Below are 72089 nucleotides of genomic sequence, written 5' to 3'. Positions count from 1 at the left end.
GATTTTTATATTATATTTTCTTATTATTATTTCTTCCCAAATTGCTTCGGCGGGAAATGTGGAAAACGTAAGAGGAAATCGGAATGTAGACTGCTAGAAACTGGCTGTGAGCAAGTTTACGTCTAACAACATGACCGCGAGGGAGGCAGCTGAAGTGTTTACAGTATGTTACAAAAGACATGACCTTCATCGAAGGCAAGGGATTGAAGTTAGAAAAAGTAAAGGCTGAAGGAGAGTTGAAGAAAGCTGAACATACAGTGGGAGGCCGTAGAATCAAATTAAAAAACGGCGAAGAAAATTCGAATTTACTGTAAGTAATGGGTCATTACAAAAGACTGAAAACTGCATTATGAGCTTGGAGTCATTTGAAGAAGAGTGGGTGTAGTGTACCAAATATAGACGGCCCCTGTGGCCGAGCGGTTCTAGACGCTCCAGTCCGGAACCGCACTGTTGCTACTATCGCAGGTTCGAATCCTGCCTCGGGCATGGATGTGCGTCCTGTCCTTAGGTAAGTTAGGTTTAAGTAGTTCTAAGTCCAGGGGACGCATGACCTCAGGTGTTAAGTCCCATAGTGCTCAGAGCCATTTCAACAATTTTCTTTTCTTTTTTTTTTTTTGGTTACGTGGATCAAGAGAGTTGTTTGTGTTTCATATGCGATTTCTGTAAAGCTGTGGGTCCCGGCGGAGGTTCGAGTTCTCCCTCGGGTGTGGGTGTGTGTGTTTGTTCTTAGCATAATTTAGATTAAGTACTATGTAAGCTTAGGGGCTGATGACCTTAGCAGTTAAGTCCCATAAGATTTCACACACATTTCCACATTTTGTAAAGCTATTAGCTGGGCATTGATCGACTGAGCTAAAACAGTAACAGTAGGTTCCCATGTTTATATGTTCTATTATTTTTAAATAAGTGTCAATCAATGTGTAATTAACAACCGAGATTATACCAGAAAAAAGAATGGGCGATACTACAACATCGTTCCTACAAGCCCTGTAACTCTATCTCCTTTATTTTGATATAATTATTTAGCACAAATAAAAAATAAATATCTATAATCTCTGCTATTCATAGAACTTGCCTTGCGGTCAGAGAATGGTATGTTGATACTCCGATCAGTCACCAAAGAAATCGGAGAATAGTATATTAATACTCCATTTAATCACAACAGTTACACAGTGAAGACAGAAAACTTTCCCCGGCCGACACTGAACGACTCTCCCATATGCCGAGTTCAGCTCGCATCTACATCTACATCTACATCCATACTCCGCCAACCACCCGACGGTGTGTGGCGGAGGGTACCCTGATTACCTCTATCGGTTCTCCCTTCTATTCAAGTCTCGTATTGTTCGTGGAAAGAAGGATTGTCGGTATGCTTCTGTGTGGCCTCTAATCTCTCTGATTTTATCCTCATGGTCTCTTCGCGAGATATACGTAGGAGGGAGCAATATACTGCTTGACTCCTCGGTGAAGGTATGTTCTCGGAACTTCAACAGAAACCCGTACCGAGCTACTGAGCGTCTCTCCTGTAGAGTCTTCCACTGGAGTTTATCTATCATCTCCGTAACGCTTTCGCGATTACTAAATGATCCTGTAACGAAGCCCGCTCCTCTCCGTTGGATCTTCTCTATCTCTTCTATCAACCCTATCTGGTACGGATCTCACACTGCTGAGCCATATTCAAGCAGTGGGCGAACAAGAGTACTGTAACCTACTTCCTTTGTTTTCGGATTGCATTTCCTTAGGATTCTTCCAATGAATCTCAGTCTGGCATCTGCTTTACCGACGATCAACTTTACATGATCATTCCATTTTAAATCACTCCTAATGCGTACGCCCAGATAATTTATGGAATTAACTGCTTCCAGTTGCTGATCTGCTATTTTGTAGCTAAATGATAAAGGATCTATCTTTCTATGTATTCGCAGCACATTACACTTGTCTACATTGAGATTCAATTGCCATTCCCTGCACCATGCGTCAATTCGCTGCAAATCCTCCTGCATTTCAGTACAATTTTCCATTGTTACCACCTCTCGATACACCACACCATCATCTGCAAAAAGCCTCAGTGAACTTCCGATGTCATCCACCAGGTCATTTATGTATATTGTGAATAGCAACGGTCCTATGACACTGCCCTGCGGCACACCTGAAATCACTCTTACTTCGGAAGACTTCTCTCCATTGAGAAAGACATGCTGCGTTCTGTTATCTAGGAACTCCTCAATCCAATCACACAATTGGTCTGATAGTCCATATGCTCTTACTTTGTTCATTAAACGACTGTGGGGAACTGTATCGAACGCCTTGCGGAAGTCAAGAAACACGGCATCTACCTGTGAAGCGGTGTCTATGGCCCTCTGAGTCTCGTAGACGAATAGCGTGAGCTGGGTTACACACGACCGTCTTTTTCGAAACCTATGCTGATTCCTACAAGTAGATTTCTAGTCTCCAGAAAAGTCATTATACTCGAACATAATACGTGTTCCAAAATTCTACAACTGATCGACGTTAGAGATATAGGTCTATAGATCTGCACATCTGTTCGACGTCCCTTCTTGATGACCTGTGTCCTTTTCCAATCCTTTGGAACGTTACGGTCTTCTAGAGACCTACGGTACACCGCTACAAGAAGGGGGGCAAGTTCCTTCGCGTACTCTGTGTAAAATCGAACTGGTATCCCATCAGGTCCATCGGCCTTCCCTCTTTTGAGCGATTTTAATTTTTTCTCTATCCCTCTGTCGTCTATTTCGGTATCTACCATTTTGTCATCTGTGCGACAATCTAGAGAAGGAACTACAGTGCAGTCTTCCTCTGTGAAACAGCTTTGGAAAAAGACATATAGTATTTCAGCCTTTAGTCTGTTATCCTCTGTTTCAGTACCATTTTGGTCACAGAGTGTCTGGACATTTTGTTTTGATCCATCTACCTCTTTGACATAAGACCAAAATTTCTTACGATTTTCTGCCAAGTTAGTACATAGAACTTTACTTTCGAATTCATTGAACGCCTCTCGCATAGCCCTCCTCACACTACATTTCGCTTCGCGTAATTTTTGTTTGTCTGCAAGGCTTTGGCTATGTTTATGTTTGCTGTGAAGTTCCCTTTACTTCCGCAGCAGTTTTCTAACTCGGTTGTTGTACCACGGTGGCTCTTTTCCATGTCTTACCATCTTGCTTGGCACATACTCATCTAACGCATATTGTACGACGGTTTTGAGCTTTGTCCACTGATCCTCAACACTATCTGTACTTGAGACAAAACTTTTGTGTTGAGCCGTCAGGTACTCTGTAATCTGCTTTTTGTCACTTTTGCTAAACAGAAAAATCTTCCTACCTTTTTTAATATTTCTATTTACGGCTGAAATCATCGATGCCGTGACCGCTTTATGATCGCTGATTCCCTGTTCTGCGTTAACTGTTTCAAATAGTTCGGGACTGTTTGTCACCAGAAGGTCTAATATGTTATCGCCATAAGTCGGTTCTCTGTTTAACTGCTCAAGGTAGTTTTCAGATAAAGCACTTTAATAAATTTCACTGGATTCTTTGTCCCTGCCACCCGTTATGAACGTTTGAGTCTTCCAGTCTATATCCGTCAAATTAAAATCTCCACCCAGAACTATAACATGGTGGGAAAACCTCGGATCTCCGTCAATTTCCTTCGATACTATTGCACTTCTTATCGCTATAAACACGTCTCCCCCTTCACTGTCCAGCCTGTCTCTGCGGTATACATTCCAGTCTGAGTTTAGGATTTCATTACTGTTTGCGTCTGGTTTCAGCCAACTTTCTGTCCCTAGTACTATATGGGCGTTGTGACCGTTTATTAATGAGAGCAGTTCTGGGACCTTTCTATAGACGCTCCTGCAGTTTACTATTAGCACATTAATATCGTTATTGCTTGTTGCATTTTGCCTACTCCTACCTTGCCGCGTCTCAGGAGGCGTCTTGTCGGGCCTAGGGAGGGAACCCTCTAACCTAAAAAACCCCCATGTGCACTTCATACGTACTCCGCTACCCTTGTAGCCGCTTCCGGCGTGTAGTGCACGCCTGACCTATTCAGGGGGACCCTACATTTCTCCACCCGATAGCGGAGGTCGAGAAATTTGCATCCCAGATCTCCGCAGAATCGTCTGAGCCTCTGGTTTAAGCCTTCCACTCGGCTCCAAAACAGAGGACCGCGATCGGTTCTGGGAACGATACTACAAATAGTTAGCTCTGATTCCATCCCGTGAGCGAGGCTTTCCGCCTTCACCAATTCCGCCAACCGCCTGTACGAACTGAGGATGACCTCTGAACCCAGACGGCAGGAGTCATAGGTGCCGACATGAGCAACAATTTGCAGTCGGGTGCACCCAGTGCTCTCTATCGCCGCTGGTAGGGCCTCCTCCACATCTCGGATGAGACCCCCTGGCAAGCAGACAGAGTGAACACTGGCCATCTTCCCCGACCTTTCCCCTATTTCCCTAAGGGGCTCCATTACCCGCCAAATGTCCGCATCTCGTGGTCATGCGGTAGCGTTCTCGCTTCCCACTCCCGGGTTCCCGGGTTCGATTCCCCGCGGGGTCAGGGATTTTCTCTGCCTCGTGATGACTGGGTGTTGTGTGTTGTCCTTAGGTTAGTTAGGTTTAAGTAGTTCTAAGTTCTAAGGGACTGATGACCATGGATGTTAAGTCCCATAGTGCTCAGAGCCATTTGAACCACCCGCCTAACGTTGGAGCTCCCAATAACTAATGCAGTCTTAATTATATCAAGGCATTACGACAGTTTATAGCTCATAGATAGGTTTTAAACATATCCTCAAATGTGTATCACGAGATCGGTAGGAAGAAAAAAGCCTAATTTACCGACTTCAGGACCAACGTTGCACAGCAACTGATAGAATGTACACAGCTACCCGAGTACTCTGTTCGCACGCGACCGTTAGAGAGCACCACTCCTGTGCGAACTAAAATTTGAGCTTCTTTCCCGTTGCACATACCGCCAACTGAAAAGAAAAAAAGTGTCACAGAAAGGTATGCCGTGCGCTACTCAAAAGGAAAATGAAGTGAAAGTGCAAGGCATTGTAATGAGAGTAGTGTTGCTCTGCATCGGACGATTGTTTTGTGGGCTTCCATACCCAATAACCCCACTAGCTGATTTGAATAAAATCTGATTTCGCAGCTACCAGTACGGTAGGGGCCTACTTAAATAAGACTTCATTGGGTTAAGCTGAAGTTTAATTTAAAAATAAAAACTTAAACCGAACAGCTGCTTAAATTTTACAGGTGTCTTTCTGCAATAAAAGTGTGCGTGTGTTTTGGGATCTTATGGCTGCCCAACGGCGGGGTTATCAGCGCCCTGACATTTATTAACACTAATGAATGTGGATAATAACTAAAACTATCGTACACGCATGAACTCGAAATGACCACACAGTCACACTATCTCACAGGCACTCTCACATGCACTAAAACTAATGAGGAGGCAAGACAGCTGATCAAGAAACTAACTCAGAGGGAAAACAAAACACAGAAGAGCTAAAAGAACAGCACAGGAAAATTGGTTGACCACTTACAAAAAACTTGGGGAGCAATCCACCCTGTTGACACATTAAAAACATCTCTCCAAAATCTTGTTAGAAACGTGGGAAAAATCACACATGCGTTTGATCATTACATAAAATAGACTGCAGATCCGCCGGCAGATCCACTGCAGTCCGTTGATCAGCAAATAAAATGCAGTCCAATAACAGGTGGTGTACCGTGATCTGCACGTCGCAAAAACCACACATCGGAGGGCCCTCTCGCTGGAGTAAATATCCATGCGTTACAGGGCTGTGGCTATGCGAAGACGACTCAGGTGGACCTCGTCCCTTCGACTTGGTTGGAAGGAAGTACGCCGCAGTCGAGTTGTGGGCCTGACGAACTTCTAGCCACTCGTCTTCCCAGCGACACAGGACTTTATATCTCAACGGCGAGGTGGGAGCATGCAGGGGGACAGCACACCGATAGACCTGACGGTCACGACACGCCTCCTTGGCTGCTCTATCAGCCCTTTCATTCCCCAGAACTCCCATGTGCCCTGGTACCCAGCAGAAAGACCCCTCCTTCCCAAGTCACTGTAGTTGGAGGCGGGCGTCCTAGATGTCTGGGTTACTTTATTTGCTGGGTACAAACGTTGGAGAGAGTAAAGGGCGCTCAGGAATCTGAACAGACGTGAAATCTAACACTGGGAGAATGTCTCATATGTTCCAGTGCCCGCAAGAACGCATATAATTATGCATTGAAGGTGGTAAATTCGGGAGGCAGTCTGACTTTGAGGACACGATCCGCGAAAATGACAGAGCAACCAGCGGGTTGGTTGAAATGGTTTAAATGGCTCTGAGCACTAAGGGATTTAACATCTGAGGTCATCAGTCCCCTAGAACTTAGAACTACTTAAACCTAACTAACCTAAGGACATCACACCCATCCATGTCCGAGGCATTCGAACCTGCGACCGTAGAGGTCTGGCTCTGAGCACTAAGGGATTTAACATGTGAGATCATCAGTCCCCTAGAATTTAGAACTACTTAAACCTAACTAACCTAAGCAAATCACACCCATCCATGTCCGAGGCAGGATTCGAACCAGCGACCGTAGAGGTCGAGCGGTTCCAGACTGAAGCGCCTAGAACCGCTAGGCCACACCGGCCGGCCAACCAACGGAATCACCCTGCATAGACCCATCCGTAAAAACAGCTACATGATTGTGGTGCTCAGACAAAACGGCAGAAAACACCGATTAAAAACGGAAGCAGGAGTGCTATCTCTCCTGTACCGTACCAACTGTAAAATAACTCTGGGCTGTGCCAGTAACCAGAGTGGCAGACGTTTAAAACCCTGGATTTGGGGTCGGACTGGCGCCACACAGAGTGACCCAACACAAGCTGCACGTGGATTCCAGATGACATCGTGGCTTGTCGACGGTTGGAAAAAAAGCACTCCAGATGTGGACGAACAACAGTATGGTGTGCGGGTGAATTTGTAGCTGCGAGGCACTTACATGCTTGGCTCACCATGAGGAGCTGGCGCCAGACGGTAAGTGGCGGTTCCCCCGCCTCAGCACAGAGGCCGGGTGTGTGATTGGTCCGATAAGCGCCCTTGGCCAGCCGAATCCCCGCATGGTGGACAGCGTCAATGAACCGCAAATAAGAGGGCCTCGCTGACCCATACATCGTGCACCTGTATTCCAGCCGCGAACGCACAAAAGCGCGATAAAACTGGAGGAGACGCGTCCCGTCCGCTCGCCAAGATCTTTTACTGCGTAAGCTACGAAGCGCTGTGTATGATAAACAATTTTTTATCTGATGAAACTTCCGCGTTGTCCTGCACTCGTTTACAAATGAGGGTTCTATTGTTAGAATTATGGCACAGCTAGAATAATAGTATACAGAAAAATGGGATAGAAATTTGAGCATCTCTTAGATGACGCTCATGTTAGCTTTAGGAAAGCTACAAGTCACCAGAGAGGCAGTTATGACGTTGTAATGATAACAGAACCAACAATCAAGAAAAATGAAAATGCGCAATCGGATTTGTTAGCCTAGGAAAAACGTTCTAAAATGTAAAACTGGTGGTACACTTTCGAAATTTTGAGGAAAATACGTGTACAGAAAAATGAAAGGACAAGTATTACGCGCCTGAGTGGAAAAGTTAAGGGTGAAATATCTTTCGGATAATGTGTAACTGCCAAATAACATAGCTCCATGAAACTTGCACAATAAACGAAAAGAATTACTACAGTTTGGGGCAGAAGGTAGCTGAAAGATATACACAGTGAGATGAAAAGAAATTAGACTTTTATTCAGACACTATAACTGCATAGAAGGCACCGCGATTTTTGATGGTTCTCTGGAAATCAGGAAAACCAGGATATGGTTCTCAGTGTATTCAATATTAATGCATGCCCCGTAACGTGTTGCCATGCTGGCCGCAAGTTTGGGGACGAGTTGTTGCGTTAGACCGTCCCATTCCTTCACCAGAGCGGTTGACAATTGTTGGATGGTCATTAGCAGACTTGGACGTGCTGCAACACGTGTTTCCGCCGTATCCTAAGTGTGCTCAATACTATTTAGAGTGGCGAAAGGGGCAGGTCACTTCATTCGTCGAATATTTTCTCGTTCTAAGAGCTGCTCCATTTCCACAGTTCGATGCTCTCGCGCATTATCATCCATAAAAAGGAAATCCTGGCCAAATGCACCCAGAAAAAACGTATATGGGATGGAGTACGGTGCCATAATAGCGGTGGCCGCTTTCAAAGAACTGGCGGTCAGGAAATCCGTGCAACATTATGCCTCCTCACACCATAACACATGGATCACCAAAACGATAATGTTCGACAATACTGGACTTACCCTTGTATTGAGCGAGGTGAGACCCTAGTGTTCGCAGGATCATTGCAAACACGAACTTTTTGGTGGTCCGGGTGTTGTGATGTGGTGAAACATGGTGTTTCATGTCCGTACTGACCTCCAAAGCTTTCAAGACGACAGAGGCCTTCAGAGGATCGACAATTGATGCACTGATTGTCATGCGTCAGTTACTCCCGAGCCTCCACTTTCATGAACTACTCTCAAGTCAGCAACGATTTCTTCATTTGTGAGTAGACCCCCCGGAAAATGCTGTCAGTTCCCATCAACTGTGCCCTTGGTTCATGAACTGCCTCCAGCACAGGAACACGCCTAGTGAGCAATGGCAAAGTGCTGTGACTGCCTGCTCTTGCATTTATGCAGCAAGTATTCAGTTACATGGTGTTGTTTCTTCAACACGGATATAGAAAATAGAGACTCAGTTAGATATTTGAGCAGTTCATTCCATCGGCAAACAACAGGTTATTGAAGCAAGTAGTAATCCACCTGCCTCCTTCAGAAGGTTAAAACAAGCCACCCATTTTGAACTGATATGTGTAAGGCCACTATTAGCCAAGGGAGTGGCATCACTCGTGACGAATTGCGGCACTGGTGTCCCTCGGCTAATAAGGACATAAGAGCACATTCTTTTAGTACTCTCTGCCTCAGCATGCGCTTGTCAGTGAGCCTTAATTTGCAGTATATTTTGTTATTAGGCGTCTTTTCTGGTGGCTGCATCATTGTCGTTCTGCGGCGACAATGCTTATAGTGCTGAGCATGCGGAATCTGTATTGGATAGAGGCTGAATTCAGTTGAGTAAACGTCGGCACAGAGACAAGGGCAACAGATACATGAAATTTGGGGTGGAAAGTATTTAAACTATGACGAATATATCGCTAGGTACACAAGGTGCGCGAAATAAATGTGGCCCGGATAATATTTCCAGTATGACTGACTTGTTAATGAACATTAAAGGTGCTAGATGTGTTCGATTTATTTATGAATAGCAGCTCGGCCTGGATGATAGCAGCAAAAGAGTTTCCAACGTTCTGACTTAGCTCTTCAAGTGCGGGTGAATTATTTCAGTGCCCGTGTCCCAGTTTGCCCCACACCAGAGGGAGAGAGATGAGTCTATCGTGGTGCCTAGGAGATTGCATTGCCTCTGGTGACGGTCCTCTCCACACAGACCTGCTCATGCGCTCATGACAATGTTGTGAATGCTGCGTGTGATGTTTCTCCAACTTGCTGAAAATATCCATACAGCCGTTTATCAACTGTCAGATTATCCACTATGGAACAGTTTCTGGATATGTCGGGTAGCATTAACAGTTTGGAGAAAGAATCGTGTTACATGCGGCCACCAAACTTCACACTTCAAACATCAGTCTGTACATTATGCAACGGCTCTTCAAAGTACTGACGGGGATTTCCTGACGCAAAAATGCACCAGTTTGTTGATTCACATACTCTGACGTTGTGAACCAGGCCTCTTTTGAAGAAATAAAAAAAACTTAGGACCCAAGAGTCATGATATCACATCACTCAGAAACAACCGACAGAACTTATCAAGCGAAAGATAGTATGGACGCTTTAACTCAAGCACAACAGTATACTTGTGAGGATACAGACGCAGGTCATTTTTAATAAGGTTTCGATGTGACGATCGCTTAATTTCTTGGTATCTCTTTAAAAGTTTAGGAATTCTTACAAGAGCCCCATTTACTCAGTAATGAAATTTGTTCTCAATAACATGGATCAGTTTAAAAACAACAGTGATATTCATGATTATAATACCAGACGTAAGAAAGACGTACACGATCCTCTACTTAACATATCTGTGGCACAAAAAGGAGTAAAATATGCTGCTGCCGTTGAAGGGAATGGGGTAGGAAAATAAAATTTTAAGACTATTTTTTAAAAAATCCTTCATTCATGCGTAAATTACTCATGCACTTGACACGTTCCAAATCATAACGGTGAACGTATGATTGATCAATGGAACACGTAACTAACCAACTACCTTTCCACTTGTAAAGATAAGGTGCTTTGAGATTTCGATGGACTTCGTTACAGGCTTTCCTTCAAAGTAGCAGTATTTTCTGGTGTTCTAATTTTTTTCGGATAGCTACGGTTTCTATCCCACACACAGCCTTTTTCGCGTCATTTTGGCACTAAGTTTTGCATTGCAGAGTACGCTGGAGGTTTTGACAAAACACTTCAGGTCTTACATGCTTATGCGGCCGAGCGGTTCTAGGCGCTTCAGTCTGGAACCGCGCGACCGCTATGGTACCAGGTTCGAATCCTGCCTCGGGCATGGATGTGCGGGATATCCTTAGTTTAGTTAGGTTTAAGTAGTTCTAAGTTCTAGGGGACTGATGACCTCAGATGTTGAGTCCCATAATGCTCAGAGCCATTTGAACCATTTACATGCTTACGCAGGCAGTTCCACACGGTTCTCGCGACTGGCGCTTCGCACAAGTCTACAACAACATCTACAAACATACTCCGCAATGGGTAGATTACCTTGTGCTATTGTTAGTCATTCTCTTTCCTGTTCCAGTCGTAAATGGATCGAGGTAAAAGTGACTGTAAACCTCCGTACAGGCCCTACCTTCCCTTGTGTTTGCAGTCACCAGGCAAAAGGAACTAACGCGGCAATAGAATCGTTCTGCAGTCATCGCAGTCTCTATTTCTCTAAATTTTTTCAGTAGTGTTTCGCAAAAAGACTGCAGTCTTCCCACCAGGGATTCCTATTTTATGTCAAGATGGATCTCGGAAACCACTCAACAATGGACTCGCGGTGCTTTATCGGGAGAGCACTGTTTTACCTTGTGTTCAACTGCTCACTAAATACTTCTGCTCCTCTCACGCATTCAAACGTAATGACAAAGCAAACTGCTCGGAACAAAATATGCGGGATATGTGCATGTACAGACAGGTGACAGCAACCTATTGGTGACTCGAAATCTTCTCACATTGATTAACAAGTGTCTATTCAGCGTCAGTCTTATAAAAATTTTCAGGCGAGTTTTATTTGGCTTATCCTTAGAAGGGATAAATAGGAGATGTGAACTTCAGTGGCTCACAGCTTGAGCGGAAGGAAATCTATGGGACCGGATGTCAGATTACTCGATTCGTGTGTTCGCGGGGACGATGGCACGCAGAACAATTTACGGGCGACCGTAATTTATAATCAGATTTGTACTCAACCGACAGGAACAATCTGTGGCTTCTATGGAGAGAAATGATTTCGATTGCGAATTATATCAGCGTCACTGAAATTTATATGGTTAGGCGTATACCATAACAACGTCTAATTACAAGTAACACGTCAGTTTAACTCTTAAATCTAATACTGGACGAACTTGAAATTACGTAATTATTGAAAACCCTATATTTGGCGGCAATGTAATAAAAATAACTGTGGCCAAACAATGGAACTATGTCTTTTTGATCTATGGTAACTAATTTGCGTCACAGACTAGAGTAATTACCACTATTATCACCTTCTTGGCTAGTTTTCTGAAATTAGCTACGGTTAACAATTTGCTTCGACAATGATTCGTTTGGCAGTTTCTTCTTTATTTGACTGCAAAACATTATCCATGAAGATTGTCGTACTTCGAAAAATAAATATGACTGCAGGTTGTAACGAGTGTAACATTTAAATGATAATCACGGTAATCACGCACAAAACGCCGCATAAAACATCGCAAACCAAACGAAAAGTCTCCGTATTTAAGTATATCACTTTCTTTCAGTGGTATCGTTTGCTATATTTGCCACTGAATAAATGATTAAACAACGTAGTCTGTACGCAGAAAATATTTTTTAAAATTTATAAAGTGAAGCAGCTTTCATGAGATATACATGAAAGCGGCACAGCGCCAATCTCGTGTCGGTAACGATGACAGAGACGGTAGCGTGATTACTGTAACAAAACCAAGTAAAGTTGGAAAAGTGTAAGAGATACCAGAACCAAAGAAAGGTTTTCACTCTGATACACGTCTTTACATGATACTTTGAGATCATTATCTTTGTGAATTTAATTTAGCTCTATAATAGTTACGACGTTCATGCAAAGCTGCATTACATACATGCTTGTCAAACTGAAATTACATATTCTTTCATTTAAGCGTATTAGATGTCAATTAATAATTGTTTCTCTTAATACGAGGAAAATTTTTTAAGGCCACATCATTGATCGAAGGTTAATGAACTAAGTCTTTGATCATGAGATGGTATGTACATTCATTGTAACGTTAAATGACTTTATGATGTTCAAAGTACTTAGTTATATTTGTTTGTCTGTACGAAGCTTACTGAGGATTTAGCACACCTGAAGACGGCAGTTTTTGCCAGAACCGGTAATGTGAATATTTTTCATGCATCTGAGGGCTCGTTGACGTAATAAATTATCATACAAGTCGGAGGAGATTGCACTTTAATCAGAGGTCCTGTCATCACTGGCAGTTAATTACGTTCACGCCACGGTCAGTAGCCACACGGTTTCATCCTTTGCCGGTCGTGATCTGTTTGCGAATATTTTCTGTTCGAAATATGCGATTACCTACAAATGGAATGAACTGTAGTATTTGCAGAACAGGAAGAGGATTTTACGGTTCTCTGCACCACGTCCTATCCTACATCAGTGGTGACAAATTATGTCAACAGTGTGATATAGTAAGGTACTTATTTTGAGTTGTTTAATAGCAAATTACACAGTGTTTGATAAATTTGTCAGTTTTCCATACGCAGTATCAAAATAACGTAAGCGTAAACTTATTGATAAACTTTTTAATGAATGTCTTTTATTCATACGTTAGATAGCATGGGGTTGACGGTCGTGTGAATAGATAATAGTGCTGAATGCTACATATGGTACTGGGTAGAACGCGGATGCAAGCAAAAGTATTCGAATAGCGCCTAGAGTTCAGGTCGAGTTATACTGTGCGTCACGGAATGAAGCGTAGTACCGAAACATTCCAGAATACAATTAAAATGGCGGCCTTCACACAAGCCGTCAACGGAAGACAACGTGGCAAGACGTCAAGGATTCCCGGGAGGAAAGTTTTCGTATTGACGTCGATGGGGAGTTTCCTCTGGCATCGTAAGTTAAGCCGTTCTTGCCTCATTCAAGGTATAGCAGTGATTTCGGTGCTTTTGCGTCTTCTTGTTTGCTTGGTTTTCACGACACACTGCAAATGTTCCACGATTACTTTTGTATTTTTCCTATTGATATTCATTTAGAAAAAGAAGCCGAATATCTGAAAGAGATATCTCATTTACGTTTGACAATGCCTTGGAAAATAACGAATATACCCTGAGCATAAATAAGTACAATATAAATAAAAAACCTCTTTAATGCGGCTGTTGAGGGGAAAATTACCGTTATTTTTGGCGTTGCATGGTGCTTAAAAAGGAAAAGAAAACACAATAGAATAGAGAAAAACTTCTGTGAAATACCTTTTAAAAATTATTTACTGAGGTCGTATGCAAACATTTTATCAGCAAATAAATGTACATGTGTTGAAAAATTTCCATCACTCTTTCCCTGTTCGGTCATTGACCTCAGTTTTTAAAATTTACTATTCAGCCTTATGAAGAACATCGGTACTGAATTTTGCTCTATCCATTAACAACTTTTATAATTCATAGTTTTATAGTTCTGGCACTATATTCCTACGTTTTGTGTCTCAGTTGGCACCTCATAGCCTCATTTTCATCCTTAGGTACTGGGCTAAGCCAGGTGCCGTTATTATGTAAATTGAAGGTGGAGTGGAGGAGGAAGGAAGGAAAAGAGAAGGAAATATTGATATCAACTGGTTCGTAATCAGCACCGGCGGGTAAAAAAATACGTGGCGAACCGGAACTCGAACTCGGGATGTCTTGTTATTAGGCAGTTGTATTGACCTGACTTACAATGCCGGAAAAATTAGTACACCAGGAAAGACTACGTTAGTTTTGAAGTACTGGTAGTACATGTACTGATAATTGTTTCAGAGTCGTTCAGCAACAGAAAACGTAGAGGCATAGCTATCGGAGCATCATCTGTGTCCGCCCTTTGATAGGGAACGCTCACAGCCAGAAGGCTCCACGCAGTGCATACGTGAAAGCAAGAAGGCAACCATGCCACGAAAATGCAATCGTGCTTCCTACAGCTAACTGAGCGACATTCAAAAGGGTCAAATTGTGGTTTTCCGAGTGACAGGATGATACTTTCGGTGAAATTCAACACGAGTTGGACGTGGTGCGTTGATTGTGCATCGATGCTCGTGTTAGTGGTCAAATGAACATTTTCACACAGATAGACGAGGTTCTAGTCGTGAACGCAGCACAGATTTCCGCCAGGATCGTCGTATTCTAAGGGCAGTAGTGGCAAATTGTACAGCTACCACACCACAAATAGTTTCGAGCTGGTTATTAGCAGTGACACTATGGCCAAGCGCATCTCTGGCCCATCTTGCACTCATGCTACAGAATCAAGGTCCACGGCTCGACTGGTGCCATCAGAGGATCACTTGGAAGATGGAATGGTGCGTTGTGGTGTTCAAGGAAGAAATCAGATTCTGTCTGCAAGCAAGTGATGGTCGTTTGCACATACGACATAGACCTGGTGATCGCTGCCTCTAAAATTCTTCCAAGATACAATGCCGCCCCACCCCCCTCCTCTTCGCCACCGACAGCCATAATGGCTTGGGGTGCGATGAACTACAGGATTCTAACTAGCGCTCGGTACGTCTGGAATGTTGTTAGACATGTTCTTTTGTCATTGTTGCTGCAAGAAGGTAATGAGTTGTTCCAGCAGGATAATTTTCGCCCATACACTGACCGTGAAACTCAAAGTGCTCTGTAAGGCACGCGATGCAATCCCCCAGCCCTTCCCTCCCGACAATACGATCTCCGGACTTGTCTCCAATGGAGCAGTTGTGGGATACGATGGGACAAGAAGTGACTCATGGGATTCGCCAAACAAGAGCTTTTACGAAACTACGTCAACAGGTCGAGCAGCCGTGGCACAGTATATCCCAGGATAGCATTCAGCATCTGTACCGTAGACTAGGTGCCAGAATCAGCGCCTGCATTGCCACCAAAGGAGGCTACATCACGGACTAATATGGATGTTTCAGCGTGGGCTGATACCTCAGAACAGTTTGTGCTACTGAACTGTATCACTTGTTAACAGCGACTTACCGCTACATCTTCTGTAGACCCACACACAGAACAAACTATTGTAAAATTGCTCCAGCTGACTAACTGTAAATTCATTACCGCTACTATTGCAGTACGGTAGTTATTCAGCTGCACATTCTGTTGTTAAAAAAAAAGTTGTTCTCTCGTTTGAATGTACAGCAGTAAGTTGTTTGCGAGTGATTTTGAGGTCCATCTCATAAACATATCTCCTCCTCGTGGGATACCATAATGTATGCTATTATGCCTGTTCTCTATATCGTACACACAAACACACACACACACACACACACACACACACACATTCCATACACCAATAAATACAGCTGTAAATCACCCAGTCGTTACGTTTCAGTCATTCCACTGAATTATAAAAAAAAACATGAGCACAATATGTAGACTGTCAACGATTCCTTGGCAGATGATTATAGTACCCCTTAAACAGTACACTGATAGTGATAAAATGAACTTAGATCAAACGACTAATTGAAAATTCAGTTGATGTAAAAAACATTCGAGAAATAAATCTATGCTACTTTCTGTTGATTGCAGAATTCTTGAAAGTTTGGTATTTAGTCTCACCACACAGCCGATATCTTTCAATAAATAAATGTGGCATATAGAAGAGATATTCAGATTTATACGAGCTTTGTATGCAGAATTAATTTAGAGATGCAGCAGCTTGTGGTATGCATATTATTGGTGGGCGCTTATGAAATCAAATTTCGAGATTGCTGTGTAGTCTGTGTTGTATGACGTATCACCGCGGTGCTGCGGATGTGTCGCAATTCAACGTGCCGTCAATCTAAAGTAGCTACGATTCATAGCAGTAGTGTTCTTATGCAATCATAACTAAGGAAGCTCTTGTTTTTGAGGTTGTTGCACATGAGAAGTGGCACAATGTCTTTCGATATAAATTCATTTCTTACTATAGCGCCCGTTAGAAGAGTCGAGTTTACAAGTGTGGAATTTTACAACACGCTTGGTTTCGTATCTTCAGAGCAGTTGTTGTCATCAATACGTCATAAAATCATCTGTTTTCATCAGAGTTCTAAAATAAATTCCGTTCAATGCGTTAGTGATTTGTAAAATTAAGGTAGTAGTGAAAAGGTTTTACGTTTTCGTGTTACTGTTTACAGATGAAAAAGAGTTTCCCCTGCTAAAGAAGCCTTAGTAACACAGCACCAACGTAAGTTTGGTGTCATATCCAATCGATACCACTACATGAAAAGCCATTTGTGTTTTACTCATCTACCACCACGATGTAAACTTAAGCCTAAAGAGATCTTGTCATGTTCTCGTCCCTCAACCAGTAGGTGTTTCAAAAAAAATGGCTCTGAGCACTATGGGACTTAACATCTGTGGTCATCAGTCCCCTAGAACCTAGAACTACTTAAACCTAACTAACCTAAGGACATCACACAACACCCAGTCATCACGAGGTAGAGAAAATCCCTGACCCCGCCGGGAATCGAACCCGGGAACCCGGGCGTGGGAAGCGAGAACGCTACCGCACGACCACGAGCTGCGGACAGTAGGTGTTTGTTACGTCTGTGATACTATAACCTGTCTTATGTAAGACCTGAGTGTCTTCCGGCGTACAAAATGTTCAAATAACTTAAAGGAATTCTGCTGGGTGACGTCATCGATAACTGCCGATATTTCGACAGGAGCATACCCTGTTATTTTCAGGAGAAAACTGTAGCAATTAGGCTCTGTGCAGGGGTATTTAAAACCTCGGTTTGCAGAGCTGTTTCGGAAACATAAAACACAAACAGGATGTGAACAGCGCATACAGCCAAACATGACCGTTGTCAGAAGTTATCGCTTGTAGAATTTTTAATAACGAACTGGTGAGGTGGCATCAGCTGTGTCCCTCTGTCTTTTTGGCAAGTGAGAGAGCAGGACTCCACGTACAATTCAAACAAAGACCTCCATCGTTATTTACAATGTTACTTCCTAACTCAATTTCAACTGTTTCCTTAATAACACAATCTCATTAGCTTGTGCATAGCACATCGATCCTCCTCAGTCCTGACAGTGTGACCAATATATCAAATGCCACAGCTGCAGTTCTACCAACTACTGTTATATTACTCTTTGGTGGACGTGCCGCAGTCAACGCATGACATACCCCAGTTGCTACATGCCTCCCTCCCAGCTTCCTCTGCAACATGACATGGTAGTTTAAAGACAGCCAGTTCAACAAGACAAATAAAATCAACCATTGGCAAACGCTTGGCTGTCGGTGCAAAATTTACGCCTCTCCATAGCAAGGATAAAGCTGCGTCATCAAAAGTTTTCTCCGTGAGATTTATCGCTTTATTAGAATCCGCACAATGAAAACGTTTAAAATGAGCGGAATGCCGAGAAACTACACAATGAAATTCCCAGTCAGACAGGGAGATTTTCAGCTGAGTTAGACCATTCGCAGGTCAACTTTCATCAGAATGGTTATGGTGAAAGTTAGATGGGACACGCATTGCGCTATCGACCAACCGTGCACATGTTGAGTGATGATAATACTGAGGCGGAACGAAAGCTACGGCCTTTTTGCGTTACTGCGGCCTTTTTGCCTTACGCAAGGATCGTTCCCAACACGATCTATCGTATTTTGCAGAAGTATGATGTGAAACGTGTTCTTCCACCACCACGTGAGATTTATATCACATTAGGTCCAGTAAAGAATGATCTTTGTTTGCATGAGACGGGTCTGTACCGTATCTGTCGCCGTTGTGCCATGTCATATACACACCAAAAATGTTTTGCATCACCCTGGTTCCCAGAACTTCTAAAGATAGACGTTGACTGTGGATATTGTGCCACACAGACAGTCCCTTTGACTTTTCACAGATGTCAGTAAATCCACCTAAAGAAGTAAGCAACCATGCTCGAGCAGCGCCTATTTGACGGAGAGGGTCCGACAGCCGACCACTTCCAGTCATTCCACCAGGAAGGAGGTACACGGTTTATGTTGTCTGTAGTTCAACCGTGCCTAGACCGTCAATACCGCGGTTCAATATCGTCCATATTTACGGGACATAATCGAGAGGTTGATTAGTGCACATAATCCTTCACCGGCAGCTCATTCGCAATTATGGGAGGCTGTAGACACAGTATGGTTTAAAATTTCTGCAGGGGACATCAAACGCCTTGTTGAGTCCATGCCACGTCGAGTCGCTGCACTACGCCGGGTAAAAAGAGGGCAGTAACGATGTCAGGAGGTACCCCATGATATTTCTCACATAGGTCTGTATCATACAATTAACGTTGCACAGTAACAAGGTTATTAGACTGTCAATCACACGCTAGTAAGTGAAGATGTAAGGAAACCACTCGATCTAGGTCTGAACCCTGCTATAAATCTGCTCAGTTGGAATGTACAATATCTTGTTGCTTCCCTTATTAGCCCCGCAGTTTTTACTGGTTTCAGCTATATAATGGCAATAAATAAGTTCCGTAGATAGAAATACGTCCATAACAGAACCTTGTCTATAAGCACCACTTCAGCACGCACAGCTAACTGTGTGGGTCTTCGTTGTCTTTATAGCAAAGGTACAACACTTAATGGCAGTATTTAGATGCCAGCTGACTGTCTCAGTATAAAGTTTTCATGCAACGTGACTGGAAATATTTTTCAAACCTCTTCCCTCATTCTGTGTTGAACAGTATCTTTTTATGCGGGCCACTCCGAATTTCTCTACTGCGTGAAACCCTTGTGTCGGAATACCACTTACACCCTACATTCTCAGTTATTCATTGGATGTATTCCAATCTCTGTCTCCTCCCACAGTTTTGTCCTTCGCAGCTCCTTGCAGACTCGTGCCATGGAAGTTTTTTCCTGATGTCTTAAAACTTCTCGCACTGTTTTCCCCTTTCTTGCAGCTTTTCTAATCAGGCAATATAACTTTCAACATCCTTTGCAATATATGTTTGCTGCCTCCAATGTGGCAACGGATCATACCAACATTGAAATATTAAATAGATGTTACATCTTACGATAAAGTGAGACAAAAGCTCTTTTTATTTTCTACACATTCTTTTGTCTCCCTTTTTCGGAATACAGGGACGATGCTAAAGAAAATAGTTCCAGTTCGTCACTTAAAGCAATGAGATGCTTTTTGTTATTTGGTTTACGATGATCAGATATCCGCAGTTACAAGAATGGCTGTAAAAGCTTAACATTACTACAGGAGAACAAAATTTATATAAACGCTAGTGCATATTCGGAATATTTTTCTTCTTTGTAGCAAGGAAAGTTAAAATAATAAGTTAATTTGAAAAGTTATCCCGTGTCTTACGTCTTACTAGAAAAGAGTTTTATATTTCCAGAATCATATCCTAAGTGGACCAACGAAATATTTTATTGCTTTAGTACTCCTAGTCCAAAGCCAGAGACTACACTGCACAAAACAATATAATTTATGTGGGGGCAAATGATGTAGAGAAAACATCAAAAGAATGCAAAATAATAAGAAGACAATAAATTGTACGAATACTATACCTTCCACAGCAACACATCTCAAACGCTCCGATGCTCTGCTTTACCGCTTTTTCTACTGTCAAGATTTCCTACCATACAATACTGTACCCCAAACGTTCATTCTCGGAACCATCTTCCTCAGATAACAGGGCTGTTATTTGACATTAGCTGACTTCTCTCGGCCAGTAATGTCCTCTTTGCCTGTGTTAATCTACCGTGTCCTCCTTGCTTCTTCATGTGTCGTTATACCTCATTTCTGCTACTTCTCATTACTTTCGCCATCTTTTAATTTACTCTCAATTCATGAAGTGTGTTTACCAGACTATATATTCCATTCAACAAGTCTCACAATATTTCTTTACTTTCGTTGACTATAGCAATGTCATCAGCGAAGCTCAACATTGATACCCTGAATTTTAAGCCCACTCTAGAACCTTTCCTTTATTTCCGTCATTGCTTCTTAGATGTACAGACTGAACATTGAGGGTGGAAGTCGGCACCCCTGTCTTATACCCTTCCTCATTCGAATACATCGTTGTTGTTCTTCCATTCTCTTTGTATCCTATTCGTTCATGTACATACGGTGTATTGCTGTTTTTCTATAAAGCTTCTCCCTGTTTTTCTTACAATTTCGATCACCTTGCACCATTTTACATTGCCGCAAGCTTTTTTTCAAGGCGATAAATCCAATTAAAATAATGTTTCTTAAGTCTTGTTTTTATACATCTCTATCTATGTTCATACTGAGTAATACACTGTACGGTGCGTGGCTCAGGGTAGCTTTTACCATTTCCTTTCCTGTTACACTTGAAAAAATGGCGAGGGGAAACGACTGTTTGTATGGCTTCATATGAGCCCTAATCTGTGTGATCTTATCTTCGTAGTACTTATACGAAATATAAATGAGCAGCAGTCAACCTCAAATGCTGTTTCTCTAAATGTTCGCATTAGCGCTCCTCGCAAAGAACATCGCCTTCCCTACCGTGATATCCATTTAAGATCCGGAAGCATCTCCGTAACACTTGCCTATTGTTTGAAGTTACCGGTAAAATATCTAGCAGCCCAATTCTGTATTGCTTCGACATCTTCCTTTAATTCCAAACACTCTAGCAGTTCTCAAGAATAGATGGCGCTAGCGTCCTATGTGCGGTCTCGTTTACAAGTGAATCAAATATTTCCAACAAACTGAAGTCGACTATTCGCTTTTCATACCACAATCCTCACACTCTCGTTCGAGTTTATATCATTGTTCAACATTAAGCCACGATATTTAAACAACTTGACTGTGTCAAACAGCATACTTCTGGTGCTGTATTCGAACATTGCGAGTTTATTTTTCTTACATTGGCTTACATTTTTCTGAATTTGGAGCTAGTTGCCATTAATCACAACAGCTAGAAATTAAATCTAAGCCTTTTTGTATCCTCCTACAGTCACTCAAAAACGACTGCTTCACGCGCAGCAAAACTTCATTAGCAAAACAACTGTAGAATGCTGTCCATCCTGTCCGCCAGAACATTTATGCATACAGACAACACTTCCCAGCGACACTCTTGACGATATCCTTGCCTCTGATGAGCACTCATCGTCGAGGACTACGTACTGTTCCACTCAACTTTCCTAAAAATTCAAATGGCTTTGAACACTGTGGGACTTAACATCTGAGGTCGTCAGTCCCCTAGAATTAGAACTGCTTAAACCTAACTACGAGGGCAGTTCAATAAGTAATGCAACACATTTTTTTTCTCGGCCAATTTTGGTTGAAAAAACCGGATATTTCTTGTGGAATATTTTCAAACATTGCCGCTTCGCCTCGTATAGTTTCATTGACTTCCGACAGGTGGCAGCGCTGTACGGAGCTGTTGAAATGGCGTTTGCAACGGATGTGCGTTGCAAAAAACGTGCAGTGATCGAGTTTCTTTTGGCGGAAAACCAGGGCATCTCAGATATTCATAGGCGCTTGCAGAATGTCTACGGTGATCTGGCAGTGGACAAAAGCACGGTGAATCGTTGGGCAAAGCGTGTGTCATCATCGCCGCAAGGTCAAGCAAGACTGTCTGATCTCCCGCGTGCGGGCCGGCCGTGCACAGCTGTGACTCCTGCAATGGCGGAGCGTGCGAACACACTCGTTCGAGATGATCGACGGATCACCATCAAACAACTCAGTGCTCAACTTGACATCTCTGTTGGTAGTGCTGTCACAATTGTTCACCAGTTGGGATATTCAAAGGTTTGTTCCCGCGGGGTCCCTCGTTGTCTAACCGAACACCATAAAGAGCAAAGGAGAACGATCTGTGCGGAATTGCTTGCTCGTCATGTGGCTGAGGGTGACAATTTCTTGTCAAAGATTGTTACAGGCGATGAAACATGGATTCATCACTTCGAACCTGAAACAAAACGGCAATCAATGGAGTGGCGCCACACCCACTCCCCTACAAAGAAAAAGTTTAAAACCATACCCTTAGCCAGTAAAGTCATGGTTACAGTCTTCTGGGACGCTGAAGGGGTTATTCTGTTCGATGTCCTTCCCCATGGTCAAACGATCAACTCTGAAGTGTATTGTGCTACTCTTCAGAAATTGAAGAAACGACTTCAGCGTGTTCGTAGGCACAAAAATCAGAACGAAATTCTCCTTCTTCATGACAACGCAAGACCTCACACAAGTCTTCGCACCCGAGAGGAGCTCACAAAACTTCAGTGGACTGTTCTTCCTCCTGCACCCTACAGCCCCGATCTCGCACCGTCGGATTTCCATATGTTTGGCCCAATGAAGGACGCAATCCGTGGGAGGCACTACGCGGATGATGAAGAAGTTATTGATGCAGTACGACGTTGGCTCCGACATCGACCAGTGGAATGGTACCGTGCAGGCATACAGGCCCTCATTTCAAGGTGGCGTAAGGCCGTAGCATTGAATGGAGATTACGTTGAAAAATAGTGTTGTGTAGCTAAAAGATTGGGGAATAACATGGTGTATTTCAATGCTGAATAAAACAACCCCTGTTTCAGAAGAAAAAATGTGTTGCATTACTTATTGAACTGCCCTCGTACCCTAAGGACATCACACACATCGATGCCCGAGGCAGGATTCGAACCTGCGACCATAGCAGCAGCGCGGTTCCGGACTGAAGCGGCTAGAACCACTCGGCCACAACGGCCGGCTACCTTTCCTAAAACCAAACTCATAGTCACCTAAGAATACCTTAATTGTCTTCTCCAATCTTCTGCACATCATTATTGTCAGCAACTTTGATTCATGACATGTGGAGCTCACTGCGCTGTAGTTATCGCATTTACCTCCCCTTGCTGTATTCGGGATTGTAAGGACCATGTTTTTTCCGAAAGTGTAACGGTATGTCTTCAGGCTCATATAGGTTGCAAAGCAGCTTGAATATTCTATCAATGATTTTTGAAGTTCCGAAAGAATGATATCTACCCCATAGCGCTTGCCATTTCTTCTATCACGTCACCAAACCAGTCATCCCCGTTGTAGAGGCCTTGATAGTATTCTTTTGATCTCTCCGCACTGTACTCCGTAACAGATATGTTCGAACAACATTAATTCAATATTATCTACGGTACTGCATTGCTCTTCCTTTCCAAATCCATTTCTCCTATTGGCAAACCATAACTAATAGATTCATGTAGTCAACTAGTAATGCACTCATTCCTTAAGTAGCGGAACGCGATACTGTCAATGGAGGATAGAGCTGACAGAAACTACCTACGAATCACTAAGCTGCAATTCTTCTTTCTCCAAAAACATCAAGCAACACATCGATTCATATAAATCTCTCGTACCGAACACATCATTTTCTAGACTAAACGCTCAGGTCAGGAGTGATGTTTAAGGGGGACTAGTGGACAGGCCGTGCCCATAGACCGCGCTCCTTATCTTTACTTAACTTTTCTTTCATATCCTCCCCGAACTTAATTCTTTTGAGTCTGTACCACTGTAGTCATGCTGGTTTGGAGCAGGAAGATCCTAAATCGGAATAATAACTTGTCTCACGTCGCTTGACGTTTGAACTTCCGCGCTTGCGCAACACTGTAGTTATGGCAATAAGTGCTGCTCGTGACTCTGCAGTTTTTTATTATATTTGTTAAATAAAATAAATGTTTATGAGAAACTAATGTGAACTAATTTTCCTGTTTCCGTGAGGGGCTCGGGTAACAATACTGGTAAGTTTGTGGTGGTGGTGGTGGTGGTTAGTGTTTAACGTCCCGTCGACAACGAGGTCATGAGAGACGGAGCGCAAGCTCGGGTTAGGGAAGGATTGGGAAGGAAATCGGCCGTTCCCTTTCAAAGGAACCATCTCGGCATTCGCCTGAAACGATTTAGGGAAATCACGGAAAACCTAAATCAGGATGGCCGGAGACGGGATTGAACCGTCGTCCTCCCGAATGCGAGTCCAGTGTGCTAACCACTGCGCCACCTCGCTCGGTGGTAAGTTTGTACATCCCTACTTTGTGTATATCGTAAATGTGCCGCCAATGACTGAGCTGAACATTATCTCGAGATGAGAACAATTTCACCATTGTTATACCGAACTTCACACAGCATGTGTTTTTGACTGCTGCCAACGAATTAGAAGTGATTTAAATTTTATGCCAAGTGCGCGTGCAACACATCAACGAAAATGATTCATAATACATTGTCCGACGACAAAGATTATTTTTAATGTTGGTAACAGATTAACAGGCGATACCTGGTTCGCTAACAAATTAAATAATATCATTAAAAGTGCCAAAAAATAGGAAATAATATGACGACTGAGGTCATACGAATATCACATCTTGAGGAATATTTCGACTACAGTACTGCGTGCTTTCTCCATCACCGCCCGAGTGCAGGCAAGAATAGTATTACGGATTAAAATTTCTTTCGCGCACGTGCATTTACGCTGGGAAGCACCTAAAAGGAAAGTGTATGCGGCATCTGCCCCAGGGTGTATATAATCCCGTGGCCAACAAAGCGACACGTGGACGAAAGATCGCCGTTCTCTGAAAGTTATGCTTACGAGATGCGAGGTGCGCCTCGTACAAAATAACGAGCAGCGTCACTACCAAAGGGCGCGCCACACCTGCCGTGTGTCTCACGCCGCACCTCTCTGGATCAAGCCGCGAGAGTTCCGGACTGTGAGTCTCGCAAAGGTACGGCACACAGGTGCGGCAGGGAATAAATTCAAATGTAGCATCTCGCGCTGAGGCCCTTTGTAGCTGTCTCTCCAGAGCTCTGACACCTCCGTTGCTAATGTAAGTGAAAGGCGGGGAGCGGCAACCCGCAGTGGAGCAGCGCCACTCGGCGCTACGGGTTGAGTGATCCAGCACGACTCCACTGATGACAAGAATTGGTGATACCAGCAAGACAACACACCTGATATGATTCCAGGCCACCTTTCGTTACCCAAAAGTATCTTAAACCTTCAGAGAATCGATGCAAGTAAATTGTAAATGGTGGTCAACTGGAGCTTAAGAGAGACGGTAATTAAATTTTCGTCATGAACTCGAAAAAAAAGTAGGAGTTCAAGTTGCGCTCATGATACCTGGTAACGTTTTAGTCCTTCGCTACATGCTCACCCTTCTTTGTCGTTGGACAAAAAGTTCTCGATTTATTTGCCACATCAAATTGGCATAAAATGCCGAGCTTTCACTGATTGCCTTCATCATCTTCCTCAGGGGTTGACTGTCGTGAATCTAATTTTACTACCCAGAGGATGACATCTGATTGACTGGATTACACCATGATGGTATCACGATAACGACGCGTACCGTAGTACGCACCCTCTGTCTCCATAAATAACATTTTCACTCTCCATCCAGCGTCGCTTGCAGCGCAGTGTCTCGGACCGTTAAGTAATCCACAAGAAGTCTTCCTCTGTGCTCTTTATTTATCAAACACACACGTCCGTGCATTGTTGAGTGCGTAGCGGGCATCACTATTAGGATGGTTTTCCCGTAGTCTTCTAAGACTAACCACTCACAGAACCAATTGTTATGCTAAGACCTTCCAGTCACAAGACTACTGAGGTCTATTAGTATGTTTTTGTTCTGTATACCTGTACCTAAGCGGTTAACTTTTGTTGCATCCGATAGTCTGACGTCTGATTTGATGCAGCTTTCCACACCATAATACGTCATCTCTGCTATCTACTTCAACCTGCATTTAGGTTCTTTAATTAACAAGTCTTTGATATCCATCTGCATTTTTTACCTTCTGCACTCAAAGAACTTTCATTTTTAGTATTCCTGTATCTCTCACCATGCGTCCTATCAACTTATCCCATCGTGTTAGTTAGTTCTGGCATAGATTTCGTTACTCAATATTCTTCGTGATTAGTTATATGACCTAGATGATCATCAGCATTCGTCTATAGAGCTGTATTTCAAAACCATGTTTTCTGCTTGTATGTAGCGTTTGAAGGAAATATTTAGCTCCGACCTAAGCTTACTTTCTCCCTTTCTATTTTCAATTTATACCTTTCATTGCTTTATAAGCACCTGCCTTGTCTGTCTCAACACTGATTATATGTCTGTAGACTGTTGTGATCTAGACCAAAATTTAATTACAAGTAGAAATGTATGATGGCAAGATTGTGGTGGTTATATAGAAGCTTTAAAAACAATTAAATTCAGAAAGGCTGTTCGTAGATACGACATTAACAGCGAGTTATTAAATTACTAAGACTATTACATTTCCTGAATTTATGCTGGGAGAAAAAGAAACCGAAAATCTGGTCAACAGCTGTTGTGTACTCAATTTTTGTGTACTCAGTTTCTTAAAAAGGACATCGAGTTATAGGGGAATAAATGTTGTAACAGCTTGATATAAAGCATATGGAAAAATTTCAACTCCAAGGTTAAAATCGAAACAGTTTTAAACGAAGACCAGACTGAACGAACAACAATTAATAATATATTTATTTTGTAGGCATCTCCACATATGCTAAAAGTGTATGTATTTATGTGTGTATGTCCCACATCTCCTTCACTAGACTCATTTCAACAATGCTTGGTATACATATTCCATATTGTCAGGCAACAATAGCTGTAGGAGTAAGAACCGACGACCTATCATATTTCAAGAGATATGATGTCTTAAACAATGGAAAGCATGACAATCTGCCGCATCATGCCTGTCGTTTAAATTTATTACTTCTGTTCTGTTAACACTATTCGCTATCAATTTCGCAAACAGTATCCACATTTTGTCCTAAATGCACCTAGATACTATATCGTGGTACCATACATAAATCCGCAGATATGACGACATAATGAGATGCGAAAAACTATCGCATTATGAATCTCATTTAAATTTATTATTTCTTTCTACTAACTATATTCGCAACATAATTCGCATGCAGTATGGCGCTAAATGTAACTGTACAAGCATATTATGGTATGACACACAATTCAATAGATATGACGTCATAGACATTGAGATGCGTGAGCAAATGCCGCATATGCATGACGTTTTAATACATTTATTCTTTGCAATTAAAGTCTCCTACAGTCAAGTAAACTAAAGGAAGTCCGTGATTCCTGGCTACCTTTTTGACAACATTAACGTGCAAAGCGGAAGCTGCTGTAGGCGAAAATTTTAACTGTTTGCAGAGCTACGAAAAGGCTTTGCCATGGAGATGTTAACAAAATCGCGAAACATCTGCACCTAGGGTACAGAAACTGTCTGGGATCATGTTTCCTTCATTTTTTTCTCAATTTAGATACTATACTTCAACATTTGTACATAATGCATATTTCTTTGCAAGATTGTTTCATAATTTCAAAGATATTTCTACGAGTACACGGAAATGAAACGTTTTTGATACTTTGCTACACTACAGTTCGTTGTTTTGTTCTCGTTTCTAATAGAAAATTTACAAAATGAATACCTTAGCAATGCCTATTTTGTCAGCTAGTTAATAAGTTAAAGGAGAAGATTTAATAATGAGGCGCTCATAGGTTTTATCGACTATGTCAAGGCGTTTGACGGATTAACCAAGACATAACTCTGGTCAACATTATAAGAAAATGTAATCCCACGACTATAGATATGGACCATAAGAAGCCCATACAATGAAACTAAATTTTGCAGTGAAGACAGAAAAAATTATTAAGAATGGCGTCTAAGCAAACCAAGCACCAAAGATTCCAATCCTTCTCGAGTTATATTCAGTTTATATGTAAATGACACAATTGGAATAGAATGAGGAAACAAAAACAACAAAGGAATGAAAATAGACAAGGATCATTATAAAAAACGTTAATATTTGCTGATGACTAGATTTTAATAGCCACTTCAGGAGGAGGATTGCAGACAAATATTTTAAAATTAAACCAAACTGGCTGAAATTTTAATTTCAAAATCCCTATACAGGGTGAAAAGTATTTAAACCGACAAACTCTGGGAGGATGTAGGGGACATCAAACAGATATTTCTCCCTAATGTTATTTTTTCCTATGAAAATTTTTTTAAATCGGGGCAGGCCTTATTACGCTCTTCAGTTGTTAGAGGTCATATTACGATCTTCAGTTGTTAGATGGCGTATTACGCTCTTCACTTGTAGGCAACTGCTGTCCACCAGTGTAGTAGTGCATTGTCTCTGTTTACTAATGGAGCGATACACCTGGAGTGAGTGCACTGATATGGTTGGTCGTACTACGTAGCGCACCACAACGGACGAGCTGCACAGCGGGTTTATCAACAACAATATCCTAATCACCGTATCCCGCATGATACGACCTTTGCTGCTGTGTACCAACATCTGCGTGATACCGGGTCATTTTGAAGATTACCTGGTCAGGGACGCCGTCACACGGTAAGAACCCTGCAATTTGAGGAAGCTGTCTTGCAGCATGTGGAGCGGGATCCTTCAATCAGCACTCATGCAATTACATGTAACATGGGGACGAATCAGACAAATGTAAGAACAGTCCTTCGAGAGCAATTGTTAGGTGCATTTCACTTACAGAGTGTCCACAACCTGAAACCAGTTGCTTATCCACCCAGAGCACAGTTTTCGCAGTGGTACCTGGAACAGTGTGAAATGCATCCTACATTTCCATCCTCTGTGTTGTTTACCGATGAAGCAACGTTCGGGCCTGATGGAGTCTTCAACATGCACAATTCGCATGTTTGGAGTGAGGATAACCCACATGCCATAGTTACTAACGCTCATCAAGTGCGGTCCTTCGTTAATATGTGGTCGGTGTTGGGAGCTGTTGAACTGGGCTGTATCTGCTACCTAGGCCATTAAATGGCAGGCACTACTACAATTTTCTCACCAGAGCATTGCCACAATTGCTGGAAGACGTCCCACTCCCTACAACACAAAGCATTTGGTTCCAAGATGACGGGGCGGTGGCACCTTTCAGTCGTCGTGTGCGTCGATTCCTCGACCGACGGTTCCCAGAAGCGTGGATTGCCTGAGGTGGTCCTGTACCATGGCCTGCTCGATCCCCAGATATGTGCGCTCTGGAAGTTTTTGTGTGGCGAGAGATGTGCAACCTTGTTTACGCAACTCCTGTTGCATCAGAAGAGGATCTGGTTGCCTGGATAGTAGCAGCAGCAGGAGCGATTCAGGTTACTCCTGGGGATTTTGCCCGTGTCGGTCAGAACATGATCCGACGGTGTAACCCTTGTTTACGTGTCAATGGAGGCATTTTTGAAAATCTAACGTAATTGAAATTTTCTTGTGTTAATGTATTGTCTCTTGGTCACAAAAATTAGAAAAGTGTTCGTTGGTTTAATTAATTTGCCGCCAGAGAAATCTTCCTCTACCGGCTTAAATACTCCTCATAGGAAAAAATGGCATTAGGGAAAAATATTTGTTTTGGCGTCCCTTATAACCTCCCAGAGTTTGTCGGTTTAAATACTTTTCACCCTGTAGAAAAGATAATTGAAATTGGGTTGTTAAATGTATTGTCTCTGGGTCATAAAAAATTAGAAAAGTGTTTGTTGATGTAATTCATTTGCCGCCAGAGAAATATTCCTCTACCGGCTTAAATACTCCTCGTAGGAAAAAATGGCATTAGGGAAAAATATTTGTTTTGGTGTCCCTTACAACCTCCCAGAGTTTGTCGGTTTAAATACTTTTCACCCGTAGAAAAGACAAGAGTAATAACATTCCGAAGGGAACAACTGGAGTGTTCGAAATAGTGATAGGAAGCAAAATCATCGAGCAACTGGTCATTGTAACTAATTCGTGGTGATGATTAGGACAACTGAAAAACGCCACTTAATTTCTATAAAACACTGGCTACTGCAGTGCTGCTTTACGGCTCTGAAGCTAGTAGAGCAAACAAGGAAGACGTTAACCTAATAGTGACGTCAGAAATTAAATTCCTCAGATCAGTTAAACGATGTACACTAGTAGATAGTCAAAAAACGAAAGTTAACAAGCCGGCCGGGGTGGCCGAGCGGTTCTAGGCGCTTCAGTCTGAAGCCGCGCAACAGCAACTGTCACAGTTTCGAATCCTGCCTCGGGCATGGATGTGTGTGATGTACTTAGGTTAGTTAGGTTTCAGTAGTTCTAAGTTCTAGGGGACTGGTGACCTCAGATGTTAATTCCCATAGTGCTCGGAGCCATTTAAACCATTTTGAAAGTTAAGAGAAGAAAATCGACACAACTTGCAGACTGAAGGAAACGAGATAGATATCCTAAAAAATTTTGGCTGTGTATACGAAACCCCTATCGGACGTAGTTCAGCACACGACACGTTGGAGCTACAATACTGAAGTCGCAACAGCTTCCTCGAACGTAATCTATGAATGCAGATGATGAAAAGAGAAATATACATTTTTCGCCCACAATAATGTGACCACCTGTCAAATGCCTGAATAAACACCTTTTGTAGCGCGGACTGCTTCACGATGTGCACGAATAGAGTATCTGGAACCACTGACCGGGATGTGGAGCCGTGGCAATTCCAGTGCCGTGCCCAGCTACACTAGATTTCTCGGTTTAGAAGCCACTGCGCAAATAGCCCGAGCGAGGTGATCATTTAGATTCCCGAGTAAGTTTTGAACTGGAGGGTTTGGTGATCAAGGGAGAACGGTGAACTTTTCCTGGTGCTCTACGAAGCCGGAACTTACACTGCGAGCTATGTGACAAGTTTCATTTTCCTGCTGAGAGGTGCCATCGTGCTGAAGAAAGACAAACCACATTTACTGGTTAACATGATCCTCAAGGATAAACGCCTAGTGTCGAACATTTGCGCCACCCACAATGACGGAATCAACCAAGGAATGTCAAGAAAACATTCCCAAGACTATAATGCTGCCTCCTCCGGCCTGGGCCCTACTAATGGTTGTTGCAGGGTGCTTGATTTGAGATGTTCCACGCTAATAGAGCATAAAATGTGATTCATCCGAAAAGGCCCTGTTGCCACTCAGTGGACGTTCAGTGCAAATTCCAACATTCGTTGCCGATGAACAGTGGTCAGCATGAGCGCATCAACCAGACGTCCGCTATGGGGTCCAGACGCAGCAACGTTCTCTGAACGTTAAAATTTGTGGTGAAACCTTCAGCTGTCGTTTATTTTGCATAATTCGCAACTAATTTCGATCAATTGTAGCGAAATGTGCAAGGTAAAGGGCAGCTGAAGGTTTCAACAAGAATTTTAACAGTTATTTGGCGGCTGAATATCCCCATCAGCAAAATCCATAAAGTTCGGTGGACGATTGTTCAGGAAACGTTACCCCATGGCTCATCTGAGCCGTCAGTTGCTCAACAGTCGCATGTCTATTCGTCTGTATACATTTTCTCGTCCATCCCTGCTTCTACGCCTCGTAGTGCACCACACGTGCTTCGGCGCCGGTTCTGGATAGCGCTATGGTATGTTTTAATCACGACTGCACGCGTGGCCAGTTATCCGCTTCGGAAATGGTTCCACCCTTGGCCCGAAAGCCAGTGATCATGCCCCTTTGGACGATGGATTAATCATTTCGCTTCCGCATTACAACTACTGCTCTGTCTACCTCATCCCCGAGACACGCCTTATACAGGGTGAGTCACCTAACGTTACCGCTGGATATATTTCGTAGAACACATCAAATACTGACGAACCGATTCCACAGACCGAACGTGAGGAGAGAGGATAGTGTAACTGTTTAATACAAACCATACAAAAATGCACGGAAGTATGTTTTTTTAGCATAAACCTACGTTTTTTTAAATGGAACCATGTTAGTTTTGTTAGCACATTTGAACATATTAACAAATACGTAATCAGTGCCGTTTGTTGCATTGTAAAATGTTAATTACATCCGGAGATATTGTAACCTAAAGTTCACGCTTGAAACATTGTCCTCACTTCATTGCAGGGGCCCAAACAGCTGCAACATACATCGCGTTTCTACAGAATGATCAGACAACGTTGCTCGAAAATTTCCCACTGGAAACGCGTCGACGTATGTGGTATCAGCATGTTGGAGCACCTGCACATTCCGCAATTAACACTAGGCTGACCCTTGACAGGATATTCGACGGACGTTTCATAGGATGTGGAGGACGCATAAATTAGCCAGCCTGTTCTCCTGATTTTACACCTCTGGTCTTCTTTCTGTGGGGTACGTTAAAGGGGAATGTGTACCGTGATGTGCCTACAACCCCAGTGGATATGAAACAACGTATTGTGGCAGCCTGCGGTGACATTACACCAGATGTACTGCGGCGTGTACGACATTCATTACGTCAGAGATTGCAATTGTAAGCAGCAAATGATGGCCACCACATTGAACATCTATTGGCCTGACACGTCGGGACACACTCTATTCCACTCCGTAATTGAAAACGGAAACCACGTGTGTACGTGTACCTCACCCTTCATGGTAATGTACATGTACGTCAGTGAAAAAGAGCAATAAACAGGTGTTAGCATGTGGACCTAATGTGCTGTTCCAGTCTCTTCTGTACCTAAGGACCATCACCGTTCGCTTTGGATCCATACGTAATTCGGTGCTCTCCGATACACACGATCGAACAGCGGAGGAGTCGTACTCAAGCGTCAACTTTAGGGTACAATATCCCCGGATGTAATTAATATTTTACAATGGAACGAACGGCACCTATTACGTATTTGTTTATATGATCAGATGTGCTAACGAAACTAACGAGGTTCCATTTAAAAAAACGTAGGTGTGTTAAAAAAATACTTCCGTACATTTTTTTATGGTTTGTAGTAACCAATTACACTAGCCCCTCTGCTCACGTTCGGTCTGTGGAATCGATTCGTCAGTATTTGATATGGTTTACGAAATATATCCAGCGGTAATGTTAGGTGACTCACCCTTTATACCGTCCACTGCTAGTGCTGCCCTCTTCATTCCGTGAGATGTTTTAGACGTTGCCATCGTACATAGATGGTGGACACATTAATGTGGCCGTGCGGGATTCGCCGAGCGGTCTCAGGCGCTGCAGTCATGAACGGTGCGGCTGATCCCGGTGGAGGTTCGAGTCCTCCCTCGGGCATGGGTGTGTGTGTTTGTCCTTAGGATAATTTAGGTTAAGTAGTGTGTAAGCTTAGGGACTGATGACCTTAGCAGTTCAGTCCCATTAGATTTCACCCACATTTGAACATTAATGTGACTGGGCTGCATATAATACGTAATTAACTATTTCCTTTGCAGAAAAGTTTGTCATGCTGTTGTGTTTACTTCATATCCAGTTTATTTCTATTACTGCCATTTACTGCCCGAATGCGAAAACTCATCTACTACTTACGAAGTCTCGATTACTGATCTGATTCTCTTAGTATCAACTAATTCAATTCCGCTACATTCTTTATCCTTGCTTTTCTTTTATTTAGGTTATCTTATATCTGTTTTTCAACTGTGCATCAAGTCTTATTTTTCAACTGCTTTGTTGTTTCTGACAGAAATTCACTGTAATCGGCCTTTTCCGTGTCTCGCGCCTGAAGTTTGACTCATATCCGAAATACCTAGGTTGGTGATGGGGATGAGGATAGGGTTGGGGTGACAGACTAGACCGCTGTCTCACTCTCTTGACAACTATTGCCTCCCTGTGATGAATATTGACTCTTGTATCTGCAATCTGTACTAGTTGCCAATAACTCCTAGCTCTCTTTCTTTTTTTTTATCGATGACTAGTTCAGAATTCCAAATCAAAAATATTCCTCTACGAATTGCTGAAAGCTATGTACAATAATTGTGGCGTTCATCTCTCCCGACAGAGTGAAACAAGTGCAACAAAGGCGGCAAGGAAAGGAAGGCAGCCGTCATGTCGGTATAGTGCAGGGCGGTGGATGCCGCCCGTGTAAGCCGGCTGGCTGCTGCAATTAGCAGCGCCACTGGTGGCTACCTCCTCAGACACGTGCCAAGACTTGCCCCGTGTCAACAGTCTTCCTCCGTGGTCTAGTGGCCAGCGTTGCAAGGCACCGGTGTATAAGGTCAGGGTACAACGTCCAGTCTGTGGGCAAAATCTCTAATTGTTTTGACGTAGAGACACACCTTGTCCAGTCACACACACTCCTGTTTTGAAAACACAATTTAATAAAAGGTATCCGGACATTTGTTAGTGGAGTAGCGTGAGATGTGTATACACTTCTCCTTTATGATAGCTTTAAGTCTGCTAGTACCACTTTCCGTGAGATGTCTAAATCCACACTCATGTTCAGAAAAAAACGAAACACTTTGAACAACTTGAGATAGGACGTTCATATTCATGGGGCATGCAGATTAGTATGTTGTGCAGAAATGATTAGCATATCAGTCACCTCGGTTCAGCATGTGTCCTATTCCCTTGTAGGCACAGGGTGCACCGTGGGCCCTCATAACTTGTTCCATGTGTGATGGCATCGACGCTTATGAGGCGTGAATGGCGTCCTGTGCTATAGCCACCCATGCTGCATTCACCTGGTTCGTAAGGTCATCTCTGCTGCTTACCTAGCATTGGGTCACAGCACTGCATCCCTCGCTTCCCCATATCCCACAAGTCTGGTGGTCTGGCGGGCCAGTGCAGAAGGCTAACAGCTCGTGACATCAAGAAGGCACGTTTTCGAGCAGCGACATGTGGTCGTGCACTATTTTGCTGAATAATAACGTCTAGGGTGTTTTGCGCTAAGGGTATGGCTACACGTCGCAGGATGTCACTCACGTTGGCCACACTGGTCACAGTGTCATAGATACTAAGCAACTGTGATTTGTGGTCGTACCCAATAGCACCCCATGCCATAAGGCCTTGAGTTGACGCTGTATGTCTTCTGCGAATGCTCTCACTTTAATGCCGCTCCCCCTGTCTGTAACGAACCAAAATGCGGCCATCATTTTCAAACAGAACATGAATTCGTCCAGAAACGCTGTCCAATGTCATTCGTGTCCCCAGTGACGTCGTTTCACACAGAATTGCCATCTACCATGTTTATGCCCATTCGTCAAATATAGGCAGAGAAGTGGACGATGCGCACAAAACCTATGCCGTAATAGTAATAAACGGCGACGGACTGTCACCCCTGACAGTGTACGATATTCCACTGTTGCCCCAGAGCCGAGGAGAACGCAGATCTGTCCTGCAATTACTTTTGGATGAGGTGTTGATCTTCTCGGAGGATGGTCTGGATGGTGCGATCTGATCCATCTCGTCGTGTTCAACGGCCTTTCGTGAACCATTGTGCAGATACCCGCAGCACTGCGGAAACACTTCGTCCCATACGAACAGCAATTTCTCGGATGGATGTATCAGATTCTTTCATGCCAAAAATACGACCTTACTCAGTAATTTTACAGTACTATTCGTGCATACGTCTGCTCAAGTTGCACTGATCCATTACCTTCGGTTTATAGCGAAAACGAGAGCCACAGACACATTTTACCAGTAGGTGATGTTGCACAGCGATATCGATGTTGACCTTGAACCCGTGGAACGATATGTCTCAAATGTTCATCATTTCTGCAGAATATACTAATGTGCAGGTCCTGTGAATATGAACGTCCTATCCCTAGTCGCTGAAGGTGTTCTGTTATTTCTTAACATGAGTGTATGTTGAGTAATGGCCAGAGAGGGAACGATTTACGACGAAGTCGACGTCCGAATTGATCCCAGAGATGTTCCATTGGGTTCAAATCGGAACTCCAGGCTAGCTAGTCCATTTCAGGATTGTTAGTGTCCAAATTCGATTGCCCCACCTGCTTTACGACAAGGTGTGATGTCATGCTGATAGAAGCGATAACCTTGTTCGAACAGTTCCTCCGAATTTAGCGTTTTTTTACGAGCAATATGGACACCACACCCTATCCACGAAAACATTTCCACACCGTAAACCCATTTCCTGCTACTTCTCTGTTAGCAGTGCACGTAAAGGCAGGCAACGTTGCAACGTTTCCAGTTATTCGCCAAACCCGAACCCTTCCAGCGGATTGAGACATTTTTAGGACATCCTGCATATTTTAGCAGTATTTTCAGCCTACGTCGAGGAATATTTTCTAACTACATATTATTCAAAATAAATTCATCACAATAGGACCTTCAGAAGTCTCACGATACAGCTTCTTTAGAAGACGTAGTATGGTTACAGTCTCTGCGTTGGAGTGTGCTTCTCCTGGAAAGAAGAGGCAGCATCGATTGAACCATCTTTTCCTGACAAGCTAATTAAAATCTGAATAAATATTTCTTATAATAATGATTTTCAAATTCGTCATGGTCCACAGGAATTAATACCGGCGTTCTGGTACACATACTTCTTCGCCTCAGCCCTCAGCCTTTTATTTTTATATATTTTCTAACTTTGAAAAAGAGCAACCTGTTCGAATTTGGAAACTTTGTAGAGTCTGGAACTTTTCAGCCAAGTACCAGGTATGCTGGCAGATGGGAAGAGGGAGTCCTAGTTGATGAGGGGATTTCCAGTTTCAACATTTGTCTTACAGACCTCCTGACAATCTTGTTAACTTACGGTTTATCATTGTTAAGACTGTCAGTGTAGAATGTTTGACGGAGCCGAAACCTCGCCTCTGCTTCCACCTTTTCGTCACTATCATAGTGAAGTCCTCCAAGGTGTTCTCTAAGTTTTGAAAACAGATGAAAATCCGATGGTACCAAGACGGGACTGTATCGAGGATGGCTGACGGAGGTGAACCGAAGGCATCTGATTGCTGCAGATGTCCCAGCGGTCGTGTGCTGTCTGATATTATCATGATGAAAGAGAGGGTATTCCATATGTGGACAAACTCGAAAGTCGATCACAGCACACCATTTCTCCAGCATCAGCATAGTTACGGTATGTATCCAGAGCCCTTCACAGGGTTACAGCTTGAGACAGGGAAGCGGGAAAGTCGAGCGAGTAAAATGAATGACATTTAATACCTCAAACAAAACTGAAAACTGAATAAATTCGTAGGCATTGCACTTCAGCAAGTTATCGATTATTCATTACCACTTTACCTTAAAATATTTAAAAAATATAATAAGAAATAATAATAAATATAAAATTTTACACGCACGCACGCACACACACAAACACAAAACACAGTGTACCACCATCCACCTTCCCTCCATTTCAACCCCAACATCGCATCTGTTCTCAACGTCTCCATCTGCCATACTTTCTTCGTCATCCTTAATGCAGTGAGCAGAACCATATCCGGTGTAGGTGTGTGTACTAAATGTTTAAGTGTGACCTACCAAGTGAAAATATCTATCTTAGTGAGTCCGGAAGAACACATGGGTCAAGAAAAGCACATAAAAATTAACTTAAGGTGCATTGTGCCTCACCTGCGATTGCTGGTCCTTGGTAGCGGCTATTCTACTCCCTTGGCATATTGGTATAATTTTGGGTCAATGACGTTTGAAATGATGAACGTAACACTGAATTAGTATTATTGTAATGATTAGCTTCTTCAAGAAGATTATACAGTTTCTTCAGCACAGATTGGCACACAGACATTCATAAGAATTACTTGACATAATTTCGTAGGCTTCCGTTACCAGTGTCAGTCGACATAAAATTTTTCTGGGTATAGCACCGCGTCATAATGTAAAAATTACTACAGCTGGAGAAAAACCAACGTTGGTTTTTCTCCAGCAGCAGCAGTTTTTAAACTATGACGCGGTACTATACCCAGAAAACTATTATGTCGAATTACTTGACAGTTGGATAATATCTATATGCAGCCCTGATCAAAATACAACATAAGAAGCCAATTAAACTTTACACATAGTGTAAAAATTGTTCAGTATTTTCATTATTGACAAAATGCATACGTTAACAGAACGACAGAAAAAGAATTAATGATTTATAACGAGACACATTTTCATCTGTGAGCAATGCGTAGCTTTAAGAAGTCCGCGAAGATATTAATACGTAAGTCAAGTGACTAAACGTTGTTACTGAATACAGACTGACTTTGAAACGGAAATGTTTGCATGTTGAAACCAAACGGTGGCCGCCTCGATCACTGTCCAGTACTTCTACTTCCAGAAGAACATAAGAAAATTTAATGAATTTTGCTATTAACTTCCCCATTATATCAAGAATGGATAACAAGATAATTGACATAATTGTGCGTACCATACTGTGGACGCTGTGTATAATATTGTGAAGATTCTTAGTACCTATCAGAACTGGTTAAAATAAGTAATTTTCGAGGAAGAAAAATTAGGAAACTATGGGCAACAAATCTGTAAACATGAATTTTGGAATCAAGCGCTATTTCAGAATGGAATGTTATAAAAAAGGAAAATTATGATTACCAATAACCGCCGAAATACGATGTTTTAGAAAACGTTTACTGAAAAAAAAAAGAAAGGGCTTTTACATGGGGTATATTTCTATATCGAGAATTACTTACTAGCTTACTGATAATTCTATCTGCAAGTATATATACTGATCCTTGAAATATGAATATTTACTCATAAAAATTATTTTGAGTTAGATCAACTAAGTTATCAACATCAGTAATCTGGAAATGTGTTGTCATCAATCAGACTTCGCAGATCAAGACATGAAATACGAAAGTGGGCAAATGTGGAATAGTTGTAAATGTGATACCATAGTACTACATCGAATAGAGAAACAATTGTTTAAATAAAAATCTTTTTAATATTACATATTTTTGAAATGGATTTAAAAGTATTAAAACTTCTGCCAGCCCCATACAGTATTCTTAACCCCATAAAGTAAGTTCTGGAAATTTTCGCATTGACTACCTATGATAACACTTGCTAAATTTAAAAGGAAAACGTGGAATGCATGCAATAGATAATTAATTGACACATGAGTAGTTCATCCATAATTAGAAAATAAATTCTGTGTAAATTGTGTGAACTGTTGTGTCATTTTTCTCGGCAACAGTTACTGTCTATGCTCCTTACTATTATCTGTTGCACATGACTCACGCTTTTCTTTTTAAGTTTTACAATTATTGTCATAGCTATGAAAAATTCACAAACACAACATGGTTAGGAATGTGTGTGGGGTAAGGCGAAATAATTTTAATGCCTTTGGTCCATTTCAAAAACGTGTAATGCTAGAGAGCCGTTTATTAAAATAATTCCTTTCTCATTTTTACTCTTGTGTGTTAAATTTTTCAGCCGACTTCAAATATTTTAATGATATTACAAAGGCATGTGATAAATTTCGGGTTTATTGCAGTTTTTCTTCATTTTAGTCAACTAATATATATCTTTCTCCAACGTATGTCACCCGAAATAGCCATGAAGGTAAAAATAAGAGACCGTCCAGCTCACACGGAGGATTACCAGCAGTCATTCTTACAGAGAAATATTCACGATTGGAACAGGAAAGGGGAAATAGCCGTGGTATACACAGCACCTTCTGACACGCACCAGACGGCAAAGCCAGTTAACATTGCATTGTAATTCAGTTTTGAACTATGTTGAAAGTTACAAGTCTCTACCTCGTCGGGAAGTTAGTTTAAAATTAATTTCAAAATTTGTACCGAACAGACAAGCTGACAAGAAAGCGACCTAATAAAACGTATTAAAAAGAAACTATAGGGGTATGGGTATTATGATCTAGGTCAGCACCTAGTTACCAAAATTGCCATAATGCTGTGTTAGCCCCTGACGTGTCAAAAACAATAGCAGTTTCGTAGACAGGGCAGCTCGCAGAATACAGTGAAATGCGAGCACAAATGGCTCTGTCATGACAAAGATAAGTTTGGATGCACCATACAGACAGAATTGTTCCCGCGTAATTGCTTTGTCATCGTTGTCTATGACACATCAATTAACACCTGTCACGTCCTCTGTTTGTGTATATCAGATTAACTGGTGTCATTCAGTCCCCTGTTAAAAACTGACGCCCTTCTCTAGTTCCACTGTCAGATACCTACGAACACACAGTGTGCTCTCCAATATTGTCTGTTGTCTCATAAGTATTCATTCGAGGTTGCCATATACTTAGGCTTATATTTGTGTGTTCATACACATCTACTGACGTCGCAGCAACGTCACTGGGAAGAGGTGTTACACATAAATAATTGGCTGCTACAAGTGGCTACATGATAATTAGTTTACTTTTGTATTATATTTCACGCTTTTAGTCTTCTCACAAAACACATCACTTGTAAACCATTGTAGTGACAAGATGTACTGAAATTTATTCCCAAAAGATAAGAAAAAATTGTGAAAGTTAAATGATCGAGAGGTAGGACACATTACATTGACCACAGCACGAATATAAAAAGAATAACATGAAACTGTAGACACTTTAGATTAATGGTGAAAACGAGCTTCCTGCAGTGACGAATAAAAACTATTACCTGAAATTTAACATTCTGGTAAAATTCAGACGTGGAAGTCGTCTTTGGAGAGCGGAGAACCTTGATGATGCAGAAGTGTGAAAATATTATATTGCAAGGAAGAAATTATTTACATAGCAACAGCAACGAGAAGTGGGCTTCATAAGAAGGAAATTAGACTGCAGTTTCGACTTATGAAAGACGTAGTACATTCTGAGGCGTGCTGACGGCACGCGGTTAAAACGTTACCACACCTTCCTTTTCTAACAGCTTAATTAGCTGATACATATAAACAGAAACTTCAAATAACGTTAGTAGAAGGCATCTACCAGTCTGTTAATAAATGAGGCTTAACTTATTTAGTCGTCTCAACAAAACATAAGATGATCGAAAATCGGACATGATGTGTTTAGTTTTGTCCTATTACTGACATTACGAGCTCAGAGAAGCGTTATACTATCCTTCGTAATTCTGCTAAATTGTCGCACTTGGTGTGCAAGAAGCAATACGCAGACGTCAAACGTTATGTTGTTTATTCAGTGTTGTGAGATTCTTGGATGAGTTGCGTATAAGAATGATAATTTGTTTCTAGTTCACCACCTACTGATGCAATTTGGGGAGAAAGCCCAAAATCATCCACGATGCAAGATGCTTCATACTTTGAAAACCGGTTTTGATTCTTTGGTGTCAGCCGGATGTATGTTGCATGTAACAATGAATAGTCACTCAGTTAGTTGATTAACTTTAAACTTGCAAAGATGTTTTTTCTACTGACACGTGTAATTTTCACACTTTCGTAGCTCAAATAGTAAAAAAAATTGACCTTGTGACATGACTTTGTTGTCCGTCTACCCGTCTGCCAGTCTGTCCAATTCTTAAGACCCCTTTCTCTCAGGAGTGGATAGAGATATCATCTTGAATTCTGTGTTAAACACTAAGGCCTACGGTGCATTGTAGACACAAATATTTTAGCTTCTAAGTCAATGCAGCCAAAAGATATGGCCATCTTTTCAAACCCCTATTTCTCAGGAACGTGTAGAGGTATCAAATTGAAATTTGTCAAGTACTAAGTTCTGCGGTCCCCTGGAGGTGTCATAAATTTTATATTGTGAGTTAATGCCATCAAAACGTATGGCCATATATGTCACATATTTCGATACTAGCATATTCCCTTCCCGTCGACCTACAATCTTGAAACTGAACAAGTAGCAAAGTTACACATGTAAAGTGAAGGAAAAATCCGAAAATTAATTTGTAATTATTTCACGGACAAATCTTTTTCATTGTTTTGTCCGTCTGTCTGTCCGGCTGTGAAAACCCGCTCTTCTCGCTACCTGTAGGGGCGTCATACTGAATTTCTGTCAAGAACTAAGATCTACGGTCCCTTGGTGGCGTACTTAATTTAAACTTCTAAGTCAATGCAATCGAAAGATACAGCCATACGTGTCACATCTGTTATCCTCGCAAACTCACTCATAAAAACTGTAGACGAACTATTTATGTAGAGGTTGTGGCTGGTTGCATAGCGGTGAAGGGAATGTCTGTGAAACGTGAGGTCGCAGGATCGAACCTCTGTCTGACCACAGATGTTGCGTTCTTCGTTTTAACCTAGCCCTCAACCCTCCACGATGTGGGGAGTGGGGAGTCACTAGAAACATTACGTGGTTCGGATTCCATGAAAATTTGTAGGTCCCTTCTCCGACTGTATAACGGTGGGGGGGGGGGGGGGGGGGGGTAGCATAGAAACATAATAGGCGACGAAGTTGCATGCAGTAGAAAGACTTGCACGGGGCACCATTGAGCGACTTGAAATTTCTGTTATAACCTACACACAAATTCACTTTGTTCGAAACAGAGCGCGAGTCGAACCCGTATATTATCTTTATCTATGTGTCTTGCAATTTTCTAGCAGTCACCTTCTGAAATTCAGGTTGTTCATAATGAATTCGGAACGTAATTTCCACGTTTCGTCCAAAAGAATGACCATTGGGTAACAACCGTCATTCACTGTCTGAAGAGAGTACATGTTCCAGGTTACCTACAAACACTTTTCCGCTGTAGCAAGGATAACAGGTGCGTCGTAATGACGAACAACTTACACTGGAAGGAATACATAGAAAATGTTGCGGACAAGGCAAACAAAAGACTGTCTTTTATTGGCAGAACACTTATAAGATGCAACTGATATTGGAAGGAGACTACCTACACGACGCTTGTCCGTCTTGTGGAGTTCTGCTGTGAGGTCTGAGATCCTTAGCAGACAGGATTAACGGAGTACATCGAGAAAGTTCAAAGAAGAGCAGCCAGTTTTGTACTACCGAGAATTATGGGAGAGAGTGTCAAGGACGTGATGCAGGGTTTGGGGTGGAAACCATTAAAACAAGGGCATTTTTCATTGCGACGAAATCTTCTCACGAAGTTTCAATCACCAACATTCTCCTCCGAGTGCGACCACAATTTGTTCACGACAACATACACAGGGAGAAACTATCATCATAATAAAAAATGGGAAATTAGAGCTCTCACGGAACGATATATGTGTTCGTTTTTTCTGTGGGCTGTTCGAGATTGGAATAATGAATTATTATGAAGGTGGTTCGGTGAACCGTCTGCCAGGCACGCGTGAGTTTGTAGTGTGTCCATGTAGACGTAGATGTAGATAAGCAATGACCATTTCGTAACAAAAATGATTCATTCTCAGAACAGAGTAGATGTTCCGGGTTTCCTGCAGACAACTTTCTGCTATGGAACGGATAACAGGTGCTCCATACGGTGTAAGTGAAATGGCGTGGCAAGTGGAAATTTACTCCAAAGTTCAAGTGTGTTGGACAGTTCGATTCTCGTGAGCCGAACGTCTAAATTTGTCACAGATTTACCGTGAAATTGTAGCGGTGTATGGATCAAATGAAACGTGACGTTCAGCTGTAGTAAAATGCTACCAATAATTTGACCATGGCATACTTATCGAGAAGGATGATCATTGGCTTGAACACAGCGGACAATGCTTATGTAATCGAGGGCGAAATATGTTGGAAAGAGAATTTCCAACAATGTGGACGTAGAGTTGGCGGTTTTCGAATGGTTCCATGGCCGAGGAATGGATTAAAACGGTTCACGAAATCAACAATTGGTGGAATGTTGCGGCTGCTGTTTAGAGAGATAAGCGCATGTTAAAAGTAGTGTCATGTATATGTGTCACTTAGATGTGTAGTGCAGAATTGAACAAAAGCAACTTGGTCTCTATTAATATTGTGTAATCTACTTTTTGAACTCCCTTACTGACCAGCTGTGTAGTTCTCAGTATTACATTATAGCTGCACAGATAAGTTAGCAGTTTATTGAAACTTTAAAAAAATATAGAAAGCTGGCAGTATTCAAGTTTCTCAGACAACATAATACCTGCAAAGGTTTTTGTGTGTTATTCTCAATCCGGTGTATACGCATGCTGTTTCACCTAGGAACTGTGTAACAACAGAACATGTTGTTATGCAAGTATATCCTGCAGAATGTGTTATGTCTTAGGAACGGGGCTCCTAAATAGGTAATTAGCCTACACTATGTGATCAAATGTATCCAGACAGCCCCAAAACATACGTTCTTCATATTAAGTGCATTGTGCTGACACCTACTGCTAGGTAATACATATCAGCGACTTCAGTAGTCATTGGACATCGTGAGACAGCAGAATGGGGCACTCCGCGGAACTCACTGACTCCGAAAGTGGTCAGCTGATTGGGTGTCACTTGTGTCATACGTCTGTACGCGGGATTTCCACGCTCCTAAACATCCTCAGGTCCATTGTTTCCGATGTAATAGTGAAATGGAAACATGAAGAGACACGTACATCACAAAAACGTAGAGGTCTACCTCGTGTGTTGACTAACAGAGAGTGCCAAAAGTTTAAGAGGTTCTTAATGTGTAATAGGCAGACATCTGACAATCACACAGGAATTCCTAACTGCGTCAGGATCACTGCAATTACTATGATAGTTAGGCGGGAGGTGAGAAAACTTGGATTTCATGGTCGAGCGGCTACCCATAAGCCACACATTACGCCGGTAAATGGCAAACGACGCCTCGCTTGGTGTAAGGAGCGTAGACATTGGACGACTGAACGGTGGAAAATTTTTATGAGTAGTGACGAATGTCGATACACAACGTGGCGATCCGATGGCAGAGTGTGGGTATGGCGAATGTCCTGTGAACATCATCTGCCAGAGCGTGTAGTTCCAAAAGTATTATGGTGTGGTCGTGGAGGGGGCTTGCACCCGTTGCTGTTTTCGTGCCACTATCACAGCACAGGCCTACATTGATGTTTTAAGCAGGTTCGAATCTTGCCTCAGGCATGGATGTGTCTGATGACCTTAAGTTAGTTAGGTTTAAATAGTTCTAAGGGACTGATGACATCAGATGTCAAGTCCCACAGTTCTTAGAGCCATTTGGACCATGTTGCAAGCACCCTTTTGCTTACCACTGTTGAAGAGAAATTCGGGGATGGCGATTGCATCTTTCAACACGATCGAGCACCTGTTCATAATGCACGGCCTGTGGTGGAGTGGTTACACGATAATAACATCCCTGTAATGGACTGGCCAGCACAGAGTCCTGACCTGTATCCTACAGAGCACCTTTGGGATGTTCTGGAACGCCGACTTCGTGCCAGGCCTCACCGACCGACATCGATACCTCTCCTCAGTGCAGCACTCTGTGAAGAATGGGCTGCCATTCCGCAAGAAACCATCCAGCACCTGATAGTAGGTATGCCTGCGAGAGTGGAAGCCGTCATGAAGGCTAAGGGCGGGCCAACACCATATTAAATTCCAACATTACCAATGGAGGGTGCCACCAACTCGTAAGTCATTTTCAGCCAGGTGTCCAGATATCTTTGATCAACAAGAGGTAGAGCCTTCTGTATAGATCAGTAGTCCGGTGCTCTAAGAGGAGGATGGCGGCAGCGCGGGACTTTTACGAAGTTTTCTTGCCACTGTTATTTACGTTCTCCGTGTTGTCATTCTGACGCTTCACGAGGATACCTTAATGGTTTCATTGGCAAGGCCAACTGAGCAACTACACGGTCTCTGTCTTCTGGGCTGGTGTTAACTCCTGTAACTCCTGTAACTCCTGTAACTCCTGTATTCTCATGTTGTAAATTACGTCTAGGTACCGCAGCTCCTGAGGGATTTTAAGCCGTGACATTTCACCATTAAAATCACATTATGTCCTGGTATTATTATCCCACGTTGCTTAACGAAGTATAAACTCGTTAAATTCTCGACTCGTTAATGAGGCAACTTCGCGGCGGCGCCGAGTTCTACCGCTGTCCTGCTGTTCTAGGGCGCTTAAGGCCAGGCGACCCGCCGCTGTCTGAAATAATCAGCCGCGCGATCCGGCAGCTCAACAGGAACAAAAAATTCCTCACTTCCTTGTGGTATTGCATAACATTACTGCAGTCTGTTTTACTACGTAACTGCATGAGCGCTGGAGTCTGTAATATTTCACAGACCATGTTAACTTAACAATACGCTGGAATGGTGAAAATACGTGTGCTTCCACAGACGGTGCCGCTCTGAAGAGGTCGCTGCAAACATTGCCGAAACGTCTGTCTTAATTCTTGTTTTTAGTTTCCAAATAACACTGTCTACCGCCAAAACATATTATACAAATTCTTCTTTCTTTCTTTCGGTAGCGTTGCGCAGGGTCGGCATGGTTAGGACGGATTTGGCATGGTTAATGTTAAGGGGTGGTCGGATGCCCTTCCTGCCGCCACCCCATACCCCCGGGACGAAATTAGTGGACCCCAGCTGTCTGCGTCTAGCGTAAACTATGAAAGAGCGCGAGCTTTTTCAGATATCGGTGAATCATGTAACTGAGGTGGGACGTGGAGACCAGCCCTGTATTCACCTAGTGGGATGTGGAAAACCGCCTAAAAACCACATACAGGCTGACCGGCACAACGGCACTCATCGTTAATTCACCGAGCTTATTTGATCCGGGGCCAGTGTGCCAACCCGAGTCCAGGAAGCAGCGCATTAGTGCTCTCGGCTAACCTGGCGGGTAAAAAACATATTATACAAATGTATGTAATCTAATCAAAAGTATAGGGTCACGCTATGGAATGCGGATCTAACCACTGGGTGTCTCAAGGCATGAACCCACCAATAGGGAAGGGAGCGGTGAGAATTGTGTCGTTAGTAGAGAAGCAGCAACAGAAGAATGGGTTGGTGTTGTGATTGTAAAGTGGAAAGCAAAAGAATAAGCAAAGCTATCAAGACCAGGTATACCTCACGTACGGATGGACAGAGACTGTTGAGTTTGGTGAAGCATAGTTGAAAGAAGCGACGTGAATCCAGCGGAAGAAATGACCCTTGAGTTTTAAAGTGCTACCAGCAGCCCACTATACTCAATAGCTTTGCGTATGGATTGGGTACAGCGACTGCTACGGTCGCAGTTTCGAATCCTGCCTCGGGCATGGATGTGTGTGATGTCCTTAGCTTAGTTAGGTTTAAGTAGTTCTAAGTTGTAGGGGACTGATGACCACAGATGTTAAGTCCCATAGTGCTCAGAACCATTTGAACCATTCTTTTGATTGGGTACAACGATCGAGCAGCTCCACTGTAGATCGCATATTTCTGTAAAAGCTAAGTGATACCTGAGGTGGTGTAAAGAGCTATGGCACTGGACAGTGGCTGACTAGAAACGAGTATCAAATAACTTCCGGGAATTCAGCCAGGTAACACTTTCAGCGACCGCCGATATTTCAGCGGGAGAACACCCCGCCATTTTCAATTCAAACTGCAACGGACAGGCGGCGTACATGTAAATTTAAGATCTCGGTTCTCGGACTGAAGCAGGAAAGATAACACACACACTGAACACTAGTGCCACCAAGGTCAGAGCTATCGATAGTGTGACTTTGAATTCGCAGGTGAGGCAGCATTGCCTCTGTCCCTCCGTTTTTTGACAAGGGAGAGAGCCGGATTCAAAACAGAGTTTAAGCAGAGACCTCCATCCCTGTTAACGAGGTTGATCACTAATTTAATCTCAACTGCTTCCCTAATAACACTGTCCCAATAGCTGGACATGCATGCCAATATCTCGGTGTTATTATACAACATGGGGTGACCAGTATCCAAGCAATGTTCGGCGATAGCAGATCTACTTGGCTGCTGTAATCGTCTGTGCCGTTTATGCTCAGTACATCGGTCCTCCACGGTCCTGATAGTTTGACCAATATATGCCATGCCGCAGCTACAAGGAATACGATATACACCCGCCTTACGCAGTCTAAGATCATCCTTAACGGAACTCAAAAGTGCTCTAGTTTTAGATGGAAGTCGGAAAACACATTTCACATCGTATTTCCGTAAAATACGACCGATCTTGTTGGACGTGTTTCCTACGTAAGGCAAAAAGGCAGTAGAATTACGTGTTGACTCAGAATTAGCATCAGTCACCCGATGTACAGTTGGTCGATAGCGCAACGCACGTTCAAACTGTCTATCACTATAACCATTTTGACGAAATGTAACTTAAAGATGGGACAGCTCAGCTAGCAAAGTCTCAGCGTCAGAAACGACATGTGCCCTGTGTACCAAGGTACGAAGTATCCCTTCACGCTGAGCCGGATGGTGACAACTGGACCACTTAGTGCGCTCAAGTAAACACTAAATACGAAAGGATATTTATACGTTTTACATCAAGTACTGCTTACACCAGAGAGGATTATTGTTTGTGTCAGTATGACAATGCATCCTAGCATTAAGTAGCATCTGTGAGGCAACGGTTCGTGGGCAGTAACAGTCCTGAAATGGACCGACATGCCTTGATACCCGAGCTTAGCCCAGCGGAACACTTGTAGGATGAGTTACAACGACGTCTTAGTTCGAGAGCCCGGTGTCCAACATCGCCTCTTCTCTCGCATCGATTGGTGAGGAAGAATGGGCTGTCGTTCTTCCACAGACAATCAGACATCTCATTCAGAGTGACCCCAGCAGTCTTCAAGCTGCCATAAATGAGAAAGGCGGGCACACCCAATACTAATGTACACAAATAGTTACACGGTTACTTTTGATCACATTGTCTAGATAATAACCTATCTTGACAAAGACTTGCTAAGAAACACTGTGAATACATCATTAACGTGGGCTGTTTTAAGAGTAAGCAGTCCAGAGCCTCTGTGCGATACAACTAAGCTCCCTTAAGCACAACGGATCCAGAAACGCCTTCACTCACGCGACGGTGCTGGCACTTACGCGTCTTTCGTGTGGACTGCTGGTCACGTCGGCAGAGTGACACCGCTGCTGTTGCTGCTGCCAAAGCTGCAGTTATCCTGCCCAACCTATTGAGCATCTTTGTTCGCTCAGACGATTCTATAAGCAGGATCATTCTATCGTTCTGTCACGAACAGTAGTTGTCTCTCCGCAGGAAAAAGCTCAGGGAGACTGAACTACTTCCTATAGCTTGGGGAGAATTCTTGTCGTCCATTGCTCATACTATAACGAACCCCAGTCGGTGTGTCACTTTCTAATCCAGTGTCAGTTTTGTGACCGCTTACGGTTTAATGTCCGTTTGTTATCTGGACTATATGAGATTTTAGCACATACAGCGCAGGCAGTAGAACTCGCCGTAGTAACATGGCCAAGGACATTTGACTTTCGACTGTGGACGTATGTTGATCTATAAACCCTTACCGAACGGTCTCTTGCAAAAAGAGGTCGCTGTTATTGTTCATTTTACTTTTCTGTATGGACTGTTGCCTTTTAACGAATGTTGCAACATCACTGTCGTTAGTCGTCATAAATTTCCCTACCTTCAATGTTTTAGGATCTCGTGTGTTGGCTAACTTCATGAACCACGCAGTGCATTCCTTAGATAACAACTAGTTTTAAGTCATGATCTGGGCGGTTATGTCCTCAGCCGTTTAGCACCCTAAAGCTCTACTGGACGGTCTTATTCCATTCTGAACCAACTACAAGTTTTGGCCAAGGGTATGGTTGGTGGCTGAGTGATATTTTCATGTCTGCACATCTGGCTACAACATATATACGTTATTTCTGGTGAAAAATAAATACCATGACAAGATGGCGGACCACTTGTAGACAATAGGTCACATGAGTCAGATGACAAAGACATTGATATTGGTTTTGGTTATGGTTATGAATACGAGCTACCCTTCGTCAGTAAGTTCGTACGTTTTATATCTAAAACTATGCAATCACGGTTGAAAAAGGTACAAATTATCTCTAGTTGAGTAGACTTACATGAAGGTAAGGTCATTCGCGAAAGGGAACTAACTTTATGAGTGTTCTATTTTACCATGTAGAGAGTGAAGTGCAATTTTTGAAGTGGAATTCACATAAGTGTACATGCCGATATATTCCTATGTTATTATTACAGCAGATAAACATGCAGAACATCTTTAACGTTAGGAACAGATGATAACTACAGATTATTTATGTTTTGAGTGTAAAGCAGTTGCCAAGACACAAGCAAAAACGATGGCATATTTCAAACAAATAACGTGTATAGGTGCACTTAAAAGACTGTTGAAGTTTTGAAGGCTATTTCCGGCGTAAACTAAGAAAAAGAACTGCATCGATAGGTTGACCTTTCAAGGTTAACGATGCCAAAAACAAAAAGAGAGCAACAAAAAATGTGTACACTGTACTGACGATTGATCTGCAAAAGACAATTTCATTCTAAAACGTTCTCACTGGTACTGCACTTGCTTCGATTTGGGGGATTCACAATTTGAATTAACCTAAAGGATTTTGGCAAGAGGGAGTACCACGTCAAGGAGCTGATGAAATAAGACTGTTTCTTTTGAAGTACTTAAAGGCTAATCCTCTGAAACAGACTTCAGTGCTTTATTCAGACTCCTGTGATATCCAAACTAGAAATACCAAACTTACAATCATTCTAACCACAACAGTTCAAGATACTCCCTAACACATCAAAGAGATCACTTAAAGGTTTTTGAACAAAGACAACAGATATCTGCTCAGTTGCACTGATTAACCAACCCTGTAAAATTCAGAAAGATATTCAAAACATGCTGTGCTGAAAATCAGACGTTTGATGCAATGGAAATGGAGAATGACGATGTCTTTAGATATGACACTTTAACATCTGTATAAAAAGAAAGACAGGAAGGAATTTAAGGGACAAACTGTAGCTTGGATGACAACGATATGGATCACTATCAGCGAAGATAAGTCTACTTCAGTCACGACCCTAAGCTGAGTGACAAGTAACTCTGAGAGAAACCACATACGAGTATAAATTTAAAGAATAAAAACTAAAGACCTAGAGTCAATGCTATGCCTCATTCCCCCTACTCATCACTATTTTTAGAAGAATTTTCTAATTTCTGCTCAGAGCACTGAAGAATTCAATGACGAAACAATGTGAGGAGATCTGTGAGAATCCTGCAAATTGTATTTAACATGTGGAAAACTTTGTCTCTTAATAGTTTACCGTTGAATGAAACATGACTCTTTTGCGGGTAACATCGGTGATGAGGCAATGGTTTTGTTCAATTATTATTGCCCTTATTATCAGCGACCATAATTTATAAGGCCTATAATAGGGGTAATTTGTTCAAGAAGCAAAGGAATAACAGTAAATAAATTTTGAGATGCGGCTGTAGGTCGTTTACACTCTTCATTATCCAAATTTACTTATTTTTTTCAGAAGCGGAATTTTTTGAACTGAATATCTCTACACATGCAGTTCGTTGTTATATTACTATGGCATATAAAAGTTCGTATTGTAGCCAGGACACAGGTACCATATAAAGTACATACGCATGATTATACTGACGTGTACTTCGTAAACTGCGAAAAATATGCCTGCCTTAAAGGATGTTAGCCCAGGACAGAGCCATCTGTTGTTGCCTTGGTTACATTCCCTACCATGGGGGACATGAGGCAGTCCATGAGGTGAGCCGATATTGGCTTCCCTCAAAAATCAAACCACATGTCACAAGGAAACCGAAGTTCCTCCTGTTAACTCCCCAAACTCATACGTCAGCGCATTCGTATTACAATGTTTTCTCTTGATAATTTTGCTTAGTGCTTTAACTGTGGATCACAAACGATGTTTAACGTGATAGCCCAGCTTAATATGGGTAAGAAATGAACAGGTATAAATATTAGTATACACTGTGGCGATCTCAATATGAATAGGCCTTGCGAGCTAACATCCCACGGATATTCGGGCTCACGTGCGGTTCCTCTTCTTCGAAATGTCTTGGCTCAAACTCGTCTAGGGGTTGAACAGCACGCGTCGCATTACACACACAAAATTAGACGCTTATGACCCTTTCGTTAAACTGTCTGGCTGATGGTAAGTTTGCGAAATTGTATGAAACATACAACGTTAATATAAAGCATAATAACAGTAATAATAACATCGGGAGTTAAATTAATAACCCATAAATGATATAGCCTACACAACTGCGATGCGTTTAGAATAATGTGTATTCAAAAAGCAACTAATAGCGAATGTGGTCGTATGTGGAATTTCTATTACACTCGAGTGCATATCCATTTGACACAGTTCGATCATTCACAATCTCATCGCGAATTACAAGTCGAATACTCCACCTCGTTAACTAGGGGAAAAGTTAGAGTTCACACCAGGAGCGCGGCTGTTCACTGCTCAGAGACTAAGTCCCGCGATACCACACAACGTGAGATTTTCTAAATTGTTTCACTTCCTAGCTACCTACAGACCGACTTTACGTTTTCGCGTCTGAATCCTAACTGTCCCTCTGACCACCCCAGTTCGCGTTTCCCTCGCGACGAACATCCTCTCTCAACTGACTAGAGCAGTTCCCTTTACTGAAGCCGTCCATCTGATTGGCTACAGCTTATTCTACATTATTTTACATTTTAACATATTTAAATAATCAAAGCTTGACCACTTTCACATTCTAAATAAAGTAACAAGAATACCCATTACATAATAAACGTTAAGTTCTTTTACATAAAACCAATACAATTTCCTTCTTGGCTTTGAATTCCATGACCAGTAGCCTTGCACCAATGTGACTTCTGATAAATAAATAAAAAACAAAATGACTGTTATGCACTAAACCTTACAACAAATATTCTATTACCTAATGATTCAATAAGGTGTCATGCTGTCATAGTTCGATGTGTTTTGTGTGGAGGAAATGATGATCTGATGCTTAACTGAAAATACTGGTAATTTAAATTTACTATGTCTTTTATGCAAATAAAGTTACAGAGTTGACATTTAAGCATTTGTCATTTTAATGATGCTCTTCTATAAGAAGTGTCGACCGTTAAGGTCGACCAAAGCGTTCAGATTTTAGCATTCAGGTCTGTGTTACAAAACTTGTTAATTTCACTTTAACAATAAATCCTAAACTCTTATAGAGATGATCAAGTTTTTTTGGGATCACCATGAAAATTTATGAAGGACAGCAGATGAAAATTACTGTGGCTTCATTCCCTGAATTACTACAGAATTATATAGTTTTCATAAATGTCCGCAGATCGTGGTCGTGCGGTAGCGTTCTCGCTTCCCACGCCCAGGTTCCCGGGTTCGACTCCCGGCGGGGTCAGGGATTTACTCTTCCTCGTGATGACTGGGTGTTGTGTGATGTCCTTAGGTTAGTTAGGTTTAAGTAGTTCTAAGTTCTAGGGGACTGATGACCATAGATGTTAAGTCCCATAGTGCTGAGAGCCATTTCTTTTTTTTTCATAAATGTTTCCCTGTATGACCAATCTTAGGTCCGCCATATTTAACACTGCTACGTCTCCCTGGCCATAAACAGCTTCTACAGGGTTTCCTTACGACGTAGGTTCTCGTCTGACTCACTCACACCACCACAGCGCTTAGGCCTCATTCAGCACAATAGATTTCTGTGAATTTCCCCTTCTAGTGGGCTATCTGCGCTCTTTGTGGCACATAGTCCTGTACAACAGGAAGGCTGACTCTTTCGGCTATATACTTAAATGAGAGCGAAATGCTTGTTATCCCACAGCCTCTGCCCTCAGTATTAAATACAAGAATAATGCTTGTGCGCAACAGAAAGGAGAAGCCGACACAATCAATACAAAGACAACACCTATTTGCAATTGCTATGACAATATCACAGTAGTAGAGTTGGATCTGCCTAGCTCTTTTCATTGTGTATTTTTAAGTTGTGTAAGTTAGAGATCTTGCTGTTCAGAATTTGCTGTGCTAATTGTTTCATAAACGCCCAAACAGAATGTCGAAAAACTGAAAAAAATTTTAAAAGTGTAATGTGCTACAATGTTTTTATTTTACTGAGGTTACTTTTTATACATTCTCACATCGTTTGTGGCACTGAACATCGCACTATAGTGAGAGAGTAGTGCGAGAGGTATTCAAACTCTCGGTGCGATTTTAATTTCCAGTGGTTCCCTTCATAAATTCATAGAAATAGATTAACACTTCAACAGATACATGGCTAAGTACCTCCCCGAAACCAATCCAACAGAATTAGTGCTCAGACTCCATGAACTTCATGTAATGAAGATGTTAAACTGTAACTATTCCGCCGCCCTTTCTCTGTTAACCCCGTCATGTCTAGATATTCAAATCCGAAATATCTGACATATTCGAATTGTAGTCATACTTTACCACATTTTAGTTAACTGTTCTCTAAATTGTTAAAATATCAACGCTCAATGTCTATCACGCCGTTCTCCGTCATGTATCTTTCGTGAAAAGCGTATTGTGGCAGCTATGTTTCCTCAGATTCTATCTTGTGTAAGTATGTATTCACTAATGTACAAGTTCACCTAATAACTGTCTTTGCGCAGTTGTCTGATACCCCTTTAACATCTGTTCCTCTAGTACTGTGGACAATGAAATCGATATGGACTCGCTGGGTTGTTAGTAATGTATTGTATCGTAATATTATCGACTCGTGTAGGTCGTACTCGAACCACCCGCAGGGACTAAAACGGGGCAGAGTTTAAATCTTTGTACCTCCCCTCTGCTTGCGGCAACATGCATATCCAAATTCTCTGGTGTAGGGTTACGTGGCTTTTCCGGAAATTCTGGTTGCCCCTGTTAAGTGTGTAGCATAGAACGTGTTAAGCAATTTCGAAAATTTCCACTGATATAATGGCACAGTGTCATGTTTCGCCTGCCTGCTTCGTCGTTAGAAGGGAAGACAAGCTTACAGAATTCCCGTTGAAATGAGAGGCGCATGAACAAAAATTTTTTATAGGTTACTGGAAATCTTCTTTTCAGATTTGCCGACGAGCGTGTCATGTAACGAACAGCTGCATTGTTTAACGTGAAAAATGTTGTGAAAGTCCGTGATCAAATCTTAGGTTAAATTCTTAGCTGTCAATGGCAGTGATGTTGACATAAAGCTGTCCCAACACAACTGATTGTACTTTCATTCCGTTTAGTAGTTTACATTAAAGTCTTGAAGAAGGCTACATGCTTGTCTTATTCGTTTACTTACGTTTAGAATACCGTTATAGGAAACAATTACAGTGGCTGACAAACAAAGCGAAAATACTCAGGAGATGATACAATGGCTTATTTTGGCAAAATTCCAAACCGAATCAGTGTGTGTTCAAACCAGAGAAGGTGCAACCTTATATTGATAAGTGAGCTCAGGCTGGCTAGTACTTTGCACATATGTCTAGATTTGTAAACTCTAGAATAACATCTCATACCCTCTCATAGTTTCATTTTGTTTCCTCTTCGCCCTCTATGTGTTTCTTATTCTTTCAGGCAGTGTAAATAAAAGAATGTAGTACAATCACATAACTAATGAGGAGGTATTCAATAGAACTGGGGAGAAGAGGAGTTTGTGGCACAACTTGACAAGAAGAAGGGACCAGTTGGTAGGACATGACCTGAGGCATCAAGGGATCACATATTTAGCATTGGAGGCCAGCGTGGAGGGCAAAAATCGTAGAGGGAGACCAAGAGATGAATACACTAAACAGATTCAGAAGGATGTAGGTTGCAGTAAGTGCTGGGAGATGAAGAAGCTTGCACAGGATAGAGTAGCATGGAGAGCTGCATCAAACCAGTCTCAGGACTGAAGACCACAACAACAACAGCAACAGCAACAATACAAGAATGCAAGGAAACACGTGGAATTGCATGAGTAAACTCCATTTTTACAGCTGTTTCTGTGATGGAATAAGCAATTTAAAGTGGAAGTACTGAAATACTAACTACAGTATGTCTGTGCAACAAAGTTTGTTATACGTTTTTGCAGAAAGTTCAGTAGTTACATACCTAAATACAGTGATCAGTACTTGACCACTTACACTGTATGCCGGACATGCACGTGCCGGCTGACAGCTAGCAAACAGGGCAACGCTTCGTACTTGGTTCATGTGTCTGTACGGAGGACACTGTTCATTCTACGCAAATTAGTCCTACGACATTTATTTTTTGCCAAAAATTTTGATCACGAAAAATTCCTTATATCGTTACACACATAGTACACGGCATAACATACTGTGATTCAGTCTCAGTAGTGAATGAGACCTTACGAAAGCATTTCAACAACAAACCTTGCAGGCGAAAAAATTTTGAATTGTTTGTTATCATGTGACCACAATTATTGTACTGGGACATGGTTTGTTTTGACCAGTTTCTTTAAACATTGTGCGTATCGTGAAACGTATCAGTTACTACAGCCAAATGTTGCATTCTGCAACCTGCTATCGTATATCTGCAGAGTGACCCGTAAAACAGAAATGAAAGAAACTGTTTCCAAACTACTTCATATAATTGATACCAGAAAAACAAACAAACTTAGTAATGTTTGCCCATGAGTACATAAGCGACAAGCAGCAGATAAAGTTCAAATTTAAGCTTATTCTGTACCAGGCCTCGTAACTGCTGCCCTCTGAAGGAAAGAGAAGTCGGTAATGACAAGTGGAACCCAAGTCTATTCTACATCTACGTACATACTCCGCAAGCCACCTGACGGTGTGTGGCGGAGGGTACCCTGAGTACCACTATCGGTTCTCCCTTCTATTCCAGTCTCGTATTGTTCGCGGAAAGAAGGATTGTCGGTATGCTTCTGTGTGGGCTCTAATCTCTCTGATTTTACACTCATGGTCTCTTCGCGAGATATACGTAGGAGGGAGCAATATACTGCTTGACTCTTCGGTGAAGGTATGTTCTCGAAACTTTAACAAAAGCCGGTACCGAACTACTGAGCGTCTCTCCTGCAGAGTCTTCCACTGGAGTTTATCTATCATCTCCGTAACGCTTTCGCGATTACTAAATGTTCCTGTAACGAAGCGCGCTGCTCTCCGTTGGATCTTCTCTATCTCTTCTATCAACACTATCTGGCACGGATCCCACACTGCTGAGCAGTGTTCAAGCAGTGGGCGAACAAGCGTACTGTAACCTACTTCCTTTGTTTTCGGATTGCATTTCCTTAGGATTCTTCCAATGAATCTCAGTCTGGCATCTGCTTTACCGACGACCAAATTTATATGATCATTCCATTTTAAGTCATATCTAATGCGTACTCCCAGATAATTTATGGAATTAACTGCTTCCAGTTGCTGACCTGCTATTTTGAAGCTTTCTATGTATTCGCAGCACATTAACTTGTCTACATTAAGATTCAATCGCCATTCCCTGCACCATGCGTCAATTCGCTGCAGATCCTCCTGCATTTCAGTACAATTTTCCATTGTTACCACCTCTTGATACACCACAGCATCATCTGCAAAAAGCATCAGTGAACTTCCGATGTCATCCGCAATGTCATTTATGTATATTGTGAATAGCAACGGTCCTATGACACTGCCCTGCGGCACACCTGAAATCACTCTCACTTCGGAAGACTTCTCTCCATTGAGAATGTCATGCTGCTTTCTGTTATCTAGGAACTCTTCAATCCAATCACACAATTGGTCTGATATGGACATATGCTCTTACTTTGTTCATTAAACGACTGTGGGGAACTGTATCGAACGCCTTGCGGAAGTCAAGAAACACGGCATCTACCTGTGAAGCGGTGTCTATGGCCCTCTGAGTCTCGTAGACGAATAGCGTGAACTGGGTTACACACGACCGTCTTTTTCGAAACCTCAATAAAAATAGGATAACGAGCACACTGTCACTCGGTCAGTTTCATTGTGTAGGCTGTACACAGTGTTAACACGAGGCACTCATATCCATAAACAGTTGCCTTTTCTTTCTATTCGAACGGAGGTAATAAAACCGACAGGTTGCTGTAGTCTCTTGTCTAATGGTTCAAATCATCAAAGTGCGTTTAAATTAGTGAAATTATTTTTTGTTTGATGTTAGTGCCGCTATTAACGGAAGTAAGTTGGTGCTCTAAAATAGAACGAGACCGTGTTGCTAAATAGGAACCCTGAAATTCACATGTTTCAGAATTCTATGTTTTTCTACTGCACACATAAAACATGCTTTCTCTTGAGCGAGCGTTAATGAGGGTAGTCATAGCGTGTGTGTAGCTATGTGCAGCACAACGTCCTCTTCTGCCATGTGCGAAGTGTGTGCTGTCGTTAGCTTTCTCCTGTGGAAGAGCTATTGGAGCGGAAATTTGCGCCTCGATGTTTCCCAACCGCATGAGTGACAATAAAGTGCGACAGCTGAAACGGACATGCCGCTAGGGACGCTCCAGTGACCGTGAGGTAGCAGTTACGTCAGGAAGACAAGAACGACAGACAGTTCCACATCGAGATGACTGTATAGTCGAAGAAAACACCAATTCACGAACTTACGTCCTTCCGGTGCTTTCTGACTTTTCTATGTTGTACTTGCTACATAGCCAAAGATGTATTTTGCAACATTGTGTGTATGGATTTCAGACACCCCCATTTGCTAAACCTAAAGAAATGTTGTAATTTCATTGTCTTTATGCCCTTAATAAATATAGTGTTTTATATATTATTGATTGCAAAATTTAATCTTTCTAAAGTATTATTGTTAAAGAGAAACTAAGTTGTATGAGATATAAAAACACTGTACTATATTTATATAATATGACGTAATAAACAGTTAAATGTATAATATAACATTTTAATTAACATTTTTACACTTGATAAATAATTTAACACATAGTAATTTATTTTGTGTAAAATATCTTTCTGTAACTTTTGATAAATAGGTAACTTAAAATACAATAATTAGTATATATTAAACTACTATATATAGATAGTAAAGTATTAAGGAAATTAGTGAAAAATTTCTTGACTTACACTCCTTTAAAAGAAATAATACATAGAATAAAATAAAAATTGATGAAAATATCTGTTTAATTGGGAGCAATAATGTAGACTGCTTGATGAAAGATCTGTACATTATTCAAGTAGTACATGCTATAGAAATACATTGGAGTTATGTTTCCAAGGGAACAAAATTAAGAAGAATAAAAAAGGGGAAGCTTGTAATGTGCTATTAAGATAGCAGTAGAATGGTAGGACGTAACAAGAGCAATATTATCTAGGACACTGCTAGTAGATGAACTCAACCACAACTGGAAACACGGTATCAGTGTAGTAACTTGCAGTTTTTAACGCTAGAACAGCGGAAGGGGTCAAGATGATCCCTACTTTTATCATGGACATTATGCCAAGGGACAGATTTCAGGAGCTTCTGAGATTTCTCCATTTTGATAAAAATCGAGCCGGGCTGAATACCTGGCAGCCAACAAATTCGCTCTGAAATTTGGGGAAGTTCACTGTCGTATCTAATATATTTACATCGCTAATGGCATTATATGACTTTTTCTACTTTTTTCTCCTCTTTCTGAAGATGTTTTGATATTTACAAAATATTTTAATTTGCTTCGCCATTTCTTTCAATATACCCTGAATGGCGGAATGCGTCAGTGAGACCCCACTGTAATATCTCTTCTGAATATAGTTAAATTATCCAACTATATAGCGACAACAGTGAACAGTAACGCAGAGTAGTTGCTCCTCTTTGTAGCAACTTGACTCGTGTACATTCCAGTCCGTCACAGCTTAGGTTGTGTCACTCAAGGCAGTCTTTGTCCGTGAAACACGTTTCCGAACGTACATCGACAGCGTAGACTTTCTGATTAAGAAATGTTACATCTCTCAAAGAATTCCGAAGTTGAACCGTCAATTGAGTTCACTGATGAAAATGATGATAGTGTACCTGACACACGTGAAGATGAAGACATTGCGAACGAGGGCGATTAGTGGAAGAGGATTCAGATGCTGATATACCTCGATCATCAACTCTTTCATCACAGCAGGTACAGTTACAAGCGTCTACCAAGTTGATTGTAAGGGACGGAACCGTGTGGGAGATTGGAAACTATTCATTTTCTGGAAGGCGGTCAGCTGTGAATGTTCTGAAGCAGAGAGGAGGTCCCACTGCTTACGCTTGCCAACGAGTAGAGAGCTCTGTCATCAGTGCTCCCATCTTATTTTTGATGAAGCAAAGCTATGTCTCATGAAGAAATACACAGAATAAAATGCTCGAAAAGTACCAAGAACCAATGACTGGACTGTGCCGCTAGAGAAACTGGAGAAATTGATAGGCATCATGTATGTTCAGGGTGTACTGTGCACAAAAGGTATGTCTGTGGATGATCTCTGGTCGGGCCCCTCCTTTTATCAAGGACACTATGCCAAGGCACAGGTTTCAGGAGCTTCTCAGATTTCTCCGATTTTATAAAAATCAGCTCGGGCTGAACGCCTGGCAGCTAAGAAATTCGCTCTTGCATCTGAAATTTGGGGACAGTTCATTGAAAACAGTATTAGCACTTTCCACGCTGGAGAAAATAAAACCATTGACGAGCAGCTGTTATCAAGCAAAGCAAGATGCTGGTTTACTTAATTCATATCCAACAAACCAGACAAATATGGTCTTAAATTCCATATGTCTGTTGATGTAAGGACAAAGTTATCCTTTCCCATACCTCGGCTAAGAGGACATGCATAGAGAGAAACAACCACTTTGAGAGCATGTCGTTCTGCTTCTCATGGAGCCATTTTTAAATCAAGGGAGAAATATGACCACAAACAACTTCTTTACATCTCTTCAACATGCTAAAAAAACTCGAAGAAAAGAAAACTGCATTAGTTGGTCCAATGAACAGGATCCGCCGTGAAATCCCCAATAGAGTAAGGTAGCCGAATGCTGAAATACACTCCACTATAGTGTCAACACAGACTGCACCTGGACTGTACACCAAGGAAAGAAGAAGTACGCTGCATACTGTAGTAGCAATAAGCAAGGAAGGAATGAAAAACCCTGAAACCGTAATGTTCTTCAATGCAACAAAGTACGGGGTGGACTTGGTTGATCAAATGGCCCATAAATATAGGAGATGGCCAATGCAAATCTTCTACAACATGGCGACAATAAATGTATTGGTCATCTGTAACACAGTAACGAACAAGAGAATGGAAAGGAAGTAGTTCATACTTCAACTGGCAAATGAACTCAAGGGAACGAAAGAGCGAGAACATCAGGCAAAGGAAGAGGATATGGGACTGAATCATCGAGAAAGAGGAATAAGGGCCAAATCAGCCTCTGCAAAGGCAACAACACCAACAAAAACTGTGTAAAGTGCCATAAAGCCGTGTGCGGAAAATGTGTGCGGAGATCAGGAATCACCTGTGCTGAGTGCGTCTAGTAGCTTCAAATGACGAGTGAAAAGTAATATCGAGCTGTAAAACACATGTGAGAGTAAAATGGGCCATGAGCCATACTCATTGCGAACTATGCGTTTCCTTGAACTTGGCTGTCTGTGTTTGGTTCCCGTCGTTGTTGCGGTTATGCCGTGGCTCTTCCTCCTTCTAAGTGTGGCAGCAGCTATGTGTATCGATATTTGCACCATGTTGATCTTGTGCATATAGTTTCCGGCTAGGGTATGTGCTGGAGTCTGTCGGTTGGTGCGGACCAGGGAGGATATCTCCGTGCTGCGCAGTCGGCTGGGTCCGTTGGTGGTCCCTGCGCCGTGTCTGAGCATGTGTGAATCTGTCCAAGCGCTTCGATCTTCGTCGCGCACCGACCCATGACGTCAAAGTTGAGTGGTGTCTTAAGTATCCAGGCCACGTCCGTTCATCTTGTGCGTTCGGTTCGGTGGTTCTCTGTTGGGGAGCTTTTCCTGTGAGCAACACCGAGTGGCTGTAGTGGTGAAATCGAGCCGCCGTGCGGTGGAATTAAGTACATTGGTTCCCTACAATTCAAGTGCACCCTCGGAATTTTCTGCCTTGTGGCCGTTAGTGTCCCAGTTACCTGTGTTGGACGCAAACGTAATTTCAGAAAGTGTCCTTCCTTCACCTGTTGTCGCTATTCAACATGGTGTGTAGCTTTGACAGCTTAGTACATATTTCATTGTGGATAGTTACGTCCGTAACAGTTTTGTCTTAGAGTTTTTATGTACCGATTGGTGGCCAGCTAGTCGTTTGGTCGGTCAGTCCGTGACTGTCTCTTGGTTGGGTTACTGACAGATCAAGTGTAGCTGGGCCTACCATCTGTCTCACCGAATTGAATGTTAATGTTTCGAGGGCAGGCGCCCCCCCCCCTCCCCCCGAAGCGTCCGAGTGCTGTTGTCTATACTGTCCTTTTCATGGGTTTTTAATGGTCGGTTAGTAACCTCTTATAGCCAATGCTTTAAAAGAAAAAATTGTAGTGTGTTTTATGTAAATCAAGGGCCTTCAGACTGTATAAGTAAGTTTGAATTCTGGCAAGTGGATATTTTCCTGACAGTTACTGTTGTTGTGCTATCTTTTCATTTAGTGCGCTGTCAGCTATTTAAAACTTAAAGGTTTAAGGTATTTTGAAATTTTGGAAAATCAATTGTGGGCCTTCAGCCACTTAAAACCTTATTCTTAAATTTAGTTATTGTCGTTGCGTTGCTTTTTCATTTGGTGTGCTTTCGGCCACTTAAGACTTAAAGGTTAAGGTATTTTTTGAATTTTTTGAAAATCAACTGTGGGCCTTCAGCATTCATTTTGCCATGAGGCTTTCTGCCTACCTGTGATAAATTATTTTATTTGCAATTTTAACTGCGTGTAATCAGTCACTTGAAATTTATCTTGTTGATTTTTAAGATTTCTTGTTCAGAGGCCTTCAGCTGTGAATAGATTGGATTCGAAACTCGTAAGGGTTTGGCTATGTGCCTTTTAGTTTAAACGTGTTGTAAATTACAATAATCCACAATTTTGAAGTAAAACTGACCGCCTCCTTATATTGCCTTTTCCACAATCCTAATCACCAGTGCGTTTTGTGGGCGTTTCAGACCAAATATACTAAACGTTTCTAGAAGCTTGTATGAATAGTTAATAAATTAAATTCTATAAGTTAAGAAACTTGTTCGCAGTAGCAACAATAAATTTGTAAGACACATTGCTGTTCAAATAATTAGTAATTATTATTTATAATTGTAATTAATTGTTGTGATTACTTGAAATAAAGCATGGATTAACATACACTAAATAAGTACTTCTTTAAGTCAAATATGAAAATATTTTTTGTGTGGTCAAATTGACCCCATTCAGCTGTTTAGGGAATCTCAGAAACTCCGCCGTTCTAGTGTTAAACAAAGAAACGAAAACAATCTGCTATAGTACACCAAAGAATTGAATGCGTGGCTGGAATGGAAGAGTTTCTTAAGCTTGCATTTGATCTAGATGAAAGATTGCATTAATTGGACTGGGGAAATAAGAGAGCTGGATTAGATTTTCACTCAGCATTTTTAGAATTACAACTAGAGGCAACCTACAGAACGATGCAATCTTTCATTCTGAGGCACTGTTTCGAGCTCAGTAGACTTCACAGTGGAAATTCTCGCCAGAAACTACAAACTCCAAGAGATCCTACTTCCACTAGATAATAATTATCCCATTTTGCCAATATAGAGTGCCTTGTATTTAGTAAGAGTTTTACAGAGAATTGGGCTCACTATATCATACCTTATGGCAGAGCACATGAAATTCGTTTCGATGCGCACGATTTACTTTATTGTTACTGTCATCAACTTTGTAAATTGAACGACTACGTTGTCGCGAATATTGAACAAGAATTTAATCATTATCTGTTGCAACTGCCTTGTATCAGTTTTTTATTGTAATCGTAATTTTTGTTGGCCATATTATTGGGAAAATAAAGTACGAAATATACAAGAGGTAACGATTATGTGCTACAAGACGTTATTTTCGGAATTAATCCATTTCTACAAACGTTAGTATTGTCTCGCTGGGAAGGGCGGTGATGATGTTTTCTCATTTTAAGAAAAAAATTCGAAATCACAATATTTTAAGTATCCTCATGCCTATCAGTTTCTGCCGAAGTAAGTCACCTTCAGATTCCATAATGTAGGGGAAACATTGCCCTATAACCATCGACGAAGAAGTAAATAGAGACTAAATTGGATTCGAGGAAGGTAGTTGCATAAATTGGCCACATTGGTTCGGAACTTTCAAACCTGTCTCTACAGCAACATTTTACAAAAAATCCTTCATCTTCTATTTCACCACATTAGGGATCTGTAAATGATGTTGCAGGTTCCAGGAATAGTTGTACACAGTAACTGCAGAGATACAGTTGCACTGAACTGGAGGTCTTCCTAAGTTCTGGCAGTGACTATAAATCTTAAAATAGCCTATAATCTCTTCTCACGGCCTGTAGCGTTTCTCACTGCGGTATTATTGTTTTCGTCAAATATGGTTTCAGGAGGTTCAGCAGCTCAAAAAGCATTTGGGGTCGATTCTTAAATAGTTGCTGATATCGTCGGCTCCCTGTTCCTTCAGTAACAAAGCATCGAAGAACTTTTTCCATTAATGAAGCCATTTATCTTCTCACGGCTTTCTCTCACTCTTTTATCAGTTTGTAAATTTTAAAAATCCAAGGAAAATCTTCGTTTCTTCCTTTTTTATACGAGGGTCATTCATTAAATAATGTCTCGATTTTTCCAGTCGGTTATGCATATAGGAAAACATTTTTTTAGGTATTGGAAATTCTTTGTTCTGCACGTTTATGACTTGTTAAATTCCGATAAAAGCGCTACTGAACCATCAAAGCACCAACTATGCACGACACTCTTTACCAGTGACGGCTCGTGCAAAATTTTACCATTGTTCTCATGTGTGAGGATGAAGCTTTTTCACTTAAAAGAAGTAATAATGGAAATTGAATTGAATATATTAATTACATAGTACATATATAAATGAACTGTTGAAATATAGTTGAATTTTATATTTAATTGGTTAACACTGGGAGGAATAAAATAAAATGAAACGGAAACAAATTAATAGCAGCAATAGAATGCAAGTGCGGCGGTGTGGGCTGTGCAGTCATTAGCCTTTAAACAATCTGTCCACGTACGTGGAGAGGCTTCAGTTTGTCTGCCTCTACACCCTGCGATGGTAGATAGTGGATTAGCCAACGAAAGAAGTGTTGACGAAAATTGGGCTAAATAACTACCACGCAAAGGCCTCATAACTTCAGTCGACGGGTAGTAGCTGAAACTTAATCAAACTATTGAGCTTTCGGGATTCTTGCATGAGTCGTTTGAAAAAATGTCAAAAAATTATTTTTACTTGTTTTATTGTCTTCAAGATTGGGAAAATGTCTATCAAGTCCATATTTAATACCCCTACATCGATTATGTGATGTTACTAACTGTCTCTGTAACACGTTCACACCCAAAAAGCAGCCAGAAAATGTTTAGTCCTCTCCGATATTTAAAACGTCATAAACACTTGTTGACCCACTACTACTTGCGAATTAACACATTCAGACGTTCAGCTGGCTTCCTATAAATAAGTGCCGGCGATAATATCTCGTAATCTATACGAAGAACGCCACGCGGAGTTTACATACGACATGAAATGTTCTAATGTCTCATAAAATAAGCCACCAACAATGCTCAGACTTTCACAAAATGCTCATAACTGGTGTCGCTTTTCGCCAACCACACGAGAATCGATCAAACACTGAAATTTCTTAATTTTGGTAAGATTTGAACAGCACGATTTAACATAGGTGTTTACCAGAAGACGGCTCCCGAGCGACTATATCGATTCATAGAGCTGAGGCATAAAGCAATACTGCGACGCTCGGAAATGCGGGGTTGCTATTGGCTGGTACGTTAAACTGACAATCTGATCATCTCGAGAGATTCTATACTCGCAGAATTTCTAATGTCAGCCAGATTTTTTCACAAGTAATTTAGACTAGAAGTTTCTTAATTCCAGAACTAATTAGAATTTAATGAAAACAACATATCATTTCTTTCCAGAAAATAAATTATTAATAACTTTAATACTGAAAGTCCCTTCTAGCTGCCTTTTACAAAATCAAGCTCACTCAGACACACGTCACAAATTAACCTATTGCAAAGTTTCTCACGCATAAATTAACATAGTTTTAATACGATATCCCATTCTCATTTAACGTATGTCCTCGATTCACTCTTTAAGTCACCCCAAAACACCCAAAGAACCAAAACAAGCTAAAATAACAATTCCCCGAACTACTTTTAAGTCAGAAATCTGTGGTAATGAAACTAAAGACCATTCCAGAAAATAAGAGTATCTGAACCTGTCCTCTTGACTCTAGTTTCAACTGATACTACAGATGAATACGTTACAGTCCCTAACTCCGTTTCATGGTCACATCGCGATTATTATGTGTTTAGGTAAAAATTTACATCTCCGAAAGTACTGAAGTAATTAGTTTGAAATTTTTACTGTACGGTTATGTTATCCATAGAATTTGGTACACAAAGCACGTAAAAGATCGATTTCTATTTAATAGTACTTCTCTAGATTCATTGAGGGTATGTCTAACGCATTGCACGCACCATTGGTTAATTAAACAGCTCGCTTGGCCCAGTAGCCAGCTTCAGCTGTGCCACCATGAGATCCAACATCTGCTCTCCTCCGGCCCCATGGCAAGCAACACTTGCAAGCAAGATGACAACTCGAAATTATTTGCTACGTTACACGAGGTAACGTACTGCCAGTCCGCGAACTTGATAACTAGGCTACTTTGTCCTTAAATAAACAGCTGCTCAAAAATACTACGCACACAGTGCGTAAATCTTTAGAGAACGTGTTACCTTCATCTACAACCGATTCAGACGAAATATTCTAGGAACTAGAAAGACCTACTTGCTTCTACTCACACAGTTTGAACCAAATCGGTGAGCCTTGTCTCACGTCCTCCTGTTATTAGATATACATTTGGAGTAGTTCTACCTAACGCCTTAAATCTCACACTCTCCTCCGAAGATCTATTGGAAAATGCACTCTTTAGCAGATCATCTACAGAAAACACTTCCATGTCGAACACCCTCATACAACTGCTTTTTTTACCACCATCTACAGATTTTTGACTTACAAACGTAGTAATCTTAACTAAATTGAATATGGGCAAGTGCACATCCTTGCTGTGTGTCAGCTTAAATTGTTCAATTCCAACCGCTATCAATAGTTTTTATTCCGTTTTTATTTCTCTTAATATTAAACCAACAGTTATAAAATTTAATTGTATTTAACAGTCTGCACAAGTGTAAACTCAACGCGAGCTTACAAATAGCCAGGCTGTGCATTTGTCCACTCGGCCGCAGTACCATTACAGCTGCTCATGTAAAATCCCTCATACACTACGCTTGCACCAAGTTACAAGCAGATTTCAAAGAAGAGTTCTGACTTGGTGCTGTGAGCAACGTATCACTCACTCGTAGTGTTGGAACGGATGATGTCACATCAGAGCAGGTGTAGACAAACACAGACAGCTAGGTCTTTTCTCTGAGCTGATCGTAGAATGGATGACATCATTTCAACACTCGACACTGGTTTCTAATTATCACAAAGAGAACTCTATAATACATGTTTTCATCCATTGTATCAGCGTACCAGCAAGCATTAGAAGAATTTTGGTCGAATTAGAGTGCAATTACCAGTTCGCATTCAACGAGAAATACCATTATACTGCTACCATGTTTACAGTGTCTTATAGCACATTACCACTTGTTAACCGGCTGCCGCTGCTCGTTGCAACCAGCGCTCTGTAATTGAATTCTTGGTTTGAAAATTCCTGTGGGATTAAAACTGTGTGCCAGACCGAGACTCGAACTCGGGACCTTCGCCCTTCGCGGGAAAGTGGTAGAGCACTTGCCCGCGAAAGGCAAAGGTCCCTAGTTCGGGTCGAGGCCTGGCACACATTTTCAATCTGCCAGGAAGTTTCACATCAGCGCACACTCCGCTGCAGAGTGAAAATCTCATTCTGAATTCTTGGTTGTTGATAAAGAAACTCTGGTGATAACAATAAATATATGGGTGTAGCATATATTAATGATGCAGAGAAAGTACTGTTGAAAATGCATTAAGAGCGTCGAAGCACCAGGAAAAGCTGAAACCGAACTTCGTGAGAGGCCACGATTGGGGTGTCCAGCACAGCCACTGCTCCCGACATTATGACGTGCACAGGAGCCATTATTCATACAAATCTGCGCATAACAACTCAACAGTTCCCTTTAAAACTATCGGTGAGCATCGGAGGTGCATGTGCAGAGACTGAAACTCTTGGGTATTCAATGGTGTGCCGAGGTTGGTTTCCACGAGTAGTCAGAAACGACCATCAGGTTCAAAGGAAAACCATTTCGTATGAACTGCTGTAGAAGTCTTAGGCCATTGGAGAGGTCTTTCCGCCTCGGATGCAATGTAAACGAGGCTACGAATACAGCAGAAGACCTATAACCAACAGAGGACACATGCTCTTACAAAATGCTGGCGTCGGGCTATATAACATAAGGGAGGCTACGGAAAGAATTGCTTGTAAAAAAAGAGACTGACTGATTTTGTCACCAAATTCTAGCTCTGAACAACAAGTATATTCTGCTGCCATTTTTTTATTTTTTGAGTGATCCTTGCACTAAGCTGCACGTGGAGCAACACAGCCTCTACAGACGTAAAATAAACAACTAACATTAAGGTACAGGAACAGGGCGGCGCTGTGGTCTCTGGATACCGTTGGTCGGACAGTGTGGAGGCTACTAAGCTGGTCGGTGTGTTGATAAATTGGTGAAGCGTGTGTAGGGTCCTTAACCTGAATAATCGACGATTACCCCACCATGTTTAGGCATAATTTTCATTGATACTGACATTGAGTATCGATTAACTAGTTCTGAGTTTTTTCGTCATGACGACAGTAGGCAAAACGAAGTTACAAATAAAAAATGTACACTTATCAGCCAGAACGTTGTGTCCACCGACCTACTATCGATATAAACCCACCCAGGTGATAGAAATGTCACATGGTGAGGAGTGACTGCTAATCCGACACACGCACGGTGCATGTAGTACTAGTCACCTTTGTGTCAGTGTGTGCAATGGGAAAAGCACGCGATCTATATTATTTTGACCGAAAGCAGGTTGCAATGGCCCGGAGGCTCGGCACGAGCATTTCGGAGACTGCACAACATGTCGGGTGTTCCAGGAGTTCTGTGGTGAGTGTCTTCAAAAACCAAGTTGAAACGACGTCCATATGTCGTGGGGTTCGGCGGCCATCCGTCATTACAGATTTCGGACGTCGTAGGCTGTCAGACTGGTAAAACAGGATAGGCGTCTAAATGTGGCGGAACCAACATCAGACTTTAATGCTAGGCAGAGTACAGGTGTGTCTGAACACACAGTGCACCGAACACTCCTAATAGACCTCCGCAGCCGACGACCTATGCAGGTGCCAATGTTAACATCACGACTTCGGCAACAGTGACAGAGCGTTGCCTTGTCTGATGAATACCGATACCATCTTCATCATGCCGATAGGAGGGCGCGAATCTTCCGTCTTCCAGGGGGCAACTCCTTGACACCTGTACTATGGGACGAAGACAAGCTGGCGGTGGTTCCATTATGCTCTGGTGAACATTCACATTTGCATCCATGGGTCCAGTGCACTCGTGCAAGGCACCACGACCGCCAAGGAGTACCGTACACTGGTTCCAGGCCACTTAAACCCCTTCATGACGATCATATTTCCCGATTGCAGGGCCATTTTTCAACAAGATAATGCGCCATGTCACAAGGTCAGAAGTGTGGTGGACTGGTTGGAAGACAATAGTGGCGAGTTCCAATTGATGTGCTGACCCTCTAACTCGCCTAATCTGATCCTAATCGAACCCATCTGGGATGTGGTTGGACGTGGATTCAGAGCTCATCGCCCCCACCCCGGAATTTACGGGAATGAGGTGACTTGTGCATGCAGATGTGGTGACAGTTCCCTCCAGGCCACGTAGCTTCCACGTCACTACGCGTCGCAGCTGTTATCCGTGCCAAAGGTGGACATACCGTTTGTCACGTACGTGGTCGTAATGTTCCGGCTTATCAGGTGTATTAAGCGATGTAGACGTTCAAATGGCTCTGAGCACTATGGGACTTAACCTCTGACGTCATCAGTCCCCTAGAACTTAGAACTACTTAAACCTAACTAACATAAGGACATCACACACGTCCATGCCCGAGGGAGGATTCGAACCAGCGACCGTTGCGCTCGCGCGGTTCCAGACTGTAGCGCCTAGAGCCGCTCGGCCACCCCGGCCGGCGATATAGACAGATTTATTCACAAAATCTTTTTCTGGCTGCACTTTGAATTTATTTCTGAACACTGCCAGCTTTAGTAATTAGTAATAAAAGAGAGGTTAAAATGCCTAATTCCTCGAACTTGCATCTACAGCATGAATACAGGAGAGCATATATATTACTCTCACTGGTCGCTTTAGTTCAATCAATTCTTCGGATCGAAGTCCGAGTTACCCATAAAATTATAAGACAGTAATGAATGAAAATATCGAAAATAAAGAAAGATGTTGCTTTGTTTGTTCCGAAAACTATCAGCTGTACGATTAGCGAATGCTGTTGAACTTACTTGTTTAGGAAGCTCAGTAATACATTTCATAAGGTTTTCATCAACACTTACAGCCAAGAATTTGGACACTGCCTGACACCTGTTGATATGCTGTCGGTGTAATTCTGTTTGTTGGGCAGGACATGTCTTTTTTTGATAGCTAAGATGAAGCGAATGAGATTCTCTCGAGCACGTAATAGCTACCAGTTGTAGGAACAAATTAACAATAGCATCCTGAACATCGACATGGGTTCTGAAGCTGCTACTGGTCAGTTGCTTCTTTGATAATCCGAAGAGATGAGTAACACTTGGCGCGATATACATGCTATAAGGGGTTTGTCTTAATGCAGACCACCGAAAACGTTGCAGCGTATCAGGCGTAACCAATGCCACATGCATCGGGTCTTTACGAGAAACAGCACAACTTCTTTCAAAAACTATAGCACTAGTTTCCTCTGAATCAGGTTCCCCATTCGTTCTAGTATGGCGTAATAGCTCGCAGCACTCACGGTCGCGCCGTAGGTGAGAATATCTACCTGTAGCTTATCCTTTGAGTCTGAAAAGACGGTCACCATAACGTCCTTCGTGGATACCGTTGTTTCAAAACTTGCGATGTGTGGGAGGAGGGGGTGCGAGGGGTGCAGAGGGATGGGCGCTGGAAGAAGTGGAAGACGTTGAAGCTCTCTTCGCCTCTTGTGCCATGTGATGCACCCACGTTTCTTCGCCTCTGACGATATTTTGCGGAGATGAAAGTCCTTATCCTAGTAGCGCATTACTTGCTGGAGAGACAGTCTCAACCACTTGAATTGATTCACGTCTGAGAGTTGTCAAGCTGCATAGCGAGTAATTAATTGTATTGAGTACAATATCCACTTCAGTGGAGACGTTGATTTCACGTGTAATTTGCTCGCATGGAAGATCTACCATCGACGATTGAAACCGTTCATCGTCTCTTGTGGCTCGACGTGTAATTTAGCGTGCAAGAGACGTTTATACACTCGTGAGGGTTCTTTTTACCTTACTTATTGGAACACGGTCGTATAAACAAAGAGCTTTGCCATCGTCATCTTTTGTAGCCTTGTCTTCCTCAGTTGCGTGTAATATTACGTTACATTGATTATTTGTACTTATCGACCGTCTCACAGCAACTGAATAAAACACGCGTTTCTCCTTTATTTTCTGCAAAGCTTCATCAGTGGCCTGCAATACGTACATGTGTTTCCTATTTAATTTACATATTGGTCACACGAACAGATAACAGATACTTCAATAATTACACTCTAAAGTTTGGCAATAACATTCGATCTTTGGCAAAAATATCTGACAGTCGGCAACAGAAACCGAAACATTGCATCGAAACAAGTGTTCAGTTCATGGTGCTGTGAAATGTGGGAAAAAAACCGCAAAATGTCATTTATAAAAAGAAGAACATCACCAGAAATGCCACAGGAGCGTAATATGCAGGAAATCG

The sequence above is a fragment of the Schistocerca piceifrons genome, chromosome 8, assembly GCF_021461385.2.
Source record: "Schistocerca piceifrons isolate TAMUIC-IGC-003096 chromosome 8, iqSchPice1.1, whole genome shotgun sequence".
In the NCBI taxonomy this organism is placed as follows: domain Eukaryota; kingdom Metazoa; phylum Arthropoda; class Insecta; order Orthoptera; family Acrididae; genus Schistocerca; species Schistocerca piceifrons.
This window is presented reverse-complemented; position numbering follows the sequence as displayed.